Genomic DNA, 72,089 nt, shown 5'->3' with positions numbered 1-72,089 from the left:
GGTATCATGGGTATCATTGCATGCATTGTTTTTCATCTTCCCATGACACCCTACTTTCTTTGTCTACTGCAGGAGAGTGGAGCCTGGGGACGACACAGTTATTTCCGTCACTTTTCGGCAGGATTAGCTCAGTCGGTAGAGCGCTTGACAGCAGAGCGGGAAGTCACGGGTTCGATTCCCGGGGCAGGACCAATACCCAGGGCCTTAAAATAACTGAGTACAGTGATGCAGCTGTTTAAGGGTTCATGTTTTAGTTTGGGTGCTGCTGCAAGACATTTCTGACCTTATTTGGCTATCGTGAATGGTACAACACACTTATTTCAAAATTCATGAGTTCTGTTTCACCTGCTTCAAGTTAGAGTATATTTCAAAGTTCTTCAAATAAAAAGATAATTATTGATATTTATATTGTGGTTTTAGAAGTTTGAAAGGCATTTTAGTGTGTTTTGAAAGCTTTACCTAGTATATAAAGTAAGTCCTGTGGACAGGTCTGAATTTTTTGGGTTAGTATCTTAAGAACAGTAGTTCAGGTCTCAGGTTCATTTGTCCATGGGAATTTTGCGGAAAAATGCGTTTTGAAGCTAGTCAAGCCGTTTTCTAGTCATTGCCTAGCTATAAAGAGCCAAAACTTACCACAAAGCTATTGGCAGGTCATACATTTCACGGCTTTCTGATCCACATTCTAAATATCAGCTTGCGAAGTTCGGACATGTGCAGAAATCAAAATCTCGAGTTTTTGGGTTTAAAAGTGAGACAGCAGTCTTGACTTTTTCTTTTTGCTTTCTTTCCTCCCCTTTTCTTTCGCTTTCATTGCCTCCTTTTTTTTTCTTTTGCTGGGCATTTAGTAGGCTTCATTTTGGTTGGGAGAAGTTTTTGGGAGAGCTTTATGATCTTAGGATTAGATGAAAGGAAAGTAAGTGGGTAGTGTAACAAGATTTTCTTGGAAAATTTTTAGGTCAATGTGACATGTCTCTTTTTTTCCTTTTTCTCCGGTCTCCTTGACTGTCTCATGCTCATTCTAGTATGGTTTGAAAGATCTCTTCACCCTACCCAAGGCAGCGGGTAAAGTTGTCCTTGGCATTTAAAACTGATGGCGTCACAAGCGGTAGAAGGGAGCTGGATCTGCAAGGGCAGTTACGGGCGGTTGAGGGGCAAATGGGTTTTAATAAAAGACAGTCCAAATCCAAGCCCTAAGAAGTACCTCTCTAAGGGGCTTTCTTACAGCATGTTCATCAAAGTCTGTGGTTGCCATCAGCCCATTAAAAAATTTATCAATGGAAAATATAGTCTCCTTTGCAGTCATTTTAAGTGTTGTCACGCAACCCTCCTTCCTGCGGAGCGTTGTGTGATGACCCTAAAATCACTTGCGAAGGATACTATGGCTAGCGTTACTTGAAATACAATGTACTTTTTTTCTTTTACCAGGCAAACGCTTTGGTGAACAGCCTTATTGGAGAAAGCGAGAACTATTACATGTAACACACCTTCATCACCCTGAGTGCAGAAGATTGGAACCCTACCCTCCCCCACTCCCCATCCCCATAGGAAAAATCCATCAACTGTATCTCTTTTATGAGTAATGCAATTTTGCTTGGTAAAGGATATTGGGAAAAATGTATCAACAATGCTGTTGTCCCAGGTGCAAAGAAAGTCAGTTTTACAACCTGCCATTCGGGCAAGCTGTAGCTAGCATGTACTAGCCTACAAGTCATTTTAACTAGGCCCAAAACCTTTTTTTATTTGCAGCATTGATTACAATCCTTTTGTAATTTGAATTTCCCCAAAAGACAGCACTTGCCCGTCGGGCAAGTTAAGAACAAAAATCATTAGCTCGATAGCAAAATCCACTAGCCCCGGGCTATCGAACATGACTTTCTTTGCACGCTGTGGCCCATTTTTGTTTCTCTGTCAAAATTGGTTACTTAAGTTTTTTTGTGGTCTAAAATCCTTTTAACATCTCTTGTACTGCACCAATTTAGCTGCACATGTTAGGTGAAGCAGGAAGAGGAGCTACGTTAGAGATGTGTTTAGCCAAGGTCCTTTTTGCTTCTTGTAAGTACAGACTTTTCTGCCTCAAAGCAGTTTGAGTTCAGAATGTTAAAATATAAAATATGGTACAGTAGAACCTTGATTTAACGAAGGACCATGGGCGCTGAAAATTTGTTCGCTATATTGAGGTTTCATTATAATTATTCAGGTTCTTTTTCATACATTTTACTATTACTTGGGTAAAGAAAATTGTTCATTATACTGAGGACTTTGTTACATGGAGGTTCGTTATTTTGAGGTTCCACTGTATGTAATGTTCTAGTATATACACACTCAGTGATCTTGGTAATTCAAGCAATCTGATTGGTTAGCTATCTCGGACTGTGACGTTATATTCACGGCGCTAGGCAGTGAATATAAAGCAGAACAAAATCGCTGTCATGAACTGGGTGTTTTGCCAAAGTTTCATAGTGAAGCCTTTTTGAAAATACACGAATATCCAAGTGCTGATGACTTTGAAGGCAAGAAAAGACTTCATGGTACATAAACAGCATGGTTTATGGTGAAGTGGTTTACTGTAGCTATTCATCTCAGGCTCAGTTAATATTGTCGAATAATCCAATTAATTATTCAAAAATATTAACTTCGCCTTCGGCGAATAAGTGTTAAATCTACACAGCCATGAAAGTCTTGTTTTTATTTATTTCTTCATTTTATAGCCACTACTCAGATTATTGGTATGAGTGCAACTCTGAGTAACATTGCAGACTTGAAGGAGTTTTTAAAGGCTGAGGTGTATTCAAATGATTTCAGGCCGGTATGACATTTAGTTATGACATTTTTTGAACTGTCCAAAGACTGAGGGAGCTTTCCATTTGTCAGAACTGACCGGCCAGGACATTCCCTTCATAATGAGAATTTTAGTTTTAATGAAAGCTCTCCAGTCAGATCAGTCAAATGCTAAATAGTATGCACGAACGAAATCGTTTTTCATCAAAAACTCTTGGAAAAAGCCTCTTCCATTTTCAAAATGAGTGGTGCAGCCATGGTCTGGCTTTTGGAAAGCGCCCTGAGTAGAAAGTACAGGAGAAACACAAGGGACTTAAGGGTGATGACTTATGACTTAAGGGTAAACATTACAGAAGAATAAAATTGTCAACAAAGACACCTTTCGTATTAATTTATTATTCTCTTCCTATAATTATTTTAAAAAAATGACCACTTGACTAAATTTCCCACTTGAGAAAATGTTCTGTTTTTGTGATTTATTCATATTAAAGACAGTTCATTAACGACAGTTAAAAGGAATGCACTGTGTTCTTAGCTAGGTACAGTATGTGAATGGGTACAATTTATCAATAGAAAGAATAAGAAGGGGGCTACTTTTTCTGTCAAAAATGGTATATAGACTGGTAAGGGGTTGGACCTTGGGGTGGAACCTGCCCCCTTAAAACTTTGATGAAAAACCTTCCTGGTAACAATTTTGGTAGTCCACAAGCATTTTAGCATTTATTTTCCTTTAGTTTACATCCTTCAATGTTTCATTAATTTTTCACTAGGAAATTATCCGGTCCAGTTGTCATGATAACACCTCTATATATTCGCAGCTTTGTTAAAGCATTTATTTGTATTTTAATGGTTGGTTTTTACCACTTTCATTCAGGTGGAGTTGAAAGAGTTTGTGAAGGTGGGGTGTGATATTTATAAAGTTCCAAAAGCTTCGGAAGATAAAGAAGATAATGGCAAACCATTTAGAAGAATTAGTAATAAACAGGTAAACAATGGTATTTGCATGTAGAGAATTAATAAGAGGTTATAATAAGTTTTTATTTATCCTGTTTTTGCTTTCAGCATGCCATGTTGAACTAAATTTTTTGCAGAAATTCAATTTTGAGGATAGGAATTTTTTGTATTCTGCAAAAACTTATTTTGCAGTTGTGTAAGAATATTTTTTTTGTCTCTGAGGATTTATTTTTGCAAATTTCATCATCATTATCATCATCCTTTGGCCTCCGGAGTGCAGTCGGGACATTCGTAGAGATCTACATAACATACATACAAACATACTTTGGTTAAGGATTAACACAGCCATAGGCTAATGCGGACAAATGTTAACTAATTATTTACAGCGAAAATAAAATAATAGATTCATAAAATACATGTGAAAGTACACGTGCACAATTCCAATCAGTGAATTTTAAGTAAAAATTCAGATGGGTACTGTAATTCTAAGAATATAATATAATTATAAAATCGTCACTTTTCTTCACTTTCATAGTGGTCTTAAATGAAAATTCATAAACATCTTTAGAAAACCTACATAATATCTGTTGAAAATGGCCCTTCTTAGTTGTTTCACTAGTTTCACTACCTACTGGATGCCAGAGGATGAGAGATGAATCTCTTTATCTGCCCGATAGCAGTGACCAGCAAACTGGATTTTTGCTTTTGATAAGGACTCGGCCTTGCCTCTACTGCTTGTAAACACAAATGAAGAGCTTTTTCGGCAGGCTAATTCCTGAGACATTGCTTGTTCTACAGGGCCAAAACAAGGAGCTATTACTTCGTGATCCTGATCAGTTACTAACCCTTGTGTTGGAAGTTATTCCTCGGCATTCATGTCTGGTGTTTTGTTCTACTAAGAAGAACTGCCAAAGTGTGGCCTTACTGCTGGTAAAATTTATGCCTAGGTAAAATGGATATAATTTTGTTGCCTCAAGAGATTCTATTCAAAAAATGTCAATTCTTAAGCGTTATTAGATAGATATACAATTGTGGAGAAAGCATTTGACAGGGCTAACTTTGTAAGCCTGAAAATATCCGTATCCAACTCTGCATATACAGGTATTTTTGTATACTCCTTTCTAATCCATTTTTGCATCTCACCCCGTCGGACGTAGAGAATTCCTCTGAAGCTGGACTTCTAATAGCCTGTTCCAGGCGTCTAAGTAGTGGAGTTGCAGCCCGAAGTCAATGCATCAGAGAGCAGGGAAAAATAAGGAGAAGAAAAGGGGAGAGGGGGAGAGAGGAGGTTGGTCGGGGGTCGCGGGGGGGAGGGAAAGAAAAAATATTTTTCTCGCTTCCTCTCAAATCGTCAACGAAAGTAGATTTAATACTCATTCAAAATGTCCCCCCGGAACTGATAGTGCTGGATCTCGACGATCTTACGGAAAAATAAGGGACTGTGAATAGTCAATGTTGTCCTTGTGTTAACCTTTTAGGGTCGCTTATTTAAACGAAGTTTAACTTAGACCGCTGTTTAAGACAATCTGTGGACCACTAGATCTGCTTGTGAATGCATGGGTTATTCAAAGTAGAAACTTGGACAGAAACGGTAAATGAACAGATGTTTCCCTATGACAGTACGCTCCTTGTATACTGTTAGGATCACGGGCAAGCGGGGGGCACGGGAGATGAATAAAAAAAGAAAGAAAGAAGGCAAACGACATAATGAGCAAGAAAACTTGTGAAATAGTCTTGTGCTTTACTTTTTGTAGTAATAATGATAATTCCATTCTTTACCATGAGGGCCCAGTTGTTCGAAGGCCGATTAGAGCTTAACCCGGCTTTCTTTTTCTTGTGTTCAAAATCATTTTCTCGAATAATTTTAGACCTCTGTTATTTTTAGAGCTTCCAGTCATCAACTTGTAGACAAAAACAATTAAAGCTGAAATGCTTTTTAAGCTTTCAAATCTGAATTCAAATCTAACCCTGTGTTATCTTAACCCAGCTTTGAACAACTCCGCCCTGTAGGAAAAATATAGCACTAATGCTATTGGGGTCGAGCAAATGCGTGAAACAAATACTCTAATTAAAAATAACAGGGTTAAGAATTCCAGCTGACCGGAGCATGGCTCAGGAACTACCGTGAACAAATACAGCTAGCTGTCACGGCGGGACTAGTCTCCTAGTCAAATAATAGATAAATAATTATTTCCGACATCATGGTACTTTGTAGCTGCATGTTTCTACATTTTCAGGGAAATGTGCCAAGTAAAAGCGAAAGAGAGACATGACCTAATGAAAGCTCTTTACAATGAAGCGAGCGGCCTTTGTCCTGTTTTAAAACAGACTATTCCATTTGGTGTAGCATACCATCACAGTGGACTGACCATGGATGAACGTAAACTCATTGAAGACGGTTACAGTCAGGGTGTGCTGTCTCTTCTCACGTGTACTTCTACGCTGGCAGCTGGGGTTAATTTACCAGCGAAGAGGTTTGATTTTGAAGTTTTGATCAAGTTTTTGTGTCGGTCCGTGGTTACAATACCCTGCTAGCAGAGTCGCTTCGATCTTTCCTAGATGAGTCGAACAGAAGATCGAAGGAGACTCTGGTCGGAGGGTATTGTTACAATCCTAAAGCTTGACCATTGGAATGAAACCTGCTAATAAAATGTAATATTTCCCTGTGGTATTGATTTTTATGCTGTACAAGGTGTCGATTGTAACTTCTGTTTGGGGAGTGAAATCCTTAAGGATGACCATTTAAATGAAAGGCTTCTGTACAATGTTATCAGTTTTAACTTTTGAGTCTGTGGATGAAGTCTTGAAGTGTGACCACTTAAATGAAAGTTACTGAGCAGTATTTCCTGTGGTACTTCTACTACGCTGTACAAGGTGGTACTAATTCTATAAATTAGAAAGCCTTAATTGTGACCATTCAATCGAAAGATATTGCACAGTACTTTTTTGTCATTCTGTTTACTCTGCTGTGCGTTTTGTTTTTAGCCAGGGGCGGATCCAGGATTCTTTTTAGGAGGGAGTGCACTCGTCTCTTGCTCTACTTCAACACCAATAAACCACATAGTTTTTTTTTTTGCAGATACCAGTTGTATTAGAAAACGGCAGGTCATCTCAGGGGGAAGGGGGGGTGCGCACCCCCTGCACCCTCCCCCTAGATCCGCCCCTGCTTTGAACACCATAGGTGAAATCAGAAAATGCACTGGCCCAAATGAACTTCGAATGGTGCCGTTGTCACATACTGAAAAACCATAATTCTCATAACTGTTTGTTATTTTCAGGGTTATCGTCCGTGCTCCTTATGTTGGAAGTGCGTTGCTGAGTCAAAGTCAATACAAACAGATGATTGGACGAGCGGGGCGAGCTGGGATTGACACGTCAGGAGAAAGTATTCTAATCATCAAAGATGCTGACAAACCCAAGGTGAGTGAATAAATGAATGAATGAAGCTTTATTTGATCTCGGGTTTGATGAGGTTGATTAGACCTCCAGCAAAAATGCCAGAGTTGAGAGGCTTTGCCCCCTTTGTAATAGATCCGAAATTGGTGATTAATTCCACTATTTGTTGAAATGTACTCACTCATCACTTTCTCATATAAGGGCTATCTTCTTGGAGACCCCATACTCGATAAACAGTAATTTTACGAATATGTCTTGCAAGGCACTATTTTTATATATCATGTCTATGTGTGATGAAAACATAATAAATCTTAGTGCCTCTTATATTGAAAATATTCTAAATTGTTATATATCCGAACTCTAATTTAACTTTCTTACCATACGAGTAGCGTAGAAGCCGTACATAGCCAAGTACTTTTTCTTTTTATGCAATATATAGTTGTTCCTTTCTTTCTTACTTAAATTTTATTTTACTTTGTTTCATTTGTATTTATATTGATTGTTTTGGTACTGAAATCTTCATGTCGAAGATAAAGTCAATAAAGTCAATATAGTTGCTAATAAGCCGAGAAAAAAAATAGTAGAGAAAGAAAGGGAAATTCAACAACTTATTTACAGTATAAAGCCTTAAATTACGTGATATACCTATTTACAATAAAAAGCCTAATTACGTAATAGAATATGGATATTATTGAGAATTAGCTAGAACTTTGGCTGGCGGACTGCTTCTTTAAAAGCTGACAATGTACTTAGGTAAACTTAGCCCGGTGTCCAGTCGGTAAACATTAGGAAGCTTTACCAGCAACGACTGCGACGGCAACAGCAACGCGAAGGTAAAAAAAAAAACTAGTGTAGTTGGCTCGATAATAATAATAGTTGTAAATAATATATTAAGAGGAGGCCTCCAATCACCTAAGGGTGGTTTTAAGAAGGTTCCTCTAAAATGAAGGTCGAGTAACATACAGCAAAAAACTGGGACTACAACTAAGGTTTAAAACTATAACTAAGATTAAAAATACTAACTACGGTTCAACTGATTTAATAAAAACTGTTTTAGTTTGTGTTTAATAATCGTTTTTGGCATCAAAAACTAGAACGAAGATTAAAATACTTACTTCGTTTAAAAATGGTGTGATGAAAACTGTTTGATATTAAGCAAAGCAACAACTCTACATGGTCTTTTCATTTGTTTCGCCCTGTGCGTGATGAGGAAGTGAAATTCTCTGATGCGACATTTCATAGAGGACGCAGATGTACGAAAATAAAAAAAAATTTTGCTCCTCTTTCTGAACTTGTCAGGGCTCCATTTAAACTAGCTCTGCTAAATTGGATGCCCCTGGATAAATATTAAATATTGAAATATTGTATGCGTCCCTAATAACTTGATTCCAAGTGAATTCACTTGATATTTGACATACATGTATCACGCGAGTTGGATATCGCTGGATATTGCGGGCCGCGTTCTCTGTTTGCAAAGCGAACTCGGACAATATTTAGTTATCTTGACCTCATGCGTGGTCAATGACATAACGGTTTCCGTGTTTGCATAGCCTGATATAAACACGAGAGGGGTTGGGAGAATTCGAGATAGTTATGCAAACCCGAGACGAAGTCGAGGGTTTGCATAACTGTCAAGAATTCTCCCAACCCCTCGGGTGTTTATATCAGGATATGCAAACACAGGAAAAAAGTTTTCTATTGCTTTTATAAGATAACTTTCCCGAGAAAAAAAGCAAAACTCTTTGTATAACACTGATTAAAAGAGAAATTCTTACCAGTCACAAAGTCTTGTCCACGAAGTCTTGCACGCGTAATCAGTTCTTGTTTTGCAAAAAGATGCTTTCCAAAATACGGCTTTTTCTCGCTTGAAATGTCAGCTTAAGCGAAGAAAAATTGACACACCTTCTTTGTAACGATTTTCCAAGTTTCAGCCGACGAAAGAATGGGTAAATAAAGTAAACTTGTTGAGTTTTGAACTCGAAAACTTTTTCAAATTCGTGCTTGCGTGATTAGCGCGCGAAAAGCAAAACATCTTGACGCCACAACCATGTTTACATACTCTTACGCAAACACTCCTCTCGGCCAATAAGAGCGCGCGTACTATCTTAGTTATTTTATAAATACATGTATATCTCGACTAGTCACTCATGGTAAGTGACGCATATATATTGTAGCTAACATCAGCGCTGCTCCGTTGGTAAATAAAAGTGCTGAATACGCAAATCGTTGACAGGCTAATGCACAGCTCGTGCTGAGAACAAAAGAGGTCGAAATAGTTAGGCTCTCTTGATTTACAACCCAAACCTGCACGTTTAAGAGCACAATGGTATTTTCGAGCTGGGCTCAAAGAAAAATCAGGGGCACCCAACGAGGATATAGTTCAAAACCACTTAACATAGCATTGTTGAACGTATTTTAGTATTCAAACGGTAGATATAGGCATATTTTTATCCCCTAAAAACTTTTCATCTGTTCGGATTTCCTAGCTGAAAGTCTAGTGATCCGAAAATTATAGGGATAAAAACTTACCTTCTCGAAAATTTCAGCCAGGAAACTGCTCCCGAAAATTCTAGGTGGCCTTTTTTAGGGTCAAAATCCGTTAAAAATGGGTAATTATACCATTTTGTAGATGTTCGAAAATCCTAGGAGAGGCAGGCAAGCAAGAAATTTTACAACAAATGCTCCGAAAATTCTAGATCTAAAATCGTCTTCCGAACAGATATTTTCCCGAAAATTGCCGTTGGATGCCCCTGAAAAATAGACTAGTTCTACTGACGCTAATCAATCTGCGACATATCGCACAGTAATTTTTTGACGAAGTATATAGGAAATGTTAGCAAACTACTTGCTTGTCCTCTCAGAAAGGTTGTACTGAGAAAAAAAAAAAAGGTTAGTATAGATAATGTTCTTCTGCAAGAAGCTTTCCATTGTTCATTCGATGCTTCCAAAGTCACTTTATACACGTTCCGCTGGCTTTTATTCCACTGTTACTGTAATCGCTCGTGGTCATTTTAGGAGTCTGTAAAAGCGGCCAGCTGGATGAAAATATCTCTAGATGTTGTTGCAGCTTGGTCCGCTGCTGATCCTCCTAACGCTTCTAGAACTTAAAGGCTCCTTCGTCGTCCCCGGTGCTTTTTTCGCCTCCGTCTTTCTTTTTGTTCTGTGCAAAAACAAGACAATTACAGTGGAATAAGTTTTAGAAATAGCCTCAATATGGCCGTTCCTACTTTGTAACTATATTTATTGTATAGTTTAATCAGCAGATTATATTCGTCGGCTCACTGATGTCGCTAAAATGATGATTTTATAGGGTAACATAATAACTGGTAATCCAGCCGTACTTCTTGGTTAACAAATAAGGACAGTAACAAATAATTAAGATAAGCTTAACCGGTAAGAATTCCTTCTCATGACTGGAGGCAACCCGTTTGGCTATTTACAAGCGTGGCCAAGGATTTGAACTTGGGACTACCTAGAACAAATTCGCTTAGCGATCAGTTGCTCGAAGCATGGTTAGCGTTAACCAGCGTTTAATACCTTGACAACGTATTGGTTTTGATACTGCTTAACCAATGGTTGAAGCTAACCATGTTTTGAGCAACTCAGCCCAGGGCAGGACTTGAACTCGGGGCCTTGGATTGTAAGTTCAACGCTCTAACCGCTCGGAAACGCTACCTCCTACGCGGTCAACGTAGGCGCGGCAGGCATACTGCAAACTTTTTTATGCTTCTAGATTACTGATACGTTTTGGAAATAGTCTCAAGTCCAAGCGTACGCAACGATACCCCAAATTGTCTGGTCTAAAGATGTGGAGCTTCGTTAGGTGGTGTTTGTGGTTGCGTTAAAAGGGTCGGAAATTATTTGCGTCCCCATTTATGTTGTAGAGCTCTAGGGGAACTGGATCTGTAACAATGTCTAAGCTGAATGTAGTTAGCAAATTATGTAAAGATTTCCTAGGAACTGAAACTCTTTACATTTTTTTAAAATGACAGTTTGCCACTTGCTTTCTGACCTATAGCGTAGTAAACCACGGCATTTCTGAAGTTTGGTTATGTGGAAGAAATGTAAAATGGTGCTTACTCTTCACTTAAAAACAAACTGTTTAACCATTTTCAAACAAAACAAAGCAAAGCGAACCAAGCAAACAATGGTATCAACAACAACAACAACAACAACAACAACAATAAAACAGCCAACATTCACCAAGTGTCTTAAAAAATCTAGCGTACCAAATGCATGTCATTCTTCTTGTTCAACGGGCTGTCTTCTTCTTCTTCTTCTTCTTCTTCCTCTTCTGGGTATTCCTTCCCTCCGAGACTGTTCATCGCCGCATTGACGGTTTCCATTAAACCTCGACCTCGTTAAGTTCCTGCTTCTCTCTATCACATACAGAAAGAGAATTTGAAGAACACAGACTACAAGAGTAAACACAAGTATCAAGATACATGTGTCCATGATGGACTGCATTTTGTTCCAAAAAGCGCGAGTTTTGCACTGGGAACTCGTAAATTTGCAACTGGTTGCGGGGCTCGTTTGTTCGACTTATCAACCCAAGCCGGGGTCAATTTTTAATAGTTTGGTGGGGTAAGGAAAGGCTTATGAAAAAGGAAATGCTTTTCATTTTCAAATCATGAAATCATGAAAAAGAAATTCCATTGAATAACATCTTCAAGCCTCGGGGGGCTAGTTCTTTCCCTAAATACCTGTACGAGTATGCGTCGCCGAATGAGCTCGTTAGTTTATTACTCACGATCTAGAACGGGTCTAACTTTCCTTATATTCAGCACGGTTCCTAGAACGGTGTAGTGTGCTGTAGAACGAGGTATTGAAAATTTGCCTGTTTCTAGGACGAGGTATCTTTCATCGAGGATCCAAAATTGGAGACCTGAGCAACATCTACCCACCCAGAACCTACTCGAGTTAACGCCCCCGGGCCTCAAGTCAACTCCCGATAAACCGTGTGTAGCTTTTGATCTCCTCATTTGACGGACCTTTGTAAGATTATCTTTTGAGGGATTACTTCTAGTACTACTTGGAGTATGGTAACATTTCCTCATGTTATCACGTTCACGGTTTGTATACTTGTTTATCGACCCTATGTGTTCCGATTCCAGGTCACGTGACACAGTACAGGTTTCTTTCAATTTTCACGCTATTCGAATGTGCATGAACGCATAACCTCCCAAACGACAAACGAAATAGTTACTCTAAATAAACAACAGTTTCTCTCAGATTGTATCCGAAAACGAATATTTTGTACTTCAGATTGGCCATCCGCCCACACCCCGAATCCGATAATAAAGGCCGCCGAAAACACAACATTTCGAGTGGACACGTTACATTATCCTGTCTCGCTGTTTCCACCTGGCTCCTCTTTTAGGCCTAATAGCACGTCTTATTTAAGTCAATTTTGCTTGTATAAAGTTAAATGTTCAAGCGCATGCTTCAATTAACTCAGAAGACTACTTAGCACAATCAGCATGGTTAATTTCAGGGGAATCTAACGACTTTCCGGACAGATAAATAGTTCTCATAGGGCAGCTACATATTAACCAAACAGGCTTCTAAAGCATAGAGAAAGTTAATTGAGACACTTGTGACGTATTTGGAAACATTTTGTCGTTGTGTACCCCTGTAATTTCTCTGCTGATCTCGAAAATCGGAGCAGTTAACAAGACAGCAAGTACGACCTTGGAGGTTTTGGTTAAGACTAGGACGAAAAAGTGCTCGGTGGGACTGGTTGGACAACTTTGTCTACTAGCAGTTTTTATGAGATGAGGAGAGGAAGTAGCTCGAATGATTCAAAGCTATTGGGGATAAACTGTAAAAACAACCGTTTTCGAACGGAAACGGATACATATGTGGCCGAACGAAAACGATTCAACAACACTAACTGTTACGAGAGTTTTTCTAAAATGGAGAAAAAAAAATCCTTGTCAAATAGAGTGGATTTGAGTAGTTGAGGCCTCACGTTTTTTTAGGAGTGGACGAATGCATAATCATAAAATGATAGATGAATTAAAGTGTCGCTTTAGAACGTTGTATGACCCAGACAGGAAAACAAACAAACGAAAGTAAAATGTTGTTCTTGAGACAGGACAGCTTGAACTAAAATCTGGTAAGTTGAAGGCAGCCTGAACTTTTGCTTCCTGTACACAAATTCAAACTTTTTCAATTAAATCAGGTCAAATGTTGTTTTGAAAACCCTAAAACTCGCTACAATTTCCACTTGATGCCGTGTGACCTAAATGTGCTCGTGGGAAATAATTTCTTGTTTTATTGTAGTGTTGCAAAACTAAAGCCCTCGGAGGGTTCCGGTTAGGCAACGCATTAGTTTTAAGATTCTACTATTTGTTTTTAAGGCCATCCATGGATTCGCGCCAACGTATTTAAGAGAACTTGTGTCAATTAAAACATCAGGCAGATCAGGAAATTATAATTTAAGATCCTCGTCGGATGCTTTGTTGCTTGCTACGCCAACTTACAGAAGTAGGGTTACATTAGGAGAGAGATCATTCCAGGTCGCAGCTCCGACAGTTTAGAATGTAATACCGCGTGAGATTCGTTCTGTTACAGATCTAGGGATTTTCAAGTGCCATCCGAAAACGCACCTCTTTAGGGAAGCTTTTTATTAATTTTTATCACGATAATTACTAGTATCTTAACATATGTTGTATATTTTAATTTTATCACAGTATATTTTAAATAATTATTAGTTAGATACCCTGTATTAAATTATTATAGATAGAAATCATGTATTACGCGCTTGATCATTTCATGGAAAGCGCGCAATATGAGAATTAAATTATTATTATTATTATTATTATTGCAATTCAACGGTATAGTGTCAGCTAAATAAAGGGTGTCCGCCTTAACAGGTTTCCTGAGAAGAACTTTTGGCGTCGAAAGTTATTTGTTACTGAAACGAAGCCGATACTCCTGTATAGCCTGCAAGAGTTAACACTTTCCGCAACGTTTTTTACCCAACGATAAAGCGACGCCAGCGATCCCGAAATGAGCGTAATCGATTTTACTCTCAGCAGATCTAAGGAAGGAGGAATAAGGGAGCGCTGGGTGGTAAAAGGAGACCCTCCAGGCCTGGAGACCCTCATAGTCGACCTGAGCAAGACAGCCAACGGTACCTCCGCTACTGATATATTCTCCATTTCATGTTGTTCAGTCTACTTTAAGATGCGCCAGTTTCCGTGATTCTTAGAACTTAAAAACTCGGGTTTGCCTTGGGCATACTAGAAACTGCCGCTTCCGCTTAATAGAAGTGTCAAGTCGATGCGATACGATTAATGTTGTACAGTAAATACGATAGAGTTCAAACGCGTGCGGGGGGTGGATGGGTGATAAGGGGGGGGGGGGGGGAGGATGAGGGCTGTTCACTCGATTTAACCTTATTTTGCATCCGTAAACCTTTTAAGGGTTAAGTGATAAACACACTTGTTTGTTAATGGAAAGAGGATTGCTGAAATGTGTCGGTTTTTTTTGTGACTGTTGAGAGATGTAAAACATGTTTCTTTAGCTTCTAAACTGCAAGTCTAGGTGTAGACTCTGCCAGGCTCTCAGATAGTAATAAAACAAGCCAAGCGATCTGGGAAGGGGGAGATGGCGGGAAAAAAAGGAGACCCTCTCTCTCCCCCAGCTCCCGCGCGTTTTTCTTATCCCTTTTTACTGCACGTGCCGACTGCACTACCATCTTGTTGTAAAGCTTCTCATTTCATATTATCCACAACAACATACAGTTTCCGTTTCCTTTCGACTTATCCTTTCGTTCCCTGAGAATAGTTAGTATGCCCAGGGTGATTAAATAAAACCCGAATGGTTCAGGGTGAATGAATGGTGTTGTTTTTTGATATATATATTTTTATATGAAATATCACTTCATCAGCTATCTATGCCTATAGTATGAATCAGTTTAATATGAAATCTTGTAAAGATGGCTCCTACCTTTGAGACTGTAAAAAATCCTATGATGTGACCATTCAAATGAAACCTGTTGGGCAGCACTTTCACATGGTGCTCTTTGTTTTAACCATTTTTACTAAATGAAATTTGGAAATGTTTTGTAATTTTTTTTAGCCACTCACGTCTAAGAGTGAATTAGAAAAGGTTAACACTCGGAACAACCGCGGCGCCGGTTTACACAAGTGCTACGCGGCTTTGCAAATCCCTATGCTTGTCAACTTGCGGTTATCGGGACCCTCGGTGAATGTAAGCTGAGCTTGCAGACTAGCATTTCCGCCGCAATCAGAGTATTAAACACAGGTCACCAAACATTAGGTGACTTAAAATTACAAATTCAGTCGTACTGAAGCAAAATTTGAGAACACCGTTGCAAGCTCAGCATGCATTACTACATGATTACACGCTATAAGCTGCGTGCAATGAAACTTGAGGGTGTTTTTAGCGGAAAGAAAGTTCTAAAGCGACAGATAAGCTAATCTAACGGAGTATGAAAACTGTAATAGAAAAGCGCCCATTATGTTTCAGTCGCGTCCGACTTTTGACACCTCGACCAAAGGTCGGACTCGTTTCAATCACTGACAACAGGAAACTGATAGATAGATAGGTAGATAGATAAAACCTTTATTTGAACGTAAAATTATTTCGCCCAGATAAGGCGAATTGGGGACACTAAATAAACTATACTATTGAAATGCTAAAAACGAAACAAAGCGAGCAGACTTGCCCACAAGTCGAGTTTTCTGAGCGACGAAGTCGGGAAAACGGCCGATGACCCAGTGGTAAAACGGACTTCCTGAAAGTCTAGAAACTGAACCTGTTTGGATCTCTCTCTTGTGAACGTGCAGCCGCGTTTGTTTGATCTAGCCGCAGTTTTTTGCATGGTAGCAAGAGGCTCGCCTATGCCTTCGCCTTCCTCGTCAAAGGAAGTGTTCTAGAAGACAAGGGAATTATTCAGGGACTCAACACCTTATTTGTTTGTTTTTAATTTTTTCTGTTTTTTTTTTTTTCTGTTTTTTTTTCTGTCATGCAGACTCGATTTCCTCCGTTTTCTCGATTTCTCGTCTTCCCTTGACTGGTAATCGAGCCTACTGAAAGTGGTGCGAGAACTTACTGTGTATGAACCCAGCTATTTTTATAGGTTGGATCTGATTTGGATATGTGTCGTATCCTTGTAGAAGAGTAGTCATGCACCAGTTTTGAAACTCACAGGTTTATTCCGTACACTGTAAACTGCTTACTGTACACTCCTGAACACTGTAGACTCCGAGAATCCAAAAAACCTGGTAACTTATTCTGCTCTATCTTGATGGTTTTAGTTTATAAACCTAGTAAAAACTAACGAAATAAAGTTCAGACGTTTCAGCGACACCATGACGCCAATATCATTAGTTTTTGCATGTATATACTTACAAAATAATGTCCTTCCGAGTTTATTTACACTTCGTCGCGCTATTTAAGCGCCTTTAAGCCCCAGTATTCTCATATAAATTCTCCATACTGATCTCCATACATTTCTTAAAAGAATTAGTTGAGAGAGTTTGATAACAGATCAAAGCATTTTCTCTTTAGTGATCATTTTATTAACTCTCATAACCATTCATCTTTGCAACATATGGATATTGTTAGGAGAAAATTGATGTTGGTCACCCTTGAGACTTGAAGGGTTAACATGACCAAGCTGTAACGCTTTAACTTTGGGCGGAATGCAAAAAACGCTCATTCAAAACTTTTCAAAAATAAAAGAGGTCATTATCGATGCAAGGGCTAGCACATTCCCTCCTGAGGAGATCTTGTTTATGAAAACAAGAAGTAAGAATCCTCTCATGATGATGAATGGTTATTTACGAGTATAACTACCAATACTGACCTCGAACGAGGTTTTCATATTGTTATATTTGTTACAGATTAGTCACCTGTTCTCAGGTCCTTTGGAGAGCTGTCGCAGAAGCTTGCTGCATGAAAATGGCAAAGGGTTACGGGTGTTGCTTCTTACTCTTGTTGGATTAAAGGTAGGCCTAATGCTCGTCAGTCAAGGATTTGAAATGTTATGTGAATATGGCTGGCTGCCCATTCTTCAGGTGTGGGGAAAATAGGCGAAGCCGGAAAAATGTGCGGAAAGTCGTCGGCAAGGAAAGTCAGTGCGCCATGTGCCTCATAACTCCACGTACACACTCTAAAACAAGGCGAACATCCCAGGCCTACTGAATTCACGAGTTAATGAATACGGAAGGGTAGGAAATAGGTTCTGCGGTTCACGTATTTCTAGTTTTAATTAATTAAACGTTTAAACCTTTGAAAGGGACCGCCAAAAGGAACTGTAATAGAACAGGTGATCAATTACCGGAACTGAGAGCTTAAGAGCTGTAATAATTGAAATTTCTCACTTTGTATATATTTCCTTTCTCACTACCCTAAGCCTTGATATCTGTGTTGATAAAAATATTAGCTTTCCGTCTTTCGTTTCTTAAACAGCTTTGCTCAACTGTTGATGAACTTAAGCAGTTCATGCAGAACACTCTGCTGTTTGCACAGTCACCTGCGCAGTCAGTTGACATAGATAAAGAGCTTAAAACATCACTTGAGTCACTACAACAACTCGGACATGTCATAGTAACTAACACAGCACAGAGCAGGAATATAGAAGTCACCCATCTGGGACAGGCCACATTTAAAGGTGCGTTTCTTAGCGGCAAATACTTGCGGACGTGTCCTAGTACAGAATAATATAAGCGCTGGGGTTATACAACTTCGTAAGTGGTATGGGGTGGGGGAGGGGGGGGGGGGGGCTTATATCCGGGGATTTTATAACCGGACTAAAAAAGCGTTTCAAAACAAGCTATAAAGTAGTGCTGATCAAAATACCTTTTAAATTAAGTCATTTTTTTAAGGTCGTAAAAAATTGAATTCACGTTGTTTTAAGCAGCTATATCACGATCTTTCGGTTTTACATCAAAATCCTAATAACATATTGGAAAGCCTGAAATAACTCTATTACTGAACCTCAACTTTAAGTGTGTGTCTTTTGCCATCAATAACCAGGATGGAAATGGATTGCAAACCGTGGAACAATTTGGGCCAGCTTTTGCAAGTTAAACCATTCTGTTGTAAAAAAATGACCAAAAAGCGATCGTGCCATTTTTTCTTTCGATAAAATGAATTGGTATCTTTTTTTTGGAGTTCCTAATTATAGAAGAGATGACTGAGTTATAATTTTAGCTCCGTTTTCACCAAAAAATGTGGAACTCGCCTTGACATGGGTACTTCAACGTTAGCGGCAGTCTTAGGGACATAAAAACATAATTTAAGCAACCACTGCTCCTTTGACACCGTTAATTGCACTTATGTGTGTGGCAACATTGCCTTTATAGGGTGCATTGATGTGGAGGGCAGTCCTGTGATCTATCGCGAGGTAACAAGAGCACTGGAGAACTTGGTACTAACCAATGAACTGCATCTGCTTTATCTTGTGACGCCGCTGGACATCAGGGATTCAATTGAGCCCCAATGGATGACTTATTTTAAACAGGTACGGATCAGACAGAAATACGCAAAGAAATCAGCCGGAATGTGAAAATTACGCGTCGCGTAAAAAGGAATCCTTTAAACTTAATTTAAAAACCAGAATGTAGATGTTCCAACCAATGATTTGCTTGCGCCCTCATTGAACAATGAGGTCAATGACGTCATCCTCTGTCTCTACCAATATTTGAAAGAGGAAACAAATTATCGCCTAGCCTGAATTTCAACCGATTACTTCGAGTCGTTATTACTCCCTCGAGGAGAAAACGACTCGAAGCAATTGGATGATGTTTAGGCTAATTATCACCGGAAGTTTTTTTTTTGTTAAAAAAACTTTGACTTTAGTGGGAACGAGTTTGTCTCAATGGGATGGTAGAATTTACGGTTAACGGTAAACATTTTGGCTTTTTACGGTCAACAGTCACTATTTCTTCCCGTTATATTAACAGACACCTGAACAAAATCAGATGGTTTTAAAATATTAAAATTAGGTTCCATATTAGTTGAAAAACCTTTTTAAGGACGGTAGTAAAGGTCTCTAAGGATTTTTTTGAGTGGAAAAAGAGGCAGAAATAGGGTCCATCGAACACGTGGCTACTTTTGTATCTTTGTAATGTCTTTTGTGATCATGATTGTCTCGTTCACGTCTTATATGATTTCATTACAGGTGTTGTCTTTGGGTGATTCAGAACAGCGAGTGGCTGAATTGGTTGGAGCCACAGAAAGCTTATTATCGAGAAGAGCTACAGGTCAACGGGTCAAGAAGGTACAAGACTAGTATTGCTCTTTTCTTCTCGAAAATTTGCTTTCTTCTTTAGCCCCTCTAACTTGCCTAATCGTGTAGCATTCTACACAGACGTTTTTTGGGCGTGTCAAGAAATCGATGGAAAAGGATTTTGTGACGAGTCAAAAGAGAGTTTATCAAGGCGCTTGAATCTTATGTTGGTCTTTGTCATACAATCTTTTAACTTTGTCATGCTTTCTGTTTTAGTATTTTCCCTTGTCATTTAGGGAGATTGGTAGCTGGCAGGGGGTTACCAAGGGAACAAAATAACTGCCTTGGGGGCACTTAAGTAAAGAAACCAGTTATCGTGAGGTCATCGCTAAAATCCTGTCTTGCCGCTCTTTGTAGGACGACAGTGAAGAAGCTTCCGTCAAGAGGTTCTACTTAACTCTCATCCTGTACAAACTGATGAAAGAGAACACCATCTGGGACGTTGCTAGTTTGTTTAACGTGACACGAGGATTTGTGCAGAATCTTTTAACTTCAGCCTCATCATTTGCTTCATGCATGGTGCATTTCACTCAGGTACGTCTAACCAGTATTAGTAGGATTAATCGCCCATTACGAGAATAAACCACAAACACCGGTATTTCAGTAAACTGATTAAATAATGGCCTCGTCTTGCAAACTTGCGAAAAAAGAAATAATTCAAGTCCAGCCTCACAAATTCGGTGTCTTGAATTTCGATAGTTTGGGCCCAATTCCTCCTACTTCACCTTTCAGTAAACGAACTAAAATGGCAACTTCGCATGCTAAATGATCCTGTATGTTTAACAAAACATTAAGGCCAATGCGAACTCTACATCTACTGGACTCTTTATGCGGAATTATCGTTTTCCAAAGATTGAGAAATGGTATATCTTTGATTTTGCAAACAGAAAGTGGTGAAAGTTTGGTTAGTGGAAAATGCGAATAGAACGTTATATTTCCAGCTCTTTAGTGGGAGACTTTGTTTTTACAGTTACCGACGGGCTGAAAATTCCACGAATGCGAGTTTTAATCGAGTTTCCCAAAGCCATAACAGGTTATCAACTGCCCCGGCGGTCAGAGGTATAGGAGATTCAAACAGCCAATCAGAACTCGAAGTAAAACACGTGATCCGTGTTAAGCGCGGGAAAACGCGGGCGACTAAGTGACGTTTTGATTTGTTTTCAGTTCTGATTGGCTGAGAAAGTGGCAGGAGATTTTAAGCTAATCACAAACTGTATTAGTATACAAAACTAAACGAAATACTCATTCACGGACAGTCCTTTGGTCTCCAAAGATACAAGACTTCGTACATTCCTTATCTGTATGATTCGGACAAATCCATAATTCGAACAGCTGAGTCTCTGTCCCTTTGGTTTCCATATTAATGAGGTTCAACTGTTTTTGAAAACTGTTCTACAATGATTAATGACAACAGGAACTGTGTGGTTTATGACCTTGTGATGTCACTCTGCAGGAACTACAGGACTTTTGGGGAGTGAATTTATTACTTGAGGCCATGGTGAAGAAGTTATCCTACACTGCTACCTTGGAGCTTGTTCCTCTTATGGAGGTCCCTGGTGTCAAGCAGGTCAATAGAGATTTATTACTTTTACTTCCAAATAAAGGCCGTTTCAGTGAACTGGGTTTTTTTGGGAAGGGGGGGGGGGGGGGAGGGGGGTGGGTAAGGGGACTAGTAGAGCTGTATGGCAATGCATCTGCTTCTTGAAGTTCAACTAACAGGGGTCGTGACGGGTCAAGTTTGTCCAACAATGGTGAAATCTGCAATCAAGTTTCCTGAATTTGTTCGTAGTTGCCCTAACCTTAGAAGAACTGGATGCTAATTTTTCTTATTTAGTACTCTTTTCGCATTGTAGAGTACTTGTTTTCGTGTCACTGGACGTAATAACGTAATGTAAAATCTGTTTTTGTTACCACCACACAATATCCAAGTATCTCAGGTATTTCAAGACTGTTATATTATACATTGTTACATTTCGGGTTAAAAAAGTATTGTTGCATTTTTCGTCAAAAACTTGTTCCATTTTGCGTTAAAACGTTGGTACCTTGTGGGTCAAAAGTTGTTAGATTTCGGGTTAATGTTACGTTTTGCGCCAAAAGTTGATTTGTCAGTAGTGATGATTATATTTCTTTCTTCTCCGCAGGCTCGTGCACGGCAGTTATTCAAGGCAGGCTATAAAAGCCTTAACAGTCTGGCCTGGGCCGATGTTAATTCCCTTATGGCTGATATTGAGCACCTGTCAAGACGACAAGCCAATCAGATCGTGTCAGCTGCTAAGGTAAAACCGGTTGAACTCGATGGATCTCTTATTGCTGTTCGTGGGGTTGTGGTGTTGAGCGTACACACCTACACACTCTTTATATATTGCTTTTCTGAAAAATTTACAAGTTTTGCACACCGCTAATAGCAATGGCTAATCTAAAGCGGGACGTGCTCACGAAGCCAATTACAAGAGAGGAAGAAGAAAAAAATATAAAGAGACATGTTACAGGATTTTTTTGTGTGTGTATTTTCAGGAGAATCTATATGAGGCTAAGGTTAATTTAAGTTTGCTTGATTTTTCACTCAAACAAGTGTGAGCCAGTTGTCCGTTAGCCTGCGTGGCAAGCGCCGGTTAATGTTTTTTGGTTAGGTTTTATATAGCGCAAAATTTCGTCCTTCACCCCGACAAATTTAACAAAACCGGGGCCTGTTACGCAGGCTAGTTGTCCGTTTGACGACAAAACAAAAACAACAGCGAAAGGGCAGGAAGAAAATGTTAATGTGAAAATAATCTTTAAGATGCCAGATTTCAAAAGCTAGAGGTGACTGACCTCGCTACTAAGAGAAAGTTTAGAACCGGGAAATGGTAGTAAAATGGTATTTATTTTGTTTTTAGATGCTCTTAGAAGAGAAAGCGGACGCTTTGCGGGAAGAAGCAGAAGAGATGACAACTGTTCCGGAGAAACCGAACAGATAGGACAAGTGATTTTCATGCCTTTAACTGAAGAAGTGAAAAGAAACGAAAATAGTAAATTATATGTTTATTGCAGAAAATGATAAGGTTTTTATAAGTATATCAGGGTTTTAGAGCACAGAATCGCCTCTGATACGAACGGCTCTACATGTGTCGAATTGCTGAAAGAAAATGAATGCTTATCAAAGTTATTGTTTACTCAATTCACATAAAATTAACGCACATAAGATAAACTATTTTTCGAATTTGACTTTGTAATATGTATGAAACTATTATATGCTCTATTTATTTTTTCATATAAGACGCGGAATTATGTTTTTGTCAGGACAGGTGAAAGCTTTCACACCAACTTAGAATGTTTAGATTGAACAAAGGGTAAATCAGTGAGTGGATTTTAATACATAGTTATAATTCTGAGCTTGAATTCATAGTGACGTGGAGTTAAGATTGAAATGACAAACGTAAGTTAACTACTTCTATGAATGAGAAGAAAGTTTATTGAAGAGTATATCGAGAACAACAAAACCTAAGCTCAGCCTGTGTTAACGGCATAAAACGATATTTACGAACCAGATTTTAAAAAATACCAAAATCACTTTGAGAATGAGAAAATTAACAATCTATAAAGAATTATTTAAAACGGGCCAAACAGGGTTTGTCAAAAGTTGTACAGTTGTAAATACCATATAGTTCCACAACTTGGACTGGGATTTAGAGTCAAGTGGAGAAGTGATAATTATGCTACCTTTGTAAAACATTTATTTAATCTCTCGACCCATATCAGGGAATCCAAGACAGTCCTGGATTCTGGATTCCACGCCGTGGATTCTAGTCAAGGTTTTGGATTCTGGATGTTTTGTCAGTGGAACTGGGAATCCGGATTCCAATCGTTAGTGGGATTCCTGGATTCCTTTAGCCGTATTCCAAATCCCAAAGCCAAGGATTCCAAATTTCAAAGCAAAAATTTGCTAAATTCTGGATTCCACAAGGAAAATTTTCTCGAATTCCGGAATCCGCATTCCCTTACATGTGGCGAATTCAGAATTCTGAAGTATCGTTATTTGATGATGTCGACTTACAAATGAATGGTACACAAGTTAAGCGTGTGCAATCATTTAAATATCTTGGAGTAACAATGAATGGAGTTGGACGCCACATATTAGTTATCTGTTCAAGAAGCTATAGGTCATCGCCTGTCTGTGTTTAACAGAATCTTTTGTATGCTTGATAATGACACTCGCATTGCGTATTTTAACGGCTTAGTTTTACCCCATTTAGACTATGGTGACATTGTATGGCGAGATCAGCCTGGTTTGAAATCTGAAATGGATCGTTTACAAGAGTTTAAATAAGATAAGAAAAGATAAAAAATAAGATCTCATCATCCGAAGCACTCAATTCCCTACAATGGATCCCTCTGGCTGGACGACGTTTTGCTCACCGATGCTCAGCGGTTCACAATGCTATTAAATTGAAACACCAGAGCACCTAGAGACTTTTAAAATAACCTTAAGAGACTTGCATGGACATAACGCAAGAAACAGTTACTTACCTAGAATTCCAAACCCGAAAACGGAATGGGGAAAAAGAACAACTTACTATAGGTACATTAGTGACTGGTCAACTCTTTCGAATTTTTTAAGGAAACCTATTACTTGCAAAATTTTATAACGGGACCCCCAAAAAAAGTTTTTAAGGGCCAAATATTGTAGTTTGTAAATTTTCATTTTATCCTTTTAGTCGTCAGCCCTTGTTTTTTCTTTTAGTCTGATTGTATTTTTTATTACTTTTTTTGCCTTTTTTAGTCGACTAGCCTTTTCAGCCTTTTAACTTTATAACCACCGGCAGAGGACCTTCCTGAAAACCACTTTATGTGATGGGAGTTTCCTCTTAACTGTATATTTTTGTTTGTTTTTCTTACATATATAGAAGATTTTATCCCGTATTTACCATTGCTAAGTTTTAGCCAGAATTTACTTTCGTTAGCGTATGAAAAATAACTTTCGAAGAGCTGCTGAATTTCTCTTCATTTTGAAAATTATTGGCACAGTACCAGCTAACTTGAGTCACTTTTTAAAGCCTTCTTGAATGGCTAAAGTGATAAAAGAATGGAAAACCTAGCAGTTTCTACTTTGTAACTATATTTATTGTATATAGATTAATCATCACAACGTATTTGTCGGTTCACTTTGTTGCTGGCAAAAAAACTGAAGAAAATTTTGTGGGTTTAATGCAAGTACTGGAAATCCAGTAGTTTGGATCCTGGCCGTAAGAAAGAAGTATCAGAAAAAAATATATAAAACAGGCATAACCATGCAGAGAATTCTAACTGACCAGGGGCAAACCAGTTTGCTATCGTTTTCCACCCAGTCAACCCAGTTAAGGGTTTGAACTGAAGTTTTCAACATGCGTGGTTAATGGAAAATACCGTAATAATTTTTCGTGTGCAAGGCCGGGGGCATAAAGGTCTTTGGCTTGTACGTTTCGTTTTCCTTTAAAATATGTAGAACTCGTCCAATTTTTAGTTATCATGACCTCAAGCTTGGTCAATAACACACTGTACATGCATATCATGACTTAATATTTTCGCTAACAGCGCTGCTCCGTTGGTACGATATAAAAGTGTTGAAGACGCAAATTGCATGTTGAGAAGCTGTTGCACAGCTTGTGCTGAGAACAAATTAAGTTAGCGGCTTGCATGATGTAAGACCCAAAGCTTCACGTTAAAGAGCCCAATGGTATTTTTCGAATTTGTTTTTCGGCGAAAAAACTACTTCTAATGACTCTAATTTATCCCTGACACATCGCGCATTAATGTTTCATTGACGAAGTATATATGACGGAAGTATCAGTAAACGTTTTGCTTGCCCTCTCAAAAAGAGGTTGTACTAAAAAAAATTATAAACAACGTTCTGCTGCAAGAAGCTTTCCATTGTCCATTCTGTGATTACAAAATCACGTTGTACACGTTCCACTGGCTTTTTATTCCACTGTAACTGCAAACGCTCACATTTTTTTGTATGAGACTCTTGTAAAATCAACCAACTGGATAAAAATATCTCTAGATATTGTTGCCACTTGCTCTGATGATCCTCCAAAAGTTTTCTTCTAAAACTAAAAAGCTCCTTCTTCATCCCTGGTGCTTCTTTCGTTTTGTTCCATGCAAAAACAAGACAATTACAATGAGATAAGTTTCAGAAATAATCTTACGTCCAAACGAACGCAAGGACACTCAACATTGTTTGGCCTAAAGATGCATGCATGGCGCTGTTGGGAGGTGTCTGCGGCTGTCCAAACGGGTCCGAGATTGTTCGCACCCACATTTTTGTTGCAGAGGACTTTGGGAACGGGATCCATCCGTTTAGAGTTAGCAAATTATGTCAAAATTATTTCCTTGGAATTGAAACAGAAAATGACATTTTGCTACGTGCTTTCTGACCTATACTAAACCACGGCACTTTTGAAGTTTGGTTTAATATGTGGAAGAAATTAAAATGGCGCTTGCTCTTTTAAAACGAAATCTCTCACCAGTTTCAAACAAAACAAAAAAGACCAAACCAAACAAAAAAAACGACAAAACAAACCAAAACATCATTCACCAAGTGGGTATAGGTGTATAGACCCGTAGCTGATTAGCACACAAGTAAAATTTTAAATAGCAATACAGACATGGTGTTAACTTAACTGGAAATACTCTAAAAAAACTAGCATACCAAAAACATGTCATTCTTCTTGTTCAACGGGCTGCCTTCTTCCTCTGGGTATTCGTTCCCTTTCAGATTGTTTATCGCCATCTTGACAGTTTCCATTTAACTTCGAGCTGGTTAAGTTTCTACTCAATCTTTCTATCACATACAGAAAGAGAATTTGAAGAGCACAGACTGCAACAGTGCACACAACTATCAAGATACAGACGTCCATAATGGAGTGCATTTTCTTGCGAAACGCGCGTGTTCTGCACTGGGAACTTGTAAATATGCAACTGGTATCTGCATGTGATCGTTTGCATGTGTATCTGCATGTGATCCTCCTATGAACCCAAGCGGCCCTTTTTTTTTATAGTTTGGTGGGGGAAGGAAAAGCTTAAGAAAAAGGAAATACTTATCATTGTTAAACTACCGCCAAAATCATGAAAAAAGGAATTCCGTAGAATTTTATGTCGTCAAGTCAGGGGGCTGGCTCTCTCCAAAAATAACTTTTCGTGTATGTCTGGTCTCTGCCATACGAGTTTGCTTGGTGGCCCTGCTTTTCTTATCCTTAACACGGTTTATTTAAACACACACAACAAGCGTCAGATAAGTGCGCTCTGGCACTGCTCTTGAGGGAGTATTGAAAATATCTCTACAACAAGATATCCTTGTACAGGGTCCAAATTAGGAGACCTGCGCGACACAGTCCCCAAAACGTACCATAGTTAATTCCCTCCCCCCCTACCGGCATAAAATTAATGCTAGGCAACCCTTAATTTATCGGCCCTTTGTAAGGTGATCTTTTGAGGGATTAGTTCTTGTACTATTAGAAGCATGATAATATAATAACATTTCCTGATGTTATCACGTTTTTGGTTTGTATACATGTTTATCGACCACCATGACTCTAGTTTGTTTGTGTTCCTATTTCAGTCCACGTGATATCACTACCGCGGAGTATGGGTTTCTTTCAGCTTTCACACTATTTTTGGGTGTGTTCGAACGCATAATCAAAGAAAAATATTACTCAAAACAATAGTGCAGTGACGGTAAAGAAATGTACAAAAAAGCGTGATGCACGTGCACGGATGTTGTTTTGCTAATCTATTGCTCTTTTGCCCTTCTCGTTGCCGTCGCCGTCGTCGTATCCCTATGTGACCGGTAGACGACGTTTTATGCGCCGCAGGTTTTAACCCGTTTTTTTTAAAAATTCCACCAAATTAACCCGAGTATGTCATCCAATGGTGGCCTGGTAGCCGGCGGGATCGTTACCGCGAGCAATGTTTTATCCGGAGTGCTGCAAAGCTGTGCGGAGAATGGAGAGGAGACGCTTTGAAATTTTCTCGCGCATTTGACGCTGACGCTTCACGCGCCAAAACCAAAAACTCCCACACGCCAAAAACGAATAAATAAATAAAAAATGATAATAATAATAGTGATAATAATATATATATTTTTTATTATAAAAATAACTTTATTCATAGATTAAAAAAAAATAGACTATTTACAGATTCAAGAATATGAATATTAAAATATATACCCTATGTACATTCTTCTTGTGTACGAAAGAGAATTGTCGTAAAATGACTATCTAAAAACTACTAATAACAATTATAAAAAGCATAAAAAAGTTAATAAAAAAATAAAACTATCTAAAAATAATTCAAACTGATAAAAAAGTTACTACTTAAATTCTGGATTCCGCACTTTTTAATAATAATAATAATAATAATAATAATAATAATAATAATAATAATAATAATAATGATAATAATAATAATAATAATTACTTCGCTACTGATATATTCACCATTTCATGTTGTTTAGTCTTCATCGGCATGCAGGCAGTTTCCGTGATTCTTGGAAACTAAGAACTTAATGGTTGGCCTTGAATACTAAAACTTCCGCTTCTGTTTAATAGAAGTGTCGGTTAATTTGACACAGTAAACACGTTAGAGACAAAAATGCAATTCAAACGCACGGAAGGTGAGGGGAGGGAGGGGGAGATAGTGGGGACTGTTGCCCGCTGTTCAGTCGATTTGCCTCGATATTTGCATCCATGAACTTACTAAGTTTCTCAGTGATAAGCACACTTGTTTCTTTTTTGTTAATTTGGAAAATTTGACTTTGGCCACTCATGTCTAGGAGTGAATTAGAAAAGGTTAACATTTGGAGCACCACGGGGTTAACACAAGTGCTGCATCGCTTACCCAGTATGCAGTTGCTTGTCTTTCAACTTGCTGTTATCGTGACCCACAGTGAATGTATAAGCTGAGCTTGACCAGCATTTCCGCCACATGTGACATTACAATCAGAGTATTAAACACAGGTCACCAAACATTAGATTTAGGTGACTGAAAATTACGAATTCAGTCGTAATGAAACAAAATTTATGAACGCCATTGTACGCTTATCCGCCGTGTTTACATGATTACACGCTATAAGGTGCATGCAATGAAACTTTGAGGCTTTTTTAGCGGGATAGTGTACTCTTTTTCAGGTCAAGATTAAGGAAGTTCTAAAGTGACAGATACAATAATCTAACGGTGTATGAAAAATGCATAGAAAAGCGCCCATTATGTTTCAGTCATCACAACTGGAAATTAAAAACTGTGTATAGACTTGTTGACAAGTCGCGAAAACGGCTGATGACTCTACCAAAACGACCTTTTTGAAAGTCCAGAGTTTTTTGGATGCCTCCGTTGTTACTGTGCAGCCGCTCTTGTTTGAGCTACCATTTTTTTGCTTTTTAACAGAAGGCTCGAGTACGACAGAGTGAAGAAAAAATGCAAAGAAATTGGTTTGGAGAAGCCAAGGGAATTTTTACAGGATTCATCAACACCGTTACTCTGTATTTGTTTCACTTTTTTCCTTGAATGTAGTCGCGATTTCTGGTTTTCCCGTGACTGGTAATCGAGCCTACTGTTAGTGGTACGCTATAACGAGAACGTACTGTATATGAACCCAGCTATTTTCAACGGTTGGCTTATTCTTATTAGGTCATGATCAATGCAAGGGGTTGCACATATCCCAGGCCTCGTAGAGGAGGTCTTATTTATAAAAAGAAGAAGTAATAATCCCCACACGATGATTAATTGTCATTTACTTGATGACTATAGCTGCCGATACTGATTAGGTTCCAACCAAGTTTTCACATTCTTATATTTGTTATAGATTACTCACCTGTTCTCAGGCCCTTTGGAGGGCTGCCGCAGCAACTTGCTACATGAAAATGGCAAAGGGTTACGAGTGTTGCTTCTTACTCTTGTTGGATTGAAGGTAGGCCTAATGCTCGTCATCAGTCCAGGAGTTGAAATGTTCGTGAATATGGCTGGCTGCCCATTCTTCAGGTGTGGGGAAAATATTAAGGCCGGAAAAATGCGCGGAAAATCGCCTGCAAGGAAAGTCAGTGTGCCGTGTGCCTCATAACTCCACGTACACACTCTAAAACAAGGCGAGTATCCCAGGCCTAGTAGCATTGATCGCCCATTAGGCCATCCCCATAAAATGTTTCGTTTCCCATCGCCCGACCGACCCATTTTTTTGGAAAAGTCAAAAAAAAAAAAAATTCCAGAATGACTTGTAAAGAAGCAAGTACTTTAATTTACAAGCACACGATCTTGTCTTATTAACACCAATTGTCTTAAATTATCATCGATACTTCGTTTTTGTAGCCTTTTTAGACATTTGATAGTCCTGTTAATATACATCTTTTACCATCTGATTATATCTTGCAGACTAAACGTGAGATTTAATATGCAATCATGTGTTCATTCTTTTTTGTTTTTTTGTTTTTGCCCGACCGACCGACCCACCTTCACGAGAGGGAGGGCGATGGGAAATGAAACATTTTATGGGGATGGCCTGAATAAACCACAAACACTGCATGGTAGTTCAGTAAACTTATTAAATAATGGCTTCGTCTTGCAAACTGTGAAAAAAGAAATACTATAATAATTCAAATCCAGGCTAATAAATTCGCTGTCTTGAATCTCGATAGTTTGAGAATTAACTCGTGGTGACATGGAGTTAAGATTGAAAATGAAAAACATCAGTTAACTGCTTCTCTGAATGAGAAGAAAGTTTTATTGAAGAGTACATATCGAGAACAACAAAACCTAAGCTCAATCTGTGTTAAAGGCATAAAACGATATTTACGAACCAGATTTTGAAAAAAACAATATCACATTGATAATGAGAAAATTAACAATCCATAAAGAATTATTTAAAACAGGCCAAACAGGGTTTGTCAAAAGTTGTACAGTTGTAAATACCATACTGCAGTTCCACAACTTGGACTGGGATTTAGAGTCAAGGGGAGAGGTGATAGTTATGTTACCTTTGCAAAACATCTATTTAATCTCTCGCCCCATGTCAGGAAATGGCTGAGACAGTCCTGGATTCTGGATTCTGGATTTTGGATCCCACCCCGTGGATTCTAGTCCAGGTATTGGATTCTGGATGTTTTGTCAGTGGAACTGGGATTCCGAATTCCAATCGTTAGTTGGACCCCTGGATTCCAAAGTCAAGGATTCCAAATTTCACAGCAAAAATTTGCAAGATTCAGGATTCTAAAAGGAAAAATTCGCGGGTTCCGGGATCCGCATTCCCCTAGATGTGGCGAAACCTCCATTCCCCCGCTCCCCCGCCCACCAAGTAAAAACAGATGGTTTCTAGGGAACTGCCCACCTACCCCTTTGCCGTAAGTGAGAAGTAAGTGCTAATGTTGGCTTAGGGGAGGGGTAGGTGGGCAGTTTCCCAGGAACGTATAATGATCTGGGGTCTTCTGAGAGAAATTATTTTGGTTTTCGTTCACACTTTGTATAATTTATTTGATTTGCCTCTTATAATCATATTTCTGTAACTACAAAGTGCTTCTTTTGTTTGAATGAAGTTAATGAATTTATGCCATATGTAAATACAGATGAAAGATTTGTCGTTGTTAAGTAAACGAACAAGCTAGCAAGCTTCTTTTTGTTTTTCCGAATTGACATGTTTGGACCAGAAATTTTGTAAGTAATCTCTATCTGAGATTCAGAAACCTATAGAAGAAATATGATTAAATAACTAACTGAGCAAGAATTTAATTACTAGTTGAGCCTAAACTGTGTCTAGTATTGCAGAAATAAAGACTAAATTCCCATCAGAATTGTAAAGAATGCTTTATGTGTATAATAAGCTTTAGCAACTAATTACTTTAATTAATTAAAACCGGGCACCTGTTTATATCTGAGCGCAATGAAGGCAATAGTCGTAGAGTGCACTTCTATAATTTGTGTGATAAGCTTATGCCGACAAATTAGTCTAATCGTCCGAAATCTTGAGTTTGGGGCAGGATTTCTCAGTTGGACGAGCAATAATAACAGTACCGTTCTAAAAGGAAAAAATGTCGAGATATCCGCATCGGATTTTGGCGGAAAAACATAAGAGGGTACAAACGCAAAACAGCATAGAGGATAAATTTCTGAAACAGAAATTGGAGTCTTTCTCGAGAGAAAAGCTCTATATTGACAGAGAACTACGACGGATTTCCTTGGCTAGAACAAGTTTGTTGGAGAGCCTTGATAGGTTTAACACAATTCCTAAATCAACACACAAGCGCTTGAGTCTACCTTGCTTAATTGACGGACAGGGAAAAGAAGCTAATCCAAGACCGGTAAGCTCATTAAGGAGACATACTATTCCTTCATTCCTGGAAGGCGTGCGCGCTGTAGCAGAGTGTAAGCAATCTCTAAAGCCACGGGGAAGAGAAGACACTTCACTTCAAAGTCGTAAAGGATCCAAGCCTACACTGAGCGCAAACGGTCAAAAAGCAAATTTCGTGCAAGGACTTACTCTTAAAAATCAACATAAAGATCATGATACTCGTGGCGCAAGTCCAAACAAAATCTCCTTTACAGGACAACCGTATGAAAACAAGTTAAAACACGAAAAAACGCAAATTTCACAACAGGCCAGTGAGGAAGAGGAAAAGACGAGGGACCGGCTACAACTTCCTGTATTAGCTGACAGTCCCGCTAAACCCCAGCTAATTACTCCAAAGATGGGTTCAGTAAGACAGCAACACCCGCGGGACGGGATGCTTGCTACAAATCTGAAAAGCAAGTTCCGTCAGATAGGATCCGTTGTTATGGCCACTGCTATTTTACGGGTTGCAAATGAAAAGAAAGCGAAAAAACCAAATTGAGAGAGAGTAAAAACTCGTACGGGGTTTCTGTTTAAAAATGAAAGTGGAAAATGAGACTGGATAACTGTAGGGTTTTTTAGGAATAATACCAAAGAAAAGGAAGAAGGAAAAAAATCGATTTTTGACTTAGTTTTGTACCGAGTTTTACACAAAATCAACTTCATCATATCGAGGAGATTTGTCCAGGAACGTGTCCTGTTTAACATTCATTTACAAAAGATTGAATCAAAGCAAAATATAGGGTGTCAATATTTGCGATTCGGCTCACATCTTTCGGAGCTCGGCTCTGACAGATCGACATGTGTACGCACAAAGCTAAGAGTACTTCAAAAAGATATTACCAGTAGGCCGTTCCCGCAATCCTGTGAACAAAAGAGAGTTTAAGCTTCACGTATACGGCAAACGGTAAACGTCAGATTCAAGTTGAGAATCTCAAAATAGAAAATGACCAGTAAAAACTGTTCAAAACAATTTTTACGGATAAAAAATTGCGTGAAACTACTGACTTTTGTGTAGAAATAATGAACAGTAAACGACAAGTAAATGAGAAACTTGATCACGTGGTACAAATTCGCGTTTGCCGCTTGACGTAACGTGATGCTTAACTTAACTGAAGACAACGACGCACTACAGGCTTGGGATGACAAAATACCGTTGATTAGTAAAATTATTCTCCCATGCCTGCACTTCTATCTTGTAATTGTGTTTGCTCACTGGAGTGGACTGCAGAAGTTTTCTAAAAATAAAGGTGGATAGCGCTATCTGACTGCAGGATAAATTAGGGTTTTCGTAATACAGCTGAACCTCTCTACAACAGTCACCTTGGCCATTGTGAGAGGTGGGCGTTGTAGAGAGGTTTAAGCAAGAGTCAATGTAGGGACTGTCCGCCAGAAAAGTGGCCGTTAGTGGAGCTAAGCTCGACTTCACTTTTCCATTGGATAGTGGTGGGTAGCGCCATCCGAACCGTTGAACAACCGAGGTCTCGCGTGTTAATTGAAAAGTTTTCTCTTCTATTTATCTATTCTTCCAGCTTCGAACTATAGAACAAGGTTCTCAATTTGGAGCTGAAATTTCGTAGAGTGCACTCCGCTAGGAACACCTGAAGGAACACAGGCCACAAGAATAGGTGTCTTTCTAAAAGAGGGTCAAAGAAAATGGCTGTGAAAAACAACAGCGACTAACTCTTGAGTGTCCGCTTTAGGGAGGTCTCCTTTGAAAAAGACAGAGAACTAAGATTGATAGATTATGCTTTGTGAATTTACAAGTTATGTTAATTAAAAGACCGCGTGAGGCCATGTACTTATGCTTCAAAGAAAAAACAAATGAACAATTCAAACAATACGTAGTTTACTGTTTGGTTTTAATTTGTACAATATACACAACAATACAAAACTTGTTTATCTCAGGTAAATTAAGGCATGGGTCCCCAATGATTCAGTAAAAAAGTGATGGGGGGTGGTCTATCTCTGAGCACGTAAGCAGTAGAAAGATGAAACTTTGCCAGATACATACATGTGTGGTTTCTGTCAATTGGGTGATGTTTAATTATGCAAATGTTGTCACGTGACTCCACACGGCCAGAAAACAATAAAAAGTCTTTAAACAAAAATGGCAACACTTTTTGTTGTGAGTTATTAAACCGGACTGGTTTAGGACAATGTGTAATGCAAGCATCTACAAGACTGTGCTTGGCCTTTTTTGAATTTTTTACTGTTTTAAAAAATAAACGGCTTTTTCAATTAGACCCAGTCCCCCAAAGCAATTGTATCCCATCTTAACGCCTTCGATTTTAAATATCTAAAAAAGGCCAAGCACAGAAGTGATACATTACACGGCATTAACATTATGCAACCGGTAAAATAATTGAAGACACACGAAAAAGTGTTACCGTTTCAAGAACAAGCTTTTTCAGCCGATGGAGGTCATGTGACCTAATTTGCATAATTTTAAAGCACAAAATTGACACAAACTGCAAATGTGGTTAGCTGGCAAAGTTTTATGTCCTTTCATCTAAAGCTCTTAGATATAGACCACCCCCTCACTTTTGAAGACAGCAAATTAAGGTAAATTGAGGCCCATGCCTTAATTTACCTGAGATGTGAGGCTTACACCAAAATTTCCCGTGCAGATTAGCTAATGGAGAATGTGGTAAAATGGATCGATACGTACACTCGGCTTGCAAACAAATCACTAAAATCTCGGCATTCCACAATCAACGACTCTGAAAACTACTATTTACAATATACATTTGTCGTATGAATATGTACAAGTATGGAATACATGCTTGCCTCGCAATTTCCTTTACATGCAAGTAATCTCTATCGGTGAAATGACTCAGCTTTCAATTACTGCAACAGAGAAAAAAAAAAGCCACTGCCTTTAAAACCTCCAACTTCAAAATATTCTAAGGGGCTGTAAGGAGGGAGGAAGATCCTAGAGGGCGGATCATCCTAGCGCCATATGTTTTCTGTATTCAGTTTACATGCAAAAAGGTTTTACTTGCCCCTAACGCTAGGATCTTCCTAGCTGAGAGGTTGGAAGATCCTAGTACCATGTAAACTGCTTTCACTAGGAAGATCCTAGTATTAGGGACAAACCGCACAAAGATGGCGGCGGCTCGTTCGGTGGTTCAGTGGGTAATCTTTACTCGCTTGGTACGGAACGAAATTTCTGCATGTAAACCCAACGAAAAGTTGTTCCTCGTTCTAGGATCTACCGCCCTTCATGTAAACAGCTCCCAACACAAAGAAAAGCCGGGGCATTTGTTTTATTTACGCGATGCGCATGCACCAAACCACAGCATTCACTCGTGTGAGTCTTACTTCACTTTACGCCCAGTGCTCGCGCGCGGGAACACCAATTTCACTTTATGATGAGAGATCGAAGACGAAACCTTCAATACTGAGGTACCTACCATTACAACAAGCGCCTTTTTATCCTCGTCGCTTACTGTCATGTTCATGAATGCTCTGGTTATTTCAAGTGGTGTGCTTTCGATCTCTACGCGTCTACCACAGAAGGTCTAAACACAAGCATACAAATCATATTTTTTAGGAGTTGCTTTGCTTTATGACTTGATACCCGCTACTGTGCCCTTATCGTTACAATTCGTTTTTGTGCTACCAACCTCTGAGTTTGGGGAGGTATCTTTTCGTTATGCTGTAGAGTCTTTTAAGTCTGCGAAGGAACCCTCACGTGTGACCATTCAAAGGAAAACTATTGAACACTAGTTTTCTGGGTTCTGGGGTGCTGTTTATTATGCTGTTCAACGAGGTTCTAACTTTTGAGTCTGTGAATGAAATCCTGAAGTGTACCTGTTTAAATGAAACTGAGCTGCTTTGCTGTATGTTAAAGCAGTGGGCTTTTCCGCTGTTCAAGGCAGTATTTTAGCTATGTAGTATGTACACAAACTGATACCGAACAGAGTTTTACAATACTTTGGCATCACAGAAAAATACGGACGCTGCTGAGTGGGTAGCTGTTATACGAATTGAGCTGAAAAAAGAGAATTTTTAACGGAGAGCTGAGATTTGAGAGACAGAGTAGCAAGAACTTAACGCTCGATAAAAAGATGGTCAACTATTGAACTTTTTCCAGTAATGTTTTTCCCTTGCGATTACTTACAGTCGTGTTGAGGTCTTCTTGTAATGTGTCATGTGTAATTTCTCTGAAATCAAAGAAAACGAAAAATCATTAGACATGCCAAAGAGGCAAGTTTATTTAAGCCGTCGACTCTCCTGTGAATCTTTACCAAACAGCTGAAATAGTTTTTTTCAGGGAGAGAAATTTCGACGCAGAAATTTTAAGTGTTCAAGACAAAATATACTCCCAAAAATTAAGCGATGCGCGTAATTTCATTTACAGGCAGAGTAGGACTCTGGACCTTCTCTTTGCCGCTTCGCCTCCAGACACTCTCTTTTTTCCTTGGACCTGCCTCTCTCCCAGGCCCCACTCCTTGCTTTTACCTGTCGTGCATGGTATCATGGGTATCATTGCATGCATTGTTTTTCATCTTCCCATGACACCCTACTTTCTTTGTCTACTGCAGGAGAGTGGAGCCTGGGGACGACACAGTTATTTCCGTCACTTCTCGGCAGGATTAGCTCAGTCGGTAGAGCGCTGGACAGCAGAGCGGGAAGTCACGGGTTCGATTCCCGGGGCAGGACCAATACCCAGGGCCTTAAAATAACATGAATACAGTGATGCAGCTGTTTAAGGGTTCATGTTTTAGTTTGGGTGCTGCTGCAAGACATTTCTGACCTTATTTGGCTATCGTGAATGGTACAACACACTTATTTCAAAATTCATGAGTTCTGTTTCACCTGCTTCAAGTTAGAGTATATTTCAAAGTTCTTCAAATAAAAAGATAATTATTGATATTTAGATATGAACTTAAATTCAGAAGTATACGGCCTATAAATTGTGGTTTTAGAAGTTTGAAAGGCATTTTAGTATGTTTTGAAAGCTTTACCTAGTATATAAAGTAAGTCCTGTGGACAGGTCTGAATTTTTTGGGTTAGTATCTTAAGAACAGTAGTTCAGGTCTCAGGTTCATTTGTCCATGGGAATTTTGCGGAAAAATGCGTTTTGAAGCTAGTCAAGCCGTTTTCTAGTCATTGCCTAACTATGAAGAGCCAAAACTTACCACAAAGCTATTGGCAGGTCATACATTTCACGGCTTTCTGATCCACATTCTAAATATCAGCTTGCGAAGTTCGGACATGTGCAGAAATCAAAATTTCGAGTTTTTGGGTTTAAAAGTGAGACAGCAGTCTTGACTTTTTCTTTTTGCTTTCTTTGCTCCCCTTGTCTTTCGCTTTCATTGCCTCCTTTTTTTTCTTTTGCTGGGCATTTAGTAGGCTTCATTTTGGTTGGGAGAAGTTTTTGGGAGAGCTTTATGATCTTAGGATTAGATGAAAGGAAAGTAAGTGGGTAGTGTAACAAGATTTTCTTGGAAAATTTTTAGGTCAATGTGACATGTCTCTTTTTTTCCTTTTTCTCCGGTCTCCTTGACTGTCTCATGCTCATTCTAGTATGGTTTGAAAGATCTCTTCACCCTACCCAAGGCAGCGGGTAAAGTTGTCCTTGGCATTTAAAACTGATGACGTCACAAGCGGTAGAAGGGAGCTGGATCTGCAAGGGCAGTTACGGGCGGTTGAGGGGCAAATGGGTTTTAATAAAAGACAGTCCAAATCCAAGCCCTAAGAAGTACCTCTCTAAGGGGCTTTCTTACAGCATGTTCGTCAAAGTCTGTGGTTGCCATCAGCCCATTAAAAAATTTATCAATGGAAAATATAGTCTCCTTTGCAGTCATTTTAAGTGTTGTCACGCAACCCTCCTTCCTGCGGAGCGTTGTGTGATGACCCTAAAATCACTTGCGAAGGATACTGATTACTTGAAATACAATGTACTTTTTTTCTTTTACCAGGCAAACGCTTTGGTGAACAGCCTTATTGGAGAAAGCCGAATTTCAACATTAGGTCTGCTAGTTGTAGATGAGGTAATTAACAAGGCTAGCATATAATTTACCCACAGTAATAATTATGAATCATGAAACCTGATGGAAATATATCACGGTGACCTAACCTGCACCAGTTCCTCTGAGGCTCCTTATGACAACATTCAGCAAATAAGTTTATGCTCAACTGGACTTGAGGGAACGCTACAATGCTACAACTATCACTAGTTTTAAGCTTTCTTTGACCTTCAGTGTGCAATCTTAAGTGAGTAAACAAAGTGGTTTTTCAAAGTGGCTATTGTATTGTTTTGCACAAAATGTATGCCAGAAATTCATAGCCTACTTGACAGATTTTGGGATACTTAGATGCTCTCCACATTTAAGGGCACTACATTTAAAAGGGTTTCTTTGATTTTAAACCCTCACTCTGGCCAGTAGCTTGATTTGAATTTTTTTGGCAGTGCCTAAAAGTTCAACTCCTCAGCCCCACTTGATTATTTATAATGCGATCTTCTTGCTTGACAAGCCAAAAGACTTTGTCTACAAAGGGTGTGGAGACCCTTAGTGTCTTACGCAGATAATAGCTTGTAGCGCATGACCTCCCCTGTGAGTGGCCAAAAGAACTTCTGTGTAGAAGGTTAGGAATCTGCAGCCTTCTGGCTGTAGGGACAAATAAGATAATTCTGGCTGTTGTTAATGATAACAACTAGTAGCATATCCAGTGGGTCGGCTCTGGGGGTGCCCACCCTTCAAACAAAACCAGGACTCATTAGAGTAGGGATTTTTGTTTATAAGCCGTGCTTAACTACTGTTCAGCTGAAATTTTCACAATAACATTCATTTGAAAGCATGAAAATAAAACTTGCTTAGCATGCACTTTGCCTTTCAACCATCTCATAACAAGATTGTTCAAATTTGTAACTTTGAAGAAAGCGAGAAACTATTACATGTAACACACCTTCATCACCCTGAGTGCAGAAGATTGGAACCCTGCCCTCCCCCACTCCCCATCCCCATAGGAAAAATCCATCAACTGTATCTCTTTTATGAGTAATGCAATTTTGCTTGGTAAAGGATATTGGGAAAAATGTATCAACAATGCTGTTGTCCCAGGTGCAAAGAAAGTCAGTTTTACAACCTGCCATTCGGGCAAGCTGTAGCTAGCATGTACTAGCCCACAAGTCATTTCAACTAGCCCCAAAACCCTTTTTGATTTGCAGGATGGATTACAATCCTTCTGTAATTTGAATTTCCCCAAAAAACAGCACTTGCCCGTCGGGCAAGTTAAGAACAAAAATCATTAGCTTGATAGCAAAATCCACTAGCCCCGGGCTATCGGACATGACTTTCTTTGCACGCTGTGACCCATTTTTGTTTCTCTGTCAAAATTGGTTACTTAAGTTTTTTTGTGGTCTAAAATCCTTTTAACATCTCTTGTACTGCACCAATTTAGCTGTACATGTTAGGTGAAGCAGGAAGAGGAGCTACGTTAGAGATGTGTTTAGCCAAGGTCCTTTTTGCTTCTTGTAAGTACAGACTTTTCTGCCTCAAAGCAGTTTGAGTTCAGAATGTAAAAATATAAAATATGGTACAGTAGAACCTCGATTTAACGAAGGGCCAATGCATGGGCGCGGCAAAATTTGTTTGCTATATTGAGGTTTCATTATAATTATTCAGGTTCTTTTTCATACATTTTACTATTACTTGGGTAAAGAAAATTGTTCATTATACTGAGGACTTTGTTACATGGAGGTTCGTTATTTTGAGGTTCCACTGTATGTAATGTTCTAGTATATACACACTCAGTGATCTTGGTAATTCAAGCAATCTGATTGGTTAGCTATCTCGGACTGTGACGTTATATTCACCGCGCTAAGCAGTGAATATAAAGCAGAACAAAATCGCTGTCGTGAACTGGGTGTTTTGCCAAAGTTTCATAGTGAAGCCTTTTTGAAAATACACGAATATCCAAGTGCTGATGACTTTGAAGGCAAGAAAAGACTTCATGGTGTTCAAACAGCATGATTTATGGTGAAGTGGTTTACTGTAGCTATTCACCTCAGGCTCAGTTAATACTGTTCAATAATCCAATTAATTATTCAACAATATTAACTTCGCCTTCGGCGAATAATTGTTAAATCTACACAGCCATAAAAGTCTTGTTTTTATTTATTTCTTCATTTTATAGCCACTACTCAGATTATTGGTATGAGTGCAACTCTGAGTAACATTGCAGACTTGAAGGAGTTTTTAAAGGCTGAGGTGTATTCAAATGATTTCAGGCCGGTATGACATTATTTTAGTTATGACATTTTTTGAACTGTCCAAAGACTGAGGGAGCTTTCCATTTGTCAGAACTGACCGGCCAGGACATTCCCTTCATTATGAGAATTTTAGTTTTAATGAAAGCTATCCAGTCAGATCAGTCAAATGCTAAATAGTATGCACGAACAAAATCGTTTTTCATCAAAAACTCTTTGAAAAAGCCTCTTTCATTTTCAAAATGAGTGGTGCAGCCATGGTCTGGCCGGCCAGTTCTGACTTTTGGAAAGCACCCTGAGTAGAAAGTACAGGAGAAACACAAGAGACTTAAGGGTGATGACTTATGACTTAAGGGTAAACATTACAGAAGAATAAAATTGTCAATAAAGACAACTTTCTTATTAATTTATTATTCTCTTCCTATAATTATTTTAAAAAAATGACCACTTGACTAAATTTCCCACTTGAGAAAATGTTCTGTTTTTGTGATTTATTCATATTAAAGACAGTTCATTAACAACAGTTAAAAGGAATGCACTGTGTTCTTAGCTAGGTACAGTATGTGAATGGGTACAATTTATCAATAGAAAGAATAAGAAAGGGGCTACTTTTTCTGTCAAAAATGGTATATAGATGGGTAAGGGGTTGGACCTTGGCGTGGAACCTGCCCCCTTAAAACTTTGATGAAAAACCTTCCTGGTAACAATTTTGGTAGTCCACAAGCATTTTAGCATTTATTTTCCTTTAGTTTACATCCTTCAATGTTTCATTAATTTTTCACCAGGAAATTATCCGGTCCAGTTGTCATGATAACACCTCTATATATTCGCAGCTTTGTTAAAGCATTTATTTGTATTTTAATGGTTGGTTTTTACCACTTTCATTCAGGTGGAGTTGAAAGAGTTTGTGAAGGTGGGGTGTGATATTTATAAAGTTCCAAAAGCTTCGGAAGATGAAGAAGATAATGGCAAACCATTTAAAAGAATTAGTAATAAACAGGTAAACAAATATGGCATTTGCAAGTAGAGAATTAATAAGAGGCTATAATAAGTTTTTATTTGTCCTGTTTTTGCTTTCAGCATGCCATGTTGAACTAAATTTTTTGCAGAAATTCAATTTTGAGGATCGGAATTTTTTGTATTCTGCAAAAACTTATTTTGCAGTTGTGTAAGAATATTTTTTTGGTCTCTGAGGATTTATTTTTGCAAATTTCATCATCATTATCATCATCCTTTGGCCTCCGGAGTGCAGTCGGGACATTCGTAGAGATCTACATAACATACATACAAACATACTTTGGTTAAGGATTAACACAGCCATAGGCTAATGCGGACAAATGTTAACTAATTATTTACAGCGAAAACAAAATAATAGATTCATAAAATACATGTGAAAGTACACGTGCACAATTCAAATCAGTGAATTTTAAGTAAAAATTCAGATGGGTACTGTAATTCTAAGAATATAATATAATTATAAAATCGTCACTTTTCTTCACTTTCATACTGGTCTTAAATGAAAATTCATAAACATCTTTAGAAAACCTACATAATATCTGTTGAAAATGGCCCTTCTTAGTTGTTTCACTAGTTTCACTACCTACTGGATGCCAGAGGATGAGAGATGAATCTCTTTATCTGCCCGATAGCAGTGACCAGCAAACTGGATTTTTGCTTTTGATAAGACCCGGCCTTCCCTCTACTGCTTGTAAACACAAATGAAGAGCTTTTTCGGCAGGCTAATTTCTGAGACATTGCTTGTTCTACAGGGCCAAAACAAGGAGCTATTACTTCGTGATCCTGATCAGTTACTAACCCTTGTGTTGGAAGTTATTCCTCGGCATTCATGTCTGGTGTTTTGTTCTACTAAGAAGAACTGCCAAAGTGTGGCCTTACTGCTGGTAAAATCTATGCCTAGGTAAAATGGATATAATTTTGCAGCCTCAAGAGATTCTATTCAATAAAGGTCAATTCTTAAGGGATATTAGATAGGTATAAAATTGTGGAGAAAGCATTTGACAGGGCTAACTTTGTAAGCCTGAAAATATCCGTATCCAACTCTGCATATACAGGTATTTTTGTATACTCCTTTCTAATCCATTTTTGCATCCCATCCCGTCGGACGTAGAGAATTCCTCTGAAGCTGGACTTCTAATAGCCTGTTCCAGGCGTCTAAGTAGTGGAGTTGCAGCGCGAAGTCAATGCATCAGAGAGCAGGGAAAAATAAGGAGAAGAAAAGGGGAGAGGGGGAGAGAGGAGGTTCTTTTGCTCGCAACCAGCAACTCAACCCCTTCGCTGTTTTTCCTCTCACATCTGTCCGATCTCTTTGCGTCGTCCCTAAAATCTGAACGCCTGGAACAGGCTAGACTTTAAAGAACCCCTCTCTCCACTAAATCAAAGTATTTTTTTGAAGGGCTTATAGCGTTGGTCGGGGGTGGCGGGGGGGAGGGAAAGAAAAAATATTTTTCTCGCTTCCTCTCAAATCGTCAACGAAAGTAGATTTGACACTCATTCAAAATGTCCCCCCGGAACTGATAGCGCTGGATCTCGACGATCTTAGGGAAAAATAAGGGACTGTGAAATAGTCAATGTTGTCCTTGTTTTAACCTTTTAGGGTCGCTTATTTAAACGAAGTTTAACTTAGACCGCTGTTTAAGACAATCTGTGCATCACTAGATCTGCTTGTGAATGCATGGGTTATTCAAAGTAGAAACTTGGACAGAAACGGTAAATGAACAGATGTTTCCCTATGACAGTACGCTCCTTGTATACTGTTAGGATCAGGGGCAAGCGGGGGGCATGGGAGATGAATAAAAAAAGAAAGAAAGAAGGCAAACGACATAATGAGCAAGAAAACTTGTGAAATAGTCTTGTGTTTTACTTTTTGTAGTAATAATGATAATTCCATTCTTTACCATGAGGGCCCAGTTGTTCGAAGGCCGATTAGAGCTTAACCCGGCTTTCTTTTTCTTGCGTTCAAAATCATTTTCTCGAATAATTTTAGACCTCTGTTATTTTTAGAGCTTCCAGTCATCAACTTGTAGACAAAAACAATTAAAGCTGAAATGCTTTTTAAGCTTTCAAATCTGAATTCAAATCTTGCACTAACCCTGTGTTATCTTAACCCATGCAGCTTTGAACAACTCCGCCCTGTAGGAAAAATATAGCACTAATGCTAGTGGGGTCGAGCAAATGCGTGAAACAAATACTCTTATTAAAAAATAACAGGGTTAAGAATTCCAGCTGACCGGAGGATGGCTCAGGAACTACCGTGAACAAATACAGCTAGCTGTCACGGCGGGACTAGTCTCCTAGTCAAATAATAGATAAATAATTATTTCCGACGTCATCGAACTTTGTAGCTGCATGTTTCTACATTTTCAGGGAAATGTGCCAAGTAAAAGCGAAAGAGAGACATGACCTAATGAAAGCTCTTTACAATGAAGCGAGCGGCCTTTGTCCTGTTTTAAAACAGACTATTCCATTTGGTGTAGCATACCATCACAGTGGACTGACCATGGATGAACGTAAACTCATTGAAGACGGTTACAGTCAGGGTGTGCTGTCTCTTCTCACGTGTACTTCTACGCTGGCAGCTAGGGTTAATTTACCAGCGAAGAGGTTTGATTTCGAAGTTTTGATCAAGTTTTTGTGTCGGTCCGTGGTTACAATACCCTGCTAGCAGAGTCGCTTCGATCTTTCCTAGATGAGTCGAACAGAAGATCGAAGGAGACTCTGGTCGGAGGGTATTGTTACAATCCTAAAGCTTGACCATTGGGATGAAACCTGCTAATAAAATAAATATTTCCCTGTGGTACTGATTTTTATGCTGTACAAGGTGTCGATTGTAACTTCTGTTTGGGGAGTGAAATCCTTAAGGATGACCATTCAAATGAAAGGCTTCTGTACAAGGTTGTTTTAACTTTTGAGTCTGTGGATGAAGTCTTGAAGTGTGACCACTTAAATGCAAGTTACTGAGCAGTATTTCCTGTGGTACTTCTACTATGCTGTACAAGGTCGCTGGTGGTACTAATTCTATAAATTAGAAAGCCTTAATTGTGACCATTCAATCGAAAGATATTGCACAATACTTTTTTGTCATTCTGTTTACTCTGCTGTGCTTTTTGTTTGTAGCTTTGAACACCATAGGTGAAATCAGAAAATGCACTGGCCCAAATGAACTTCGAATGGTGCCGTTGTCACATACTGAAAAACCATAATTCTCATAACTGTTTGTTATTTTCAGGGTTATCGTCCGTGCTCCTTATGTTGGAAGTGCGTTGCTGAGTCAAAGTCAATACAAACAGATGATTGGACGAGCGGGGCGAGCTGGGATTGACACGTCAGGAGAAAGTATTCTAATCATCAAAGATGCTGACAAACCCAAGGTGAGTGAATAAATGAATGAATGAAGTTTTATTTGATCTCGGGTTTGATGAGGTTGATTAGACCTCCAGCAAAAATGCCAGAGTTGAGAGGCTTTGCCCCCTTTGTAATAGATCCGAAATTGGTGATTAATTCCACTATTTGTTGAAATGTACTCACTCATCACTTTCTCATATAAGGGCTATCTTCTTGGAGAGCCCATACTCGATAAATAGTAATTTTACGAATATGTCTTGCAAGGCACTATTTTTATATATCATGTCTATGTGTGATGAAAACATCATAAATCTTAGTGCCTCTTATATTGAAAATATTCTAAATTGTTATATATCCGAACTCTAATTTAACTTTCTTACCATACGAGTAGCGTAGAAGCTGTACATAGCCAAGTACTTTTTCTTTTTATGTTAATATTCAATCTATAGTTGTGGCTCCTTTCTTTCTTACTTAACTTTTACTTTACTTTGTTTCATTTGTAATTATATTGATTGTTTTGGTACTGTGAAGATTTCAGTACCAAAACAATCAACATAATTGTCGAAAGTCAATATAGTTGCTAATAAGCCGAGAAAAAAAAATAATAATAGAGAAAGAAAGGGAAATCCAAAAACTTGTTTACAGTATAAAGCCTTAAATTACGTGATATATCTATTTACAATAAAAAGCCTAATTACATAATAGAATATGGATATTATTGAGAATTAGCCAGAACTTTGGCTGGCGGACTGCTTCTTTAAAAGCTGACAATGTACTTAGGTAAACTTAACCCGGTGTCCAGTCGGTAAACATTAGGAAGCTTTGGCAGCAACGGCGACGGAAACGAGAACGTAACTATTTTCAAGGTCAATTGCATTCTTACTAAGATAATCACTGACAAAAAAATCACTAAAAAGGGGGAAAATTAAATAGCGTTCACAATGTGTTAATGACGAATATTTGTATAATAGTTGAATAATAGTTGTAAATAATAATAGTTCTAAATAATATCAGTTGTAAATAATATTTTAAGAGGAGGCCTCCAATCACCTAAGGGTGGTTTTAGTTAATAGTTGCCTCAATAGTTGTAAATAATATTTTAAGAGGAGGCCTCCAATCACCTAAGGGTGGTTTTACGGAGATTCCTCTAAAATGAAGGTCAAAACCTCAAAATACATTAAATAACATACAGCTAAAAACTGAGACTACAACTAAGGTTTAACACTATAACTAAGATTAAACATACTAACTACGGTTCAACTGATTTAATAAAAACTGTTTTAGTTTGTGTTTAATAATCGTTTTTGGCATCAAAAGCTAGAACGAAGATTAAAATACTTACTTCGGTTAAAAATGGTTTGATGAAAACTGTTTGATATTAAGCAAAGCAACAACTCTGCATGTTCTTTTCACTTGATTCGCCCTGTGCGTGATGAGGAAGTGAAATTCTGTAATGTGACATCTCATAGGGGACGCAGATGTACGAAAATGAAATTTTGCTCCTCTTTCTGAACTTGTATGCGTCCGTAATAACTTGATTCCAAGAGAATTCACTTGATATTTGATATACATGTATCACGCGAGTTGGATATCGCTGGATATTGCGGGCCTCGTTCTCTGTTTGCAAAAAGAACTCATAATATTTAGTTATATTGACCTCATGCGTGGTCAATAACACATACGTGTATATCTTGACTAGTCACTCGTGGTAAGTGACGCATGTATATTTTAGCTAACATCAGCGCTGCTCCGTTGGTAAATAAAAGTGCTGAATACGCAAATCGTTGACAGGTTGATGCACAGCTCGTGATGAGAACAAAAGAGATCGAAACAGTTAGGATGTACAACCCAAACCTGCACATTAAAGAGCACAATGGTATTTTCGAGCTGGCCTCAAAGAAAAAATGACTACTTCTACTGACGCTAATCTATCTGCGACATACCGCACAGTAATTTTTTGACGAATTATATGGCAAATGTTAGCAAACTATTTTCTTGTCCTCTCAAAAGGTTGTACTGAAAAAAAAAGGGTTATAGATAATGTTCTTCTGCAAGAAGCTTTCCATTGTTCATTCGATGCTTCCAAAGTCACTTTATACAAGTTCCGCTGGCTTTTATTCCACTGTTACTGTAAACGCTCGTGGTCATTTTAGGAATCTGTGAAGGCAGCCAGCTGGATGAAAATATCTCTAGATGTTGTTGCAACTTGGTCCGCTGCTGATCCTCCTAACGCTTCTAGAACTTGAAGGTTCCTTCGTCATTCCCGGTGCTTCGTTCGCCTCCGTCTTTCTTTTTGTTCCGTGCAAAAACAAGACAATTACAGTGAAATAAGTTTTAGAAATAGCCTCAACATGGCCGTTTCTACTTTGTAACTATATTTAAATTTTATAGTTTAATCAGCAGATTATATTCGTCGATTCATTGATGTCGCTAAAAAGATGATAGTTTATAGGGTAACACAATAACTGGTAATCCAGCCGTACTTCTTGGTTAACAAATAAGGACAGTAACAAATGATTAAGATAAGCTTAACCGGTAAGAATTCCAACTCATGACTGGAGGCAACCCATTTGGCTATTTACAAGCGTGGCTAAGGATTTGAACTTGGGACTACCTAGAACAAATTCAGCTAGCGGTCAGGGCAGGAATAGAAATCGGGGCCTTGGATTGCAAGTTTAACTCTCTAACCGCTCGGAAACGCTACCTCCTACGTGGTCAACATAGGCGCGGCAGGCATACTGCAAACTTTTTTATGCTTCTAGATTACTGATACGTTTTAGAAATAGTCTCAAGTTCAAGCGTACGCAACGACACCCCAAATTAGTTAGTTTATTCTGGTCTAAATGATGTGGAGCTTTGTTAGGTTGTGTTTGTGGTTGTGTTAAAAGGGTCGGAAATTATTTGCATCCACATTTATGTTGTAGAGCTCTAGGGGAACTGGATCTGTAACAATGTTTAAGCTCAATGTAAGAGCCCTTTTAGAGTTAGCAAATTATGTGAAAATTTCCTAGGAACTGAAACTCTTTACATTTTTTTAAAATGACATTTTGCCACTTGCTTTCTGACCTATAGCGTAGTAAACCACGGCATTTTTGAAGTTTGGTTATGTGGAAGAAATGTAAAATGGTGCTTACTCTTCAGTTAAAAACAAACTGTTTAACCATTTTCAAACAAAACAAAGCAAAGCGAACCAAGCAAACAATGGTATCAACAACAACAACAACAACAACAACAATAAAACAGCTAACATTCACCAAGTGACTTAAAAAATCTAGCGTACCAAATGCATATCATTCTTCTTGTTCAACGGGCTGTCTTCTTCTTCTTCTTCTTCTTCCTCCTCTGGGTATTCCTTCCCTCCGAGACTGTTCATCGCCGCCTTGACGGTTTCCATTAAACCTCGACCTCGTTAAGTTCCTGCTTTTCTCTATCACGTACAAAAAGAGAATTTGAAGAACACAGACTACAAAAGTAAACACAACTATCAAGATACATGTGTCCATGATGGACTGCATTTTGCTCCAAAAAGCGCGAGTTTTGCACTGGGGACTCGTAAATTTGCAACTGGTTGCGGGGCTCGTTTGTTCCACTCATCAACCCAAGCCGGGGTCAATTTTTAATAGTTTGGTGGGGTAAGGAAAGGCTTAATAAAAAGGAAATGCTTATCATTTTCAAATCATGAAATCATGAAAAAGAAATTCCATAGAATAACATGTTCAAGCCTCGGAGGGGCTAGTTCTTCCCCTAAATACCTGTACGAGTATGCGTCGCCAAATGAGCTCGTTAGTTTATTACTCACGATCTAGAACGGGTCTAACTTTCCCAGCATTCAGCAGGGTTCTTAGAACGGTGTAGTGTGCTGTAGAACGAGGTATTGAAAATTTGCCTGTTTCTAGGACGAGGTATCTTTCATCGAGGATCCAAAATTGGAGACCTGAGCAACATTTACCCACCCAGAACCTACTCGAGTTAATACCCCCGGGCCTCAAGTCAACTCCCGATAAACCGTGTGTAGCTTTTGATCTCCTCATTTACCGGACCTTTGTAAGATTATCTTTTGAGGGATTACTTCTAGTACTACTTGGAGTATGGTAACATTTCCTCATGTTATCACGTTCACGGTTTGTATACTTGTTTATCGACCATATGTGTTCCGATTCCAGTCACGTGATAAAGTACAGGTTTCTTTCAATTTTCACGCTATTCGAATGTGCATGAACGCATAACCTCCCAAACGACAAAGGAAATAGTTTCTCTAAATAAACAACAGTTTCTCTCAGATTTTATCCGAAAACGAATATTTTTTACTTCAGATTGGCCATCCGCCCACACCCCGAATCCGATGATAAAGGCCGCCGAAAACACAACATTTCGAGTGGACACGTGACATTATCCTGTCGCGCTGTTTCCACCTGGCTCCTCTTTTAGGCCTAATAGCACGTCTCTAATAGCAAGTCAATTTTGCTTGTATAAAGTTAAATGTTCAAGCGCATGCTTCAATTAACTCAGAAGACTACTTAGCACAATCAGAATGGTTAATTTCAGGGGAATCTAACGACTTTCTTCGGTAAACATGGTAAAATAAATGTTCGAAGGGGCAAATATTAGGGACCTTTAGCATCAGGTTTTTCGTGGGAAACGGCAAACCGCAAAACGCAAACCGCAAAATGTCACGTGACCAAGGCCTTGCGGTCACGTTTGCAGTTTGCAGTTCACGTTTGAACCGCAGGAAGGGCTTCCAGCGGTAAGTGATTTACGGCAAGGTTTTTTGCCACAAAAAATTGTACAGCCTCGCGTTTAAAGGTATGAACGAGCTTTTTGTATCCGTCTGCGATGTGTTTGTCGGATTTTTGATCTCGAATCAATGAATCATTGCTGAGTTTTGGGCGATTAAAGTGATGCACTTTCGACTTGATGAAAACAACATGGCGGCCGTAATCAATGAACGCGTAGTTCAAATCAATTTTATATTCCTTTCTGCCGTACTAACAAAGGAAAGTATTCTGTTCCAATCCAGAGTTAAATTTTTTTTTCTATCTTGTTTCTGAATTCATAACTTAACTCAGTCTCTGTTTGGTTCCTATTTTTAACGTATCACTCCGAGAATATCATTTTATTTTACTTATCTCTTTTAGACTGGGGAGCCCAGGCTTCATAAAGCCTTCTGGTTTCCTCTGGGCTCCCTTGCAACCTTACAATTCCTATATGTATTCTTGCATTGTACTGTATTTTGGCTAAATAAAAATGAACTGAACTGAACTGAACTGAACGCCTTGCTAAAGTTTGAAATCTCGGCAACGCGAAACTGCAAGCCTAGAAATTTCTTAAGCTCGAGAAAGGCTAGAAATTTCTGGATTACCATTCCATTCGTCCATGATATTCGCGGAATTTTTCTTCTAATTTACGAATGGATATTGTGGTTTTCAGATTTTATTATCAAGATATTGTGATTAATATTGTAAAAGGCCTCCTTAAAATTTCGGTATTAAGACAAAACGTGCCCTAGAATATTCCAATGAAAGTACGTCTACTACACGTCCGCGAACTCTTTTGACCGGACCGGCAACATGGTAACTGAAAGTTTTGGATGAGACGAAAGAGCCACCTAAAAATCCCGGGACGACCAAGGTTGTCCTAAGACATCCGGACAGAAGGATAAGATAAAAAGGGATAAGAAAAACGCGCGGGAGCTGTACTGCACGTGCTGCACGTGCTGCACGCTGTACTGCACGTGCCGACTGCGCTACCATCTTGTTGTAAAGCTTCTCATTTCATATTATCCACAAGAACATACAGTTTCCGTTTCCTTTCGACTTATCCTTTCGTTCCCTGAGAATAGTTAGTATGCCCAGGGTGATTAATAAAAACCCGAATGGTTCAGGGTGAGTGAATGGTGTTGTTTTTTGATGTATATATTTTTATATGAAATATCACTTCATCAGCTATCTATGCCTGTAGGAAGATGGCACCTACTTTTGAGACTGTAAAAAATCCTATGATGTGACCATTCAAATGAAACCTGTTGGGCAGCACTTTCACATGGTGCTCTTGGTTTTAAGCATTTTTACTAAATGAAATTTGGAAATTTTGTGTAATTTTTTTTTTAGGCACTCACGTCTAAGAGTGAATTAGAAAAGGTTAACACTCGAAACAACCGCGGCGCCGGTTTACCCAAGTGCTACGCGGCTTTACAAATAGCTATGCTTGTCAACTTGCGGTTATCGGTACCCACAGTGAATCTAAGCTGAGCTTGCAGACTAGCATTTCCGCCGCAATCAGAGTATTAAACACAGGTCACCAAACATTAGGTGACTGAAAATTACAAATTCAGTCGTACTGAAGCAAAATTTGAGAACGCCATTGCAGGTTCAGCATGCATTACTACATGATTACACGCTATAAGCTGCGTGCAATGAAACTTTGAGGGTGTTTTTAGCGTGATAGTGCACTCTTTTTCAGGTCAAGATTAAGGAAGTTCTAAAGCGACAGATAAGCTAATCTAATAGAGTATGAAAACTGTAATAGAAAAGCGCCCATTATGTTTCAGTCGCGTCCGACTTTTGACACCTCGACCAAAGGTCGGACTCGTTTCAATCACTGACAACAGGAAACTGATAGATAGATAGATAGATAAAACCTTTATTTGAACGTAAAATTATTTCGACCAGATAAGGCGAATTGGGGGCACTAAATAAACTATACTATTGAAATGCTAAAAACGAAACAAAGCGAGTAGACTTGCCCACAAGTCGAGTTTTCTGAGCGACGAAGTCGGGAAAACGGCCGATGACCCAGTGGTAGAACGGACTTCCTGAAAGTCTAGAAACTGAACCTGTTTGGATCTCTCTCTTGTGAACGTGCAGCCGCGTTTGTTTGATCTAGCCGCAGTTTTTTGCATGGTAACAAGAGGCTCGCCTATGCCTTCGCCTTCCTCGTCAAAGGAAGTGTTCTGAAGAAGACAAGGGAATTATTCAGGGACTCAACACCTTATTTGTTTGTTTTTAATTTTTTCTGTTTTTTTTTTTTTTTCTGTCATGTAGACTCGATTTCCTCCGTTTTCTCGATTTCTGGTCTTCCCTTGACTGGTAATCGAGCCTACTGAAAGTGGTGCGAGAACTTACTGTGTATAAACCCAGCTATTTTTATAGGTTGGATCTGATTTGGATATGTGTCGTATCCTTGTAGAAGAGTAGTCATGCACCAGTTTTGGAACTCACAGGTTTATTCCGTACACTGTAAACTGCTTACTGTACACTCCTGAACACTGTAGACTCCGAGAATCCAAAACACCTGGTAACTTATTCTACTCTATCTTGATGGTTTTAGTTTATAAACCTAGTAAAAACTAACGAAATAAAGTTCAGACGTTTCAGCGACATCATGACGCCAATATCATTAGTTTTTGCTTGTATATACTTACAAAATAATGTCCTTTTTAGTTCCGTGTTTATTTGCACTTCGTCGCGCTATTTTAGCGCCTTTAAGCCCCAGTATTCTCATATAAATTCTCCATACTGATCTCCATACATTTCTTTAAAGAATTAGCTGAGAGAGTTTGATAACAGATCAAAGCATTTTCTCTTTAGTGATTATTTTATTAACTCTCATAACCATTCATCTTTGCAACATATGGATATTGTTAGGAGAAAATTGATGTTGGTCACCCTTGAGACTTAAAGGGTTAACATGTCCACGCTGTAACGCTTTAACTTTGGGCGGAATGCAAAAAACGCTCATTCAAAACTTTTCAAAAATAAAAGAGGTCATCGATGCAAGGGCTAGCACATTCCCTCCTAAGGAGATCTTGTTTATGAAAACAAGAAGTAATAATCCCCTCATGATGATGAATGGTCATTTACGAGTATAACTACCAATACTGACCTCGAACGAGGTTTTCATATTGTTATATTTGTTACAGATTAGTCACCTGTTCTCAGGTCCTTTGGAGAGCTGTCGCAGCAGCTTGCTGCATGAAAATGGCAAAGGGTTACGGGTGTTGCTTCTTACTCTTGTTGGATTAAAGGTAGGCCTAATGCTCGTCAGTCAAGGATTTGAAATGTTACGTGAATATGGCTGGCTGCCCATTCTTCAGGTGTGGGGAAAATAGGCGAAGCCGGAAAAATGTGCGGAAAGTCGTCGGCAAGGAAAGTCAGTGCGCCATGTGCCTCATAACTCCACGTACACACTCTAAAACAAGGCGAACATCCCAGGCCTACTGAATTCACGAGTTAATGAATACGGAAGGGTAGGAAATAGGTTCTGCGGTTCACGTATTTCTAGTTTTAATTAATTAAACGTTTAAACCTTTGAAAGGGACCACCAAAAGAAACTGTAATAGAACAGGTGATCAATTACCGGAACTGAGAGCTTAAGAGCTGTAGTAATTGAAATTTCTCACTACCCTAAGCCTTGATATCTGTGTTGATAAAAATATTAGCTTTCCGTCTTTCGTTTCTTAAACAGCTTTGCTCAACTGTTGATGAACTTAAGCAGTTCATGCAGAACACTCTGCTGTTTGTACAGTCACCTGCGCAGTCAGTTGACATAGATAAAGAGCTTAAAACATCACTTGAGTCACTACAACAACTCGGACATGTCATAGTAACTAACACAGCACAGAGCAGGAATATAGAAGTCACCCATCTGGGACAGGCCACATTTAAAGGTGCGTTTCTTAGCGGCAAATACTTGCGGACGTGTCCTAGTACAGAATAATATAAGCGCTGGGGTTATACAACTTCGTAAGTGGTATGGGGTGGGGGAGGGGGGGGGCTTATATCCGGGGGTTTTATAACCGGACTAAAAAAGCGTTTCAAAACAAGCTATAAAGTAGTGCTGATCAAAATACCTTTTAAATTAAGTCATTTTTTTAAGGTCGTAAAAAATTGAATTCACGTTGTTTTAAGCAGCTATATCACGATCTTTCGGTTTTACATCAAAATCCTAATAACATATTGGAAAGCCTGAAATAACTCTATTACTGAACCTCAACTTTAAGCGTGTGTCTTTTGCCAGCAATAACCAGGATGGAAATGGATTGCAAACCGTGGAACAATTTGGGCCAGCTTTTGTAAGTTAAACCATTCTGTTGTAAAAAAATGACCAAAAAGCGATCGTGCCATTTTTTCTTTCGATAAAATGAATTGGTATCTTTTTTTTGGAGTTCCTAATTATAGAAGAGATGACTGAGTTATAATTTTAGCTCCGTTTTCACCAAAAAATGTGGAACTCGCTTTGACATGGGTACTTCAACTTTAGCGGCAGTCTTAGGGACATAAAAACATAATTTAAGCAACCACTGCTCCTTTGACACCGTTAATTGCACTTACGTGTGTGGCAACATTGCCTTTACAGGGTGCATTGATGTGGAGAGCAGTCCTGTGATCTATCGCGAGGTAACAAGAGCACTGGAGAACTTGGTACTAACCAATGAACTGCATCTGCTTTATCTTGTGACGCCGCTGGACATCAGGGATTCAATTGAGCCGCAATGGATGACTTATTTTAAACAGGTACGGATCAGACAGAAATACGCAAAGAAATCAGCCGGAATGTAATGAAAATTACGCGTCGCGTAAAAAGGAATCCTTTAAACTTAATTTAAAAACCAGAATGTAGATGTTCCAACCAATGATTTGCTTGCGCCCTCATTGAACAATGAGGTCAATGACCTCATCCTCTGTCTCTACCAATATTTGAAAGAGGAAACAAATTATCGCCTAGCCTGAATTTCAACCGATTACTTCGAGTCGTTTTTACTCCCTCGAGGAGAAAACGACTCGAAGCAATCGGATGATATTTAGGCTAATTGTCACCGGAAGTTTTTTTTTTGTTAAAAAAAACTTTGACTTTAGTGGGAACGAGTTTGTCTCAATGGGATGGTGGAATTTACGGTTAACGGTAAACATTTTGGCTTTTTACGGTCAACAGTCACTATTTCTTCCGGTTATATTAACAGACACCTAAACAAAATCAGATGGTTTTAAAATATTAAAATTAGTTCCATATTAGTTGAAAAACCTTTTTAAGGACGGTAGTATAGGTCTCTAAGGATTTTTTTGAGTGGAAAAAGAGGCAGAAATAGGGTCCATCGAACACGTGGCTACTTTTGTATCTTTGTAATGTCTTTTGTGATCATGATTGTCTCGTTCACGTCTTATATGATTTCATTACAGGTGTTGTCTTTGGGTGATTCAGAACAGCGAGTGGCTGAATTGGTTGGAGCCACAGAAAGCTTATTATCGAGAAGAGCTACAGGTCAACGGGTCAAGAAGGTACAAGACTAGTATTGCTCTTTTCTTCTCGAAATTTTGCTTTCTTCTTTAGCCCCTCTAACTTGCCTAATCGTGTAGCATTCTACACAGACGTTTTTTGGGCGTGTCAAGCAATCGATGGAAAAGGATTTTGTGACGAGTCAAAAGAGAGTTTATCAAGGCGCTTGAATCTTATGTTGGTCTTTGTCATACAATCTTTTAACTTTGTCATGCTTTCTGTTTTAGTATTTTCTCTTGTCATTTAGAGAGATTGGTAGCTGGCAGGGGGTTACCAAGGGAACAAAATAACTGCCTTGGGGGCACTTAAGTAAAGAAACCAGTTATCGTGAGGTCGTCGCTAAAATCCTGTCTTTTCGCTGTTTGTAGGACGACAGTGAAGAAGCTTCCGTCAAGAGGTTCTACTTAACTCTCATCCTGTACAAACTGATGAAAGAGAACACCATCTGGGACGTTGCTAGTTTGTTTAACGTGACACGAGGATTTGTGCAGAATCTTTTAACTTCAGCCTCATCATTTGCTTCATGCATGGTGCATTTCACTCAGGTACGTCTAACCAGTATTAGTAGGATTAATCGCCCATTACGAGAATAAACGACAAACACCGGTATTTCAGTAAACTGATTAAATAATGGCCTCGTCTTGCAAACTTGCGAAAAAAGAAATAATTCAAGTCCAGCCTGACAAATTCGGTGTCTTGAATTTCGATAGTTTGAGCCCAATTCCTCCTACTTCACCTTTCAGTAAACGAACTAAAATGGCAACTTCGCATGCTTAATGATCCTGTATGTTTAACAAAACATTAAGGCCAATGCGAACTCTACATCTACTGGACTCTTTATGCGGAATTATCGTTTTCCAAAGATTGAGAAATGGTGTATCTTTGATTTTGCAAACAGAAAGTGGTGAAAGTTTTGTTAGTGGAAAATGCGAATAGAACGTTATATTTCCAGCTCTTTAGTAGGAGACTTTGTTTTTACAGTTACCGACGGGCTAAAAATTCCACGAATGCGAGTTTTAATCGAGTTTCCTAAAGCCATAACAGGTTATCACACTACCCCGGCGGTCAGAGGTACAGGGGATTCAAACAGCCAATCAGAACTCGTAGTAAAACACATGATCCGTGTTAAGCGCGGGAAAACGCGGGCGACTAAGTGACGTTTGGATTTGTTTTCAATTCTTATTGGCTGAGAAAGTGGCGGGAGATTTTAAGCTAATCACAAACTGCATTTGTATACCAAACTAAACGAAATACTCATTCACGGACAGTCCTTTTGTCTCCAAAGATACAAGACTTCGTACATTCCTTATCTGTATGATTCGGACAAATCCATAATTCGAACAGTTGAGTCTGTCCCTTTGGTTTCCATACTAATGAGGTTCAACCGTTTTTGAAAACTGTTCTACAATGATTAATGACAACAGGAACTGTATGGTTTATGACCTTGTGATGTCACTCCACAGGAGCTGCAGGAGTTTTGGGGAGTGAATTTACTACTTGAGGCCATGGTTAAGAAGTTATCCTACACTGCTACCTTGGAGCTTGTTCCTCTTATGGAGGTCCCTGGTGTCAAGCAGGTCAATAGAGATTTATTTCTTTCGCTTCCAAAAAAAGGCCCTTTCCGTGAAGTGTTTTTTTTCTGGGAGGGGGACGCGGGGTCGCGTAAGGGGACTAGTAAAGCCGTATAGAAATGCATCTGCTTCTTTAGGTTCAACTAACAGGGGTCGTGACGGGTCAAGTTTGTCCAACAGTGGTGAAATCTGCAATCAAGTCTCCTGAATTAGTTCTTAGTTGCCCTGACCTTAGAAGAACTCGATGCTGATTTTGACTGTTTAGTACTTTTTTGCATTGAAGAGTACTTGTTTTCATGTCTTTTGACGTATAACGTAACATAAAACCTGCTTTTGCTACCACCAGACAATTTAAAGGGCTTATATCCAAGTCTCTCAGTTTTTTCAAGGCTGTTACATTTTGCATTATTACATTTCGGTTTTTAAAAAGTTATTTTCATTTTTCGTCAAACTAGTTTCATTTCGCGTTGAAACGTTGTTACGTTGTGGGTCAAAAGTTGTTACATTTCGAGTTAATGTTACATTTTGCACCAAAAGTTGTTACATCTTGTGTTATTGTAAAAGATTTGAACCCAGGAGTCATTTCATAAGTAGGTTGAGTATGATCATCCGGGTGAACGTAGTCCTTAATAGGACTGTTGTTGCTGACAGTGACTGATGTTTTGACAACCTGTGCGGTAGTCATCTTCAGAGTCAAAGTGAGTTGTATCACGTCAGTTGATGGTATTAAACTCTGGTTATTGACCTGATTGGTTAATTAAGTCGCGACGTTATTGGTCGTCTGTCAGTTTAGTATTGATGTTATTAGCTATGAAGGCTCGTAATGTCATTGGTGCGTTTCGATCCGTCTATTGTCACAGATAAACTGTCGTTTATAGTTAGTCAAATTTTCAGTTGTCCAGTCGTTCTGTCGTAGTTAGTCTTGTGTTATTGTTGCATTTTACGTCAATTGTACTTTCTGTGGTGTACCACTACCTGATTGGTCAGTGGTGATGATTATATTTCTTTGTTCTCTGCAGGCTCGTGCACGCCAGTTATTCAAAGCAGGCTATAAAAGCCTTACCAGTCTGGCCTGGGCCGATGTTAATTCCCTTATGACTGATATTGAGCACCTGTCAAGACGACAAGCCAATCAGATCGTGTCAGCTGCTAAGGTAAAACCGGTAAAACTGATTAAACTGGATGGATCTCTTGTTGCTGTTCGTGGGGTTGGGGTGTTGAGCGTACACACCTACGCACACTTTCTGTATTGCTTTTCAGAAAAATTTACAAGTTTTGCACACCCGCAAATAGCAATGGCTAATCTAAAGCGGGACATGCTTACGGAGCTAATTACAAGAGAGAAAGAAGAAAAAACAAATACAAAGAGACATGTTGCAGGATTTTTTGGCATAATTTCAGGAGAATCTATATGAGGCTAAGGTTAACTTAAGTTTGCTTGATTTTTCATTCAAACAAGTGTGAGCCAGTTGTCCGTTAGCCTGCGTGGCAAGCGCCGGTTAATGTTTTTTGGTTACGTTTTATATACGCAAAATTTCGTCCTTCACCCTGACAAATTTAACAAAACCGGCGCCTGTTACGCAGGCTAGTTGTCCGTTTGACGACAAAACAAAAACAACAGCGAAAGGGCAGGAAGAAAGTGATAATGTGAAAATAATCTTTAAGTTGCCAGATTTCAAAAGCTAGAGGTGACTGACCTCGCTAATAAGAGAAAGTTCAGAACCGGGAAATGGCAGTAAAATGGTATTTATTTTGTTTTTAGATGCTCTTAGAAGAGAAAGCGGACGCTTTGCGGGAAGAAGCAGAAGAGATGACAACTGTTCCAGAGAAACCGAACACATAGGACAAGTGATTTTCATGCCTTTAACTGAAGAAGTGAAAAGAAAAGAAAATAGTAATTATATGTTTATTGCAGAAAATGATAATTATAAGTATATCAGGGTTTTAGAGCACAGAATCGCCTCTGATACGAACGGCTCTACATGTGTCGAATTGCTGAAAGAAAATGAATACTTATCAAAGTTATTGTTTACTCAATTCACATAAAATTAACGCACATAAGATAAAATATTTTTCGAATTTGGCTTTGTAATATGTATGAAACTATTATATGCTCTATTTATTTTTTCATATAAGTCGCGGAATTATGTTTTTGTCAGGACAGGTGAAAGATTTCACACCAACTTAGAATGTTTAGATTGAACAAAGGGTAAATCAGTGAGTGGATTTTAATACATAGTTATAATTCTGAGCTTGAATTCGTAGTGACATGGAGTTAAGATTGAAATGACAAACGTAAGTTAACTACTTCTATGAATGAGAAGAAAGTTTATTGAAGAGTATATCGAGAAGAACAAAACCTAAGCTCAGCCTGTGTTAACGGCATAAAACGATATTTACGAACCAGATTTTAAAAAATACCAAAATCACTTTGAGAATGAGAAAATTAACAATCTATAAAGAATTATTTAAAAGGGGCCAAACAGGGTTTGTCAAAAGTTGTACAGTTGTAAATACCATATAGTTCCACAACTTGAACTGGGATTTAGAGTCAAGTGGAGAAGTGATAATTATGTTACCTTTGTAAAACATTTATTTAATCTCTCGACCCATGTCAGGGAATCCAAGACAGTCCTGGATTCTGGATTCCACGCCGTGGATTCTAGTCCAGGTATTGGATTCTGGATGTTTTGTCAGTGGAACTGGGAATCCGGATTCCAATCGTTAGTGGGATTCCTGGATTCCTTTAGCCGTATTCCAAATCCCAAAGCCAAGGATTCCAAATTTCAAAGCAAAAATTTGCTAAATTCTGGATTCCACAAGGAAAATTTTCTCGAGTTCCGGAATCCGCATTCCCTTACATGTGGCGAAACCTTCATCCCCCCCCCCCCCCCCCACGACCAAGTAAAAACGGACCATTATACGTTTCTCGGAAACTTCCACCTACCCCTCCCCTAAGGCAATATTTTGCCCTGAGTGGGAAGTAAGTGTTATGTCGGCTTAGGGGAGGGGTAGGTGGGCAGTTTCCCAGAAACGCATATTGATCTGAGAGAAGTTATTTTGGTTTTCGTTCACACTTCGTATAATTTATTTGACTTAATGAATGAGGCTGAGTATCTTATGAAGAATTATGGAGATCGAGGAGGGTATTATCCGTCGACGCCATAGGCCGAGGTGGATAACACTCTCCGAGATCTCCATAATTCTTCATATTATACGAAAGCCGAATTCAATAATTGTTTTATCATTCATTCGAAACAATTCCTAGTTCAAAAACATAGCTAAAACATGTTGTTAACTTCATCTCCGATAGTGCATGTTTAGGGTCGTTCAGCTCCGCAAATATTCTCCAAATAGCAGATGTCGCCCTTTGAGTTGTCTTCTTGCTGTTCTTGGCATGTTTTTAGCTATTTTTTCGCTTAGTTCTTACTCTTGAAACGATTGAAATGTCCGCCATTTTTGTTTTCACAACCAAAACAACTCAACCTTGTCCCCAGGTCTTCTCGGTTGACGGTGCATTAACCTGCAAGAAAGCGGCACTTTTGACGTCATCGGTCCATTAACCGCAGAATTCTTCCAAATTTGGTCATCAGTAGCTGGTTATGGTAAACTATGCGTGTGCTTTTAGCCAATCAGAATCGGGGAAATATTTTCAACGAATAATAATAATTCCTATAAACTACGAAGTGCTTGTTTTGTTTGAATGAAGTTAATGAATTTATGCTAAATGTAAACACAGATGAAAGATTTTTCGTCGTTAAGTAAACGAACAAGCTAGCAAGTTTCTTTTTGTTTTTCCGAATTGACATGTTAGGACCAGAAATTTTGTAAGTTATCTCTATGTTAGATTAAGAAACCTGTAGAAGAGATATGATTAAATAACTAATTAAGCAAGAATTTAATTACTAGTTGAGCGTAAACTGTGTTTAGCATTACAGAAATAAAGGCTTAATTCCCATCAGAATTCTGAAGTATCGTTATTCGACTTACAAATGAATGGTACACAAGTTAAGCGTGTGCAATCATGTAAATATCTTGGAGTAACAATGAATGAAAAATGGAGTTGGACGCCACATATTAGTTATCGGTTCAAGAAGCTATAGGTCATCGCCTGTCTGTGTTTAACACAATCTTTTGTATGCTTGATAATGAGACTCGCATTGCGTATTTTAACGGCTTAGTTTTACCCCATTTAGACTATGGTGCCATTGAATGGCGAGATTAGCCTGGTTTGAAATCTGAAATGGATCGTTTACAAGAGTTTAAAATAAGATAAGAAAAGATAAAAAATAAGATCTCATCATCCGAAGCACTCAATTCCCTACAATGGATCCCTGTGGCTGGACGACGTTTTGCTCACCGATGCTCAGCGGTTCAAAATGCTATTAAATTGAAATACCAGAGCACCTAGAGACTTTTAAAATAACCTTTAGAGACTTGCATGGACATAACGCAAGAAACAGTTACTTACCTAGAATTCCAAACCCGAAAACGGAATGGGGAAAAAGAACAACTTACTATAGGTACATTAGTGACTGGTCAACTCTTCCGAATTTTTTAAGGAAAGCTATTATTTGCAAAATTTTTCAACGGGACCCCAAAAAAGTTTTTTAGGGCCAAATATTGTAGTTTGTAAATTTTCATTTTACCCTTCTAGTCGTTAGCCTTTCTTTTTTCGATAGTTAAATCTTTTAGTCTGATAGTATTTTTATTACTTTATTTGCCTTTTTAGTCGTCTAGCCTTTTAGCCTTTCAACTTTATAACCACTAGTTTTTTTAGATTTGATTGTTATTAGTAGTTTAATCTTCATCAGAGGTCGACCTCCCTGAAAACCACTTTATGTGATGGGAGTTTCCTCTTAACGGTATATTTTTGTTTGTTTTTCTTACATATATAGAAGATTTTATCGCGTGTTTACCATTGCTCTTTTTCAGCCAGAATGTACTTTCGTTAGCGTATGAAAAATAAGTTTCGAAGAGTTGCTGATTTTCTCTTCATTTTGAAAATTATTGGGACAGTACCAGCTAACTTGAGCCACTTTTTCAGTTTCTACTGTAACTATATTTATTGTACATAGATTAATCATCAGAAAATATTTGTCGGTTCACTTTGTTGCTGGCAAAAAAACTGAAGAGAATTTTGTGGGGTTAATACAAGTACTGGAAATCCAGTAGTTTGGATCCTGGCCGTAAGAAAGAAGTATCAGAAACAAATATATAAAACAGGCATAACCAGTAAGAATTCTAACTGGCCAGGGGCAAACCAGTTTGCTACCGTTTTCCACCCAGTCAACTCAGTTAAGGGTTTGAACTGAGGTTTTCAACTTGCGTTGTTAATGGAAAGTACCGTAATAATTTTTCATGTGCAAGGTCAGGGGCATAAAGGCCTTTTGCTTCTACGTTTTGTTTTCGTTAATATGTAGAACTCGTCCAATTGTTAGTTTCTTGACCTCATGCTTGGTCAATAACACATACATGTATATCATGACCTCAAGCTTGGTCAATAACACACTGTACATGCATATCATGACTTAATATTTTAGCTAACAGCGCTTCTCCGTTGGTACGATGTGCTGAAGACGCAAATTGTTGAGAAGCTGTTGCACAGCTTGTGCTGAGAACAAATTAAAGAGATTAAACTTGCAGTTAGCGGCTTGTATGATGTAAGACCCAAACCTTCACGTTAAAGAGCCCAATGGTATTTTTCAAATTGGTTTTTCGGCGAAAAAACTACTTCTAATGACTTTAATTTATCCCCGACACATCGCGCATTAATTTCATTGACGAAGTTTATATGACGGAAATATCAGTAAACGTTTTGCTTGCCCTCTCAAAAAGAGGTTGTACTAAAAAAAATTATAAACAACGTTCCTCTGCAAGAAGCTTTCCATTGTCCATTAGGTGATTGCAAAATCACTTTATACACGTTCCACTGGCTTTTTATTCCACTGTCACTGCAAACGCTCACATTTTTTTGTATGAGACTCTTGTAAAATTAACCAACTGGATATAAAATATCTCTAGATATTGTTGCCACTTGCTCTGCTGATCCTCCAAAAGCTTTCCTCTAAAACTAAAAGGCTCCTTCTTCATCCCTGGTGCTTCTGTCCTTTTGTTCTATGCAAAAACAAGACAATTACAATGAGATAAGTTTCAGAAATAATCTTACGTCCAAACGAACGCAAGGACACTCAACATTGTTTGGCCTAAAGATGCATGGCGAAATTCTGAGTTATCTGCGGCTGTCCAAACGGGTCCGAGATTGTTCGCACCCACATTTTTGTTGCAGAGGACTTTGGGAAAGGGATCCATCCTTTTAGAGTTAGCAAATTATGTCAAAATTATTTCCTAGGAGCTGAAACAGAAAATGACATTTTGCTACGTGCTTTCTGACCTATACTAAACCACGGCACTTTTGAAGTTTGCTTATGTGGAAGAAATTTAAAATGGCGCTTGGTCTTTTAAAACGAAATCTCTCACCAGTTTCAAACAAAACAAAAAAGACCAAACCAAACGAGAAAAACGACAAAACAAACCGAACCAACATTCACCAAGTGGTTATAGGTGTATAGACCCGTAGCTGATTAGCATACAAGTAAAGTTTTAAATAGCAATACAGACACGGTGTTAACTGGAAATACTCTAAAAAAAACTAGCATACCAAAAACATGTCATTCTTCTTGTTCAACGGGCTGCCTTCTTCCTCTGGGTATTCGTTCCCTTTCAGATTGTTCATCGCCATCTTGACGGTTTCCATTTAACTTCGAGCTGGTTAAGTTTCTACTCAATCTTTCTATCACATACAGAAAGAGAATTTGAAGAGCACAGACTGCAACAGTGCACACAACTATCAAGATACAGATGTCCATGATGGAGTGCATTTTGTTGCGATACGCGCGTGTTCTGCACTGGAAACTCGTAAATATGCAACTGGTATCTGCATGCGATCGTTTGTTCCTCCTATCAACCCATGCGGCCCTTTTTTTATAGTTTGGTGGGGGAGGGAAAAGATTAAGAAAAAGGAAATAGTTATCATTGTTAAACTACCGCCAGAATCGTGAAAAAAGGAATTCCGTAGAATTTTATGTCCTCAAGTCAGGGGGCTGGCTCTCTCCAAAAATAACTTTTCGTGTATGTCCGGTCTCTGCCATACAAGTTTGCTTGGTAGCCCGGCTTTTCTTATCCTTAACACGGTTTATTTAAACACACACAACAAGCGTCAGATAAGTGCGCTCTGGCACTGCTCTTGAGGGAGTATTGAAAATATCTCTACAACGAGATATCCTTGTACAGGGTCCAAATTAGGAGACCTGCCCGACACAGTCCCCAAAACGTACCATAGTTAATTCCCTCCCCCCCTCCCGGCATAAAATTAATGCTAGGCAACCCTTAATTTATCGGCCCCTTGTAAGGTGATCTTTTGAGGGATTAGTTCTTGTACTATTAGAAGTATGATAATATAATAACATTTCCTGATGTTATCACGTTTTTGGTTTGTATACATGTTTATCGACCACCATGACTCTAGTTTGTTTGTGTTCCTATTTCAGTCCACGTGATATCACTACCGCTGAGTATGGGTTTCTTTCAGCTTTCACACTATTTTTGGGTGTGTTCGAACGCATAATCAAAGAAAAATATTACTCAAAACAATAGTGCAGTGACGGTAAAGAAATGTACAAAAAAGCGTGATGCACGTGCACGGTTGTTGTTTTGCTAATCTATTGCTCTTTTGCCCTTCTCGTTATCGCCGTCGCCGTCGTCGTATCCCCATGTGACCGGTAGACGACGTTTTATGCGCCGCAGGTTTTAACCCGTTTTTTTTAAAAATTCCACCAAATTAACCCGAGTATGACACCCAATGGTGGCCTGGTAGCCGGCGGAATAGTTACCGCGAGCAATGTTTTGTCCGGAGTGCTGCAAAGCTGTGCGGAGAATGGAGAGGAGACGCTTTGAAATTTTCTCGCGCATTTGACGCTGACGCTTCACGCGCCAAAACCAAAAACTCCCACTCGCCAAAAATGAATAAATAAATAAAAAATGATAATAATAATGGTGATAATAATAATATATATATATTTTTTATTATAAAAATAACTTTATTCATAGATTAAAAAAAAATAGACTATTTACGGATTCAAGAATATGAATTTTAAAATATATACCCTATGTACATTCTTCTTGTGTACGAAAGAGAATTGTCGTAAAATGACTATCTAAAAACTACTAATAACAATTATAAAAAGCATCAAAAAGTTAATAAAAAAATAAAACTATCTAAAAATAATTCAAACTGATAAAAAAGTTACTACTTAAATTCTGGCTTGCGCACTTTTAATAATAATAATAATAATAATAATAATAATAATAGTAATAATAATAATAATAATAATAATAATAATAATTACTTCGCTACTGATATATTCTCCATTTCATGTTGTTTAGTCTTCATCGGCATGCAGGCAGTTTCCGTGATTCTTGGAAACTAAGAACTTAATGGTTGGCCTTGAATACTAAAACTTCCGCTTCTGTTTAATAGAAGTGTCGGTTAATTTGACACAGTAAACACGTTAGAGACAAAAATGCAATTCAAACGCACGGAAGGTGAGGGGAGGGAGGGGGAGATAGTGGGGACTGTTGCCCGCTGTTCAGTCGATTTGCCTCGATATTTGCATCCATGAACTTACTAAGTTTCTCAGTGATAAGCACACTTATATTCTAATCACACTGAAACGATTATAAAATATTTTGTAACTAATCTAAATAATCACAAAACACAGAATAGGAGCGGGCATCTCGTTTATTGATCAAGCGAGCGCAAAACGTTACAAAAACAGCATTTCATGATTAGTTTTACAAACTCAGAGAAAATTACAACCGTAAATAAAATAAAAAACTAGGGTTGAAAAAGATGCCTCGAATGGCTCTTGCATAACTTAACAAATCTTAAATAGTGTACTAGCCCCTTGAGACTCCTTACAAACACGCCTTAAATACTTCAGCAGTATTATGCAACCTAATATACATACTCTTGTGAAACTAACAAAACGTTACAAAATATATTTATATTCTAATCACACTGAAACGATTATAAAATATTTTGTAACTAATCTAAATAATCACAAAACACAGAATAGGAGCGGGCATCTCGTTTATTGATGCCCGCGTTCGAAAATAAAGAAAGAGAAATGGCAAACTAAATATGTAAACTTTTAGACACTGAGAGAAGAGAATCTAGTTTGTCCTTAATATAACCGTCTTTAGCTTGATCCGTTTTCCACCTTCCATGACGCTTAAAAAGCCGATCGCTAACGCCTGCGTTAGCGGCCGCGGAAGCACCTCCCGCCCTAAAACTATGTAAACCAAATAAATTCTTCGGATAACCTAATTCAACAAACGCTTGTAAAACTATTTCTCTCGTTCTAGAGTAACTCATACCCGTACTACGCAAACTATAAGTAGAGGTTGCCTTATGAAAATACAAAGAGCGAAAAAAGGGTAACGAAGACGACAAATCTAAATTAGCAGCCGAAACATATCTGCGAAGCAGATTGAAGGGGCAAGAAACGTACCCTGTTTTTGCCAACAAGACGTAGGCACCATCCCTATAAACAACCGTTTTACTTTTGTAAACGTAAATCTTGACAAAAGAATCGCAAAAACTAACATCGCAACAGCGTAGGCTAGCTAACTCATTATAGCGGAGAAAAGCGGTATACGCGGTTACGCAAATGGTTGCTAAACGAAGATCAGAAAGATTAGCATTAGGACCGGCAAACCTATTACAAATATCTAAAATCATAGCGGGGGTAACGGGTTCTTTTTTAGAAACAGGTTTCGCAAGACCTCTTTTAGCTGCCTCGAGCACGTTCTTAACCAATTTGGAATCGCAAGGACTTTGAAAACCATACAAATTATGCGCCCAATTAATACCATAGCAAGCAGACTCAAGGGAAGAATAAGGGGAACCACCCTGAATCAGGGACTCTAAGTAAAGAGCAACTGATATCTCGTCCGATGGCAGGCAAACGACCTCGTTATAAGGTGAAGACCATTCCCTGAATTTCTGAAAAGCTCTTGAGTAACGGTCCGTCGTCGAAGGAGCCTTCGCTTCAATGGTACGCAAGGGAAGATCGGCTGCTAACTTACGAAGCTCTGGATCCTTTAGATGAGCAATCTTCAAAGCAAACGCACGTCTACCTTGTAGAAACATAAACATAATAAGAAAGAAAAATAATTATGAGCAAACGATTGAGCAAGTTAAGTGAAAACAAGAAGCCTCAAAGAGAAAAAAGTCAACCAGCCAAAATGGGTCACACACAGACAGCCAGTGGCGTAAAAACGGACAATCTTCATGTACTGGCAAAAACTAGTGCGTTCGTCGTAAACTGGCCCAGTGGCCTAGTGGTCCAGCGGCCCAGCGGCCTAGCGGCCAAGCGGCATACAACTCCACAGCAATCTATACAGATTCCGGTACCGCCCCGTCGAGCAACAGAAAAAGCACTGGGGTACTAAAATTCTCTGATCCAAAAAGGGAACTCTTGTTCCCCCCATGGAGAAAAACATCCTTACCATTCTCAACGTAGAGACAATCTGCAACAAATGACTTGAAAACACCCCCGCGTTCCACCAAAACGGGCCAGTAATGGGCTGACGGCCAATAAGGAACTACCAAAATTCCCCGACAATGACACAAACAGACATGAAGGACGACCTTCTTAACTAGCGAAATAGGTGGCACAAGCCAACATGTTTCGCCGACCCAACTAAAGGCGAGCGAATCGACACCCAAGGAATCTGGATTAAAGTATTTGGAATAGAACCTGGGAACCTTGCGATTTTTGTAGCTAGCAAAACAGTCTACTGAGCAGGGGCCCCAAACAGAGGTAACAGCGTGAAAATAGCAATCTTTGACTGTCCAGTCATCATAATCAACAATCTTACTCAAATAATCTGCTCTCTCATTCTGAGTACGAGGTATCCACTCAACCTCAATGTCAACCTTATTATCTTTGGCGGTCTGAAATATGTCGAGCGCCAAGATATGCAAATGCTCCTTCATACTACCAGAATGAACAATCGAAGGAACTGCTTGGTTGTCAGTAAACCACTTAACATCGCAGCCTGAGAGAAGGTGTGCAAAACTTTTCAGAGCAAAACTGACGCAGTGAAGTTCTCTCCAGGTAGAGCTCTGGCTCATCTGTAATGAATCCCAGTTAATATGCGAGACAGGCGTATCATCAATTGCAATAAAGGCAGCACAGCCAGTAGCACTGGCATCTGAATAGACAATGCGAGATGGCTTACGAACAGTATTGAGAAACGACCTAGAATTCAGGTTAGAAACGTTATTCTTCCAAAACTCTAACTCTTTGCGAGCGCATGGGTCTAATTCAACACAGGAATCCCACCCATGCCTGCGATCGACAGCCCTGTGTAGGCTTTTGGTCATCAGCTTGCACACATTGCCAAAAACAAGCATATTAGAAATAATACTTCCGGTGACAGAGGCCAATTGCCTGGCTGGTAATCTACTTTGAAGGAGCACAATGTCAATACTCGCTAGTAGCCTGTTGATTTTTTCCACAGCAATAGATAACAAATTAAGCTTTAAATCCCATTGATAGCCCAACCATCTGAGAGACTGAACTGGAACCCATATGCTTTTAACACTATTAGCTACAAAGCCCGCTTGGGACAAATCTGATTTCACGGCCATAGACTGGGAATAACAGTCAGGAAATGTAGGACATACGCCTAGGCCATCATCCAAATAAACAACAATTCTAATTGCCTGGAGACGCCAATAACGTATTAAGGGCCTCAGAACTTTTGTGAAAATATACGGCCCGGTAGAAATACCGAATGGCAAAACAGTAAATTTATAAAATCGAAAAACCCCATCCTTAGACCAGGAAAAGCCTAAAAACTCTTGGTCTGGGGGAAAAATGTCAATATGATGATAACCAGATTGATATCAAAGGAAAATAGCCAATTCTGAGAACAATCGATAAAGGAATAAAGCATGGTTTTCGCGTCCTCGAATTTAATCTTGGATTTCTTAACAAATTGATTCGGATAACGTAAGTCTAATATGAGCCTTTTCTTACCATTAGCCTGAATGGAAACGGATAGGGGGTTAACCACAGTAGGGGCACACCCACATTCAACCACTGAGCCTGCTATAAGAAGATCAGAAATAGCTTGTTCCACAAATTCACTATGCTGAATGGCAGATCGATTATTGCCAAAGCTAGCTGCGGGTGGAGTGTAAATAAAGGGGATCTTATACCCATATACAATGGTATCGCGAATGAAACGAGAAGCACCTATATGCTCCCAAAAAGCTATATTGCGCTTAAGACTACCTTTAACTTTAACGATAGGAACTCCCTCCTGATATTCGGGACTTATTACATCACTAGATAAATCAGACGCATCAACAGAGTTCTCGACAAGTTCCACTGGGTCAAAGTCATTTAAACATGTAACCAAATTCAGTAAATTATACTCATCTTTCCCTAATCTCTGTAATGCAACATTGCGTTTGTCGTCAGTTTGCGGCCTTGCTACTTGAAGGGACTGCAACGGTTCCTCTAAGGCGGCTGGGGCAGGAAGCTGAATTTGCCCAATGACCTCTCTGTCCGCAACTGAAGCACTTGTCCGAAGGTTGAGGTCGACGCTCGCGAAAGGACTGCCCACGAAAAAGCTGCTGATTAACAGGAAGAGTATTGGAAGAACGAACAGAAGAAGCTTCACTCGATGGCTGACGGGTACTTGTATAGCTAGGTCGGACAGACGAATTCCTACGCTTCTTCTCGCGGATCTTGGCCAATGCCCGTCTTTCTGCTGAACGAAGCCTCTTTTCATCCTCAGAATCCTCCGCCAACTCATCTGATTCGTACTCTTCAACGGCTGTCCAGCCCGCAGGACTCTTATCCGCAAAGCGAATAAGCTTGTTTCTTTTTGTAATAAGTGTCTTTACCGATTCAAGTTCGGAAATCGCTGCTGAAAGGTTCCCTTTTGAGACGTTCTTAATGGCACCGTCCACTAAGTCGTGCAAAGAGATGTTAAGTTCGTACTGTACTTTGTTGCCCTTGAAAGTAAAGGAATTTGACGCTTTCGATTCGGTTTTCAGCTTCTTAAGCTGCGATTGTGTGGCAGCTTCTTTGTCCTCGAGATCGCGCTTAAAGGCAGCGAACTTTTGATCAAATTTGACGTCCAAAAGCTGGGAAAATAACTGCAAAGTTTCAGCGTTTGATAAGGACGTATCCGAGGAAAGAGCACTCGGTTGAGCAGAGTCTCCGGTGTTGTTAGTTTCCAAAGACGCTTGAGGAACGCTCGCTGTTTCAGAACCCGGCATGGCATAAAAAACTAGGGTTGAAAAGATGCCTCGAATGGCTCTTGCATAACTTAACAAATCTTAAATAGTGTACTAGCCCCTTGAGACTCCTTACAAACACGCCTTAAATACTTCAGCAGTATTATGCAACCTAATATACATACTCTTGTGAAACTAACAAAACGTTACAAAATATATTTGTTTCTTTTTTGTCAATTTGGAAAATTTGACTTTGGCCACTCATATCTAGGAGTGAATAAGAAAAGGTTAACATTTGGAGCACCACGGGGTTAACACAAAAGCTGCATCGCTTACCCAGTATGCAGTTGCTTGTCTTTCAACTTGCTGTTATCGTGACCCACAGTGAATGTAAGCTGAGCTTGACCAGCATTTCCGCCACATGTGACATTACAATCAGAGTATTAAACAGGGGCACCCAACGAGGATATAGTTCAAAACCACTTAACATAGCATTGTTGAACGTATTTTAGTATTTAAACGGTAGATATAGGCACATTTTTATCCCCTAAAAACTTTTCATCTGTTCGGATTTCCTAGCTGAAAGTCTAGTGATCCGAAAATTATAGGGATCAAAACTTACCTTTTCGAAAATTTCAGCCAGGAAAAGGCTCCCGAAAATTCTAGGTAGCCTTTTTTAGGGTAAATATCCGTTTAAAATGGGTAATTATACCATTTTGTAGATGTTCGAAAATCCTAGGAGAGGCAGGCAAGCAAGAAATTTTACAACAAATGTTCCGAAAATTCTAGTTCTCAAATCGTCTTCCGAACAGATATTTTCCCGAAAATTGCCGTTGGGTGCCCCTGATTAAACACAGGTCACCAAACATTAGATTTAGGTGGCTGAAAATTACGAATGCAGTCGTAATGAAACAAAATTTAGGAACGCCATTGGACGCTTATCCGCCGTGTTTACATGATAACATTACACGCTATAAGGTGCATGCAATGAAACTTTGAGGCTTTTTTAGCGGGATAGTGTACTCTTTTTCAGGTCAAGATTAAGGAAGTTCTAAAGTGACATGAGATAAGCTTATCTAACGGGGTATGACAAATGTATAGAAAAGCGCTCATTATGTTTCAGTCATCACAACACAGGGGCACCCAACGACAATTTTCTGAAAATTATCTGTTCGGAAGACGATTTGTGGTCTAGAATTTTCGGATCTTTTTCTGACAAATTTCTTGCTTGCCTTCCTCTCCTAGGATTTTCGAACTTCAAAAAAATCGTATAATTGCCCATTTTTAACGGATTTTTACCCTAAAAAGGTCACCTAGAATTTTCGGGAGCCTTTTTTTCTGGCTGAAATTTTCGAAAAGGTAAATTTTGATCCCTATAATTTTCGGATCACTATACTTTCAGCTAGGAAATCCGAATAAATGAAAAATTTTTAGGGGATAAAAATAAGCCTTTATCTACTGTTTAAATACTAAAGTACGTTCAACAATGCTATGTTTATGTGGTTTTGAACTATACTCTCGTTGGGTGCCCCAGACAACAAGAAATTAAAAACTGAGTATAGACTTGCTGACAAGTCGCGAAAACGGCCGATGACCCTACCAAAACGAAGTTTTTGAAAGTCCGGATTTTTTTGGATGCCTCAGTTGTTACTGTGCAGCCGCTCTTGTTTGAGCTACCATTTTTTTGCTTTTTCACAGAAGGCTCGCATACGACAGAGTAAAGAAAAAATGCAAAGAAATTGGTTTGGAGAAGCCAAGGGAATTTTTACAAGATTCATCAACACCGTTACTCTGTATTTGTTTCACTTTTTTCCTTTAATGTAGTCGCGATTTCTGGTTTTCCCGTGACTGGTAATCGAGCCTACTGTTAGTGGTACGCTATAACGAGAACGTACTGTATATAAACCCAGCTATTTTCAACGGTTGGCTTATTCTTATTAGGTCATGATCAATGCAAGGGGTTGCACATATCCCAGGCCTCGTAGAGGAGGTCTTATTTATAAAAAGAAGAAGTAATAATCCCCACACGATGATTAATTGTCATTTACTTGATGACTATAACTGCCGATACTGATTAGGTTCCAACCAAGTTTTCACATTCTTATATTTGTTACAGATTACTCACTTGTTCTCAGGTCCTTTGGAGGGCTGCCGCAGCAACTTGCTACATGAAAATGGCAAAGGATTACGAGTGATGCTTTTTACTCTTGTTGGATTGAAGGTAGGCCTAATGCTCGTCATCAGTCCAGGAGTTGAAATGTTCGTGAATATGGCTGGCTGCCCATTCTTCAGGTGTGGGGAAAATATGAAGGCCGGAAAAATGCGCGAAAAAACGCCTGCAAGGAAAGTCAGTGTGCCGTGTGCTTCATAACTCCACGTACACACTCTAAAACAAGGCGAGTATCCCAGGCCTAGTAACATTGATCGCCCATTACGAGAATAAACCACAAACACTGCATGGTAGTTCAGTAAACTTATTAAATAATGGCTTCGTCTTGCAAACTGTGAAAAAAGAAATACTAATAAATCAAATCCAGGCTAATAAATTCGCTGTCTTGAATCTCGATAGTTTGAGAATTAACTCGTGGTGACTGGCGTTAAGATTCAAAATGAAAAAC

The 72,089-nt window shown here is 38.9% G+C and overlaps 3 protein-coding genes and 1 pseudogene across 3 annotated transcripts in view; 3 read left to right on the top strand and 1 right to left on the bottom strand.

The window, feature by feature from the left end:
• Positions 1–22,353, top strand: part of LOC140932426 (helicase POLQ-like) — a 26,350-nt gene extending 3,997 nt beyond the window's left edge. Inside the window, exons 2-15 of the mRNA XM_073382036.1 lie at positions 1,980–2,052; positions 2,709–2,806; positions 3,653–3,763; positions 4,531–4,679; positions 5,970–6,206; positions 7,011–7,152; positions 17,007–17,111; positions 17,575–17,776; positions 18,471–18,628; positions 19,289–19,387; positions 19,754–19,930; positions 20,850–20,963; positions 21,538–21,672; positions 22,273–22,353. Of these exons, the coding sequence (XP_073238137.1) occupies positions 1,980–2,052; positions 2,709–2,806; positions 3,653–3,763; positions 4,531–4,679; positions 5,970–6,206; positions 7,011–7,152; positions 17,007–17,111; positions 17,575–17,776; positions 18,471–18,628; positions 19,289–19,387; positions 19,754–19,930; positions 20,850–20,963; positions 21,538–21,672; positions 22,273–22,353 (1,881 nt within the window). The remainder of the gene's footprint in view (positions 1–1,979; positions 2,053–2,708; positions 2,807–3,652; positions 3,764–4,530; positions 4,680–5,969; positions 6,207–7,010; positions 7,153–17,006; positions 17,112–17,574; positions 17,777–18,470; positions 18,629–19,288; positions 19,388–19,753; positions 19,931–20,849; positions 20,964–21,537; positions 21,673–22,272) is intronic.
• Positions 22,354–34,832: 12,479 nt separating this feature from the next.
• Positions 34,833–57,993, top strand: LOC140932425 (helicase POLQ-like). Its single transcript, XM_073382035.1, has 16 exons — positions 34,833–34,880; positions 37,655–37,726; positions 39,138–39,210; positions 39,873–39,970; positions 40,835–40,945; positions 41,715–41,863; positions 43,330–43,566; positions 44,192–44,333; positions 52,226–52,330; positions 52,771–52,972; positions 53,662–53,819; positions 54,483–54,581; positions 54,948–55,124; positions 56,043–56,156; positions 57,170–57,304; positions 57,913–57,993. Exons 1-16 carry the CDS (start codon positions 34,833–34,835, stop codon positions 57,991–57,993), a joined length of 2,001 nt encoding a protein of 666 aa, XP_073238136.1.
• A 4,828-nt stretch (positions 57,994–62,821) lies between these two features.
• On the bottom strand, positions 62,822–67,869 carry LOC140932423 (uncharacterized). The gene is made up of 3 exons (XM_073382034.1): positions 66,723–67,869; positions 66,084–66,350; positions 62,822–62,979 (listed from the first exon to the last, which is right to left on the bottom strand). Exons 1-3 carry the CDS (start codon positions 67,867–67,869, stop codon positions 62,822–62,824), a joined length of 1,572 nt encoding a protein of 523 aa, XP_073238135.1.
• Positions 67,870–69,812: 1,943 nt separating this feature from the next.
• Positions 69,813–72,089, top strand: part of LOC140932422 (helicase POLQ-like) — a 30,667-nt pseudogene continuing 28,390 nt past the window's right edge.

The sequence above is a fragment of the Porites lutea genome, chromosome 3 (assembly GCF_958299795.1).
Source record: "Porites lutea chromosome 3, jaPorLute2.1, whole genome shotgun sequence".
Classification (NCBI taxonomy): domain Eukaryota; kingdom Metazoa; phylum Cnidaria; class Anthozoa; order Scleractinia; family Poritidae; genus Porites; species Porites lutea.
Note: the sequence above shows the minus strand (reverse complement) of the source record. Positions and strands in the feature narration are given on the sequence as shown.

Coding starts and splice junctions, on each gene's coding strand:
- LOC140932425 (XM_073382035.1), top strand. CDS start 34,833: ATGGCGGCGGCTCGTTCGGTGGTTCAGTGGGTAATCTTTACTCGCTTG. Junction 52,331..52,770: donor TTACTCTTGTTGGATTAAAG/GTAGGCCTAATG, acceptor TTTCTTAAACAG/CTTTGCTCAACTGTTGATGA. Junction 57,305..57,912: donor AGATCGTGTCAGCTGCTAAG/GTAAAACCGGTA, acceptor TTTTGTTTTTAG/ATGCTCTTAGAAGAGAAAGC.
- LOC140932423 (XM_073382034.1), bottom strand. CDS start 67,869: ATGGCCGTGAAATCAGATTTGTCCCAAGCGGGCTTTGTAGCTAATAGT. Junction 66,351..66,722: donor TTGTCTCTACGTTGAGAATG/GTAAGGATGTTT, acceptor TGTTTCTACAAG/GTAGACGTGCGTTTGCTTTG. Junction 62,980..66,083: donor CCTTGAGTCTGCTTGCTATG/GTATTAATTGGG, acceptor GCACTGTTGCAG/TCTGTGCTCTTCAAATTCTC.